Below are 72,089 nucleotides of genomic sequence, written 5' to 3' on the forward strand. Positions count from 1 at the left end.
TACCCTTCCTAGACAAAAGAGTCCCGTTGGAAACGGTCCTAATAAAACCTTCTGTGGATGTGGATCCCTATCCGCCGACATTACATTATTACCATGATGATAATCATAACGAACGGCCTGCAGGCACACACGTAGGCTATCTCGCCTACTTCGCCCGTGGCCATGGCGACGCCGACGCGGCTGCTGCTCCGGCTCCACTACTTCAGACGGCCTCCTCATGCCGCCCATCTCCTCCGCCGCTCGTCGCCGGTACGTACCGTTTCTTCTTTCTATACGCATGCCCGCTCTTTCACTTTAACCCATGGCTCTCGGCTGACCTTTGCAGTCCATGGATGCGCAGGCCGTGCGGCACCTTCACGTCGCCTCGCCGCGGGCAGCAGGCAACAGCAGCATCCGGTGGTTCCGACGATCACATACACACGCGCCGTTGTCGTCGCCGCCGCCACTGCCCCGCAACCGCATCCCCAGGGCGTTAGCGAATACCTTGGCCTGCACTTCTGCTGCTGCCCTCCTCGCCGGGAGCGGGAACGGGAACGACGACACATCAGATGACCAAGAGCTGCCACGCGACCATGGAAGGGACAGGGAGAAGAGGCGGTGGACCGATGTTCTCATCGCTGTTTGCCTCATGTACGTTAGTGATCGAGGCAGTCAATGCTAAATATATTGTGCATACACGATGGTTTCATTTTCCTTTTTTACATGCATGCATGGTTTCCAATAGCATTGACTCTCAGCATCCTCTCAATCTTCTGCTTTCTCACCAAATAAATGAAAGGATCTTATTTCTTACGTTGATTTTTTTTCCTGCTTACCTTGAATTGAAGGGTTCATGGTGTGGATGTCGCAACAAAAGGAAGGCTTGATGTGTGGGGAACTAAGGTAGGTTTGTCATGTCAGTTTTTATTTTTGATCAACCGGAATTAGCGCTGAAAATTCATTCTAGTGTATCTATGTGTATTGTATGTGGATTGTCATGCACCAATGATGCTGAATGCAACAATTAATGATTAATAATCGAAGCACAACGCCCTAATCAGAAAAGGGGAAATATGGCGTCTGCTCACATCATCTTTTCTACACGGGGGTATTATCCACCTTGGAGTACGTGTTCCTTCCTCTTTATTTTTGTCCAACTGAGAGTACAGACATGGCGCCCGATTGCTAACTTCATCTATATCATCGCGGTCGATGATGGACGCAGTTAAATATGTTCTCTTTGGATGATATCGGGCCTATGGTGGAAGAGGCTATTGGCCCTGCAAGATTTCTAGCTATTTATTGCACTTCAGCACTGGCAGGTACTCCTATTTATTTGTCCTTCACCTGTTTTTAATAATCCTGTGTCAAAAGAACCCATGAATGTACTTATGTTTCTCTTTGTATTCATACAGGTTCACTGATGAGTTATTTGTTTACTCCCAAACCCTCTGTTGGTGCCTCCGATGCAATCTGTGGATTGGTATGCCTCTTTGTTGCCAAATGCAATTTTTCACTTTTTCGTTTCTTGTTGCAGTACGAAAATCATATGTGCTTAACTCTACAATGCTTCATAATTTAATATGAATAGGACATTATCATGAACTAGCCGCTAACAGATTATAACACTGATGGATAATCTATTGATTGTTTTTTCATGTTTTTGGGTAATGAAAGCTTCAATCGACTTAAATCGTTACGTTCAAGGTGATGCAACTGACCACTGATCACTCCTGCAGCCCCGCCTTCTGCATAGCTAGACTGAATGTTGCCAAAAACTAGAGAGTTTATTACATGATAATAATCCCATCAAGGAAAAAAATAAAAATATCCTCACCTGGTTACTATTCCGACTGAACACAAAGGCAGAACCTACACCACATGCACATATTAGCACTAGCGTATGTCTTTGACATCAATCACAACACCATCCTCTTCGAGACTTTGAGCCTTGGAAATTCATTCCACCACATGACTTCGAACTTCAACTATGCAATTGTATCCTACTTAAGGTGTTCTAAAAAATTTGGAATGCAAGAAATGCAATAGTCATCTGCAATGCGGATCAACATAGCTATCGATGATCAAGAACATTTTACAAGTTTTTATTCTCTACCTCATTGATATAGATAACAAAGCCATAATGATGTTGCCAATTCTTAGCTAACGTACCTCTCATCACGCACAGGTGTGCCTATGTTATTCTTGGTTTGTATGCCCACGTTGATTTTTTATAAAGGTTCGAATCTACTAAAGTAGATTATATGGATGCAGAAAAATCTTTTTATTTTAGGATTAAGTCATTTATGCTTTGCTAGATCTACATAAGGTGGTAGATAACCAATACAAAGCTACTACCACCATCCATGATATATATAAGTCACTCCTTAACTAACCATTGCATGCTGAAGGGGCATGCAATATGGTTATTTTGATGGATTTAGTTGTATGATGAAACATGAATGTTTGGTTAAGCATATGAGGGCTAAATTAAAAAATATGGTTTACTGTATTAGTTATTGTAGTGGGTCTTTTACTATGCATGTTTGCATTTTGAGGTGGATCTTTTCTATGCATGCTTGCATGTTGAGGTGGCATGTGTGCATGTTGAGAGAATTAGTTTAGTGGGAAACTATTTAGTTTTATACATATATATATAGGATCTCATTGTTTCATCCACCTTTGTTTCTCTCTCGATGGCCAGATTAGCGCGCACGCTATTTATATGTGGAGGCATCGAGGGCATTTGGAAAAGGCACAAGAAAATCTAGAGGAAATCACATTTGTGATTTTCATGAACCTGGTACATACCAATTTATTCACAATTTCACTTGATTGATTTTGATATTTGTCCCCCATATGTAGATCTCATGTGTGTTTTTTACAGTGCATTGGCCTTCTCTTAAGGCGCATCATTGACAACTGGGCTCATGTAGGTCTCCTTAATGATTAATCTTTTCTCTACACAATTTATGATTCATTCGGCAACAATTTATAGGTGAAATGAAATGATTGATTAGCTTATACTTGGGTTGATTCACATGCAGCTAGGAGGCTTGCTTGGGGGAGCGGCTATGGGATGGTTTGTCGGGCCAAATTGGAGCGGCGGACCAGTGTGTGTTGCAGAGGATGGAGCAATTGTGTTCCAAGATAGGGCGCCTCTTGCTCAGCTAATCAAGGGTACTAGAAGGCTAACCAAATGGAATGATGCATGTAACGAACAACCTGACACCTAATTTGATCCTATGTGTGCAAATACCTATGTATATCAGGAAGATCGAGATCTAGCAAAGTGCAAACAGTCATTACATACTCTAGATATCTACCACTAGAAGAGTTGGAGCACGTCATAGTCTCCTGACCAAGTCTATACTTGCTGTGTGACAACACCGGGAGATTGTTGTACTTTTGTTTTTGATGGCATGCTTGCACCTATTAAAGCCGCGTGACATATTTTTGTTAGTCAACAATGTAGTCACCTCCGCACGTGGTGTGCTATTCTATTCACCTTGCTTATAACATTTTTGTTCATTGATAATTCATTGGTCGTACAGTGTTTGCGAGGACTGCTATTACGCTCTTCACGTATACCATGCATGGTCAACAATACTGGAAGTGGTATGTTGACAAACCACACCAATCACCTGAGAAACAACAACAATGATGTCTACTACACAACCTTCTTATTGTAGACTCGTGTTGGGCCTCCAAGCGCAGAGTTTTGGAGGACAGTAGCAAATTTCCCTTAAGTGGATGACCTAAGGTTTATCAATCCATGGGAGGTGTAGGATAAAGATGGTCTCTCTCAAACAACCCTGTAACCAAATAACAAAGAGTCTCTTGTGTCCCCAACACACCTAATACAATGGTTATAGGTGCACTAGTTCGGCGAAGAGATGGTGATACAAGTGTAATATGGATGGTAGATATAGGTTTTTGTAATCTCAAAATATAAAAACGGCAAGGTACCTAGTAACAAAAGTGAGCAAAAACGGCATTGCAATGCTTGAAACAAGGCCTAGGATTCATACTTTCACTAGTGAAAGTTCTGTCAACAATTATAACATAATTAGATCATATAACAATCCCTCAATGTGCAACAAAGAGTCACTCGAAAGTTCCTATCGCGGAGAACATAAGATGAGATTGTTTGTAGGGTACGAAACCACCTCAAAGTTATTCTTTCCGATCAATCCATTGAGCTATTCCTATAAGTGTCACAAACAGCCCTAGAGTTCGTAGTAAAATAACACCATATGATACACATCAATCAACCCTAATATCACCTAGATACTCCAATGTCACCACAAGTATTTGTCGGTCAATTATACGATATACATCAAACAACTTCAGATTCATAATATTTAATCCAACACAAAGAACCTCAAAGAGTGCCCCAAGATTCCTACCGGAGAAACAAGGACGAAAACATGCATCAACCCCTATGCATAGTTTACCCCAATGTCACCTCGGGAATCCGTGAGTTAAGTGCCAAAACATACATCAAGTGAATCAATAGAACACTCCATTGTCACCACGGGTATCCCACGCAAGACATGCATCAAGTGTTCTCAAATCCATAATAGTATTCAATCCGATAATAGTGAAATCTCAGAGGTAAAACTCAATTGATCACAAGAAGGTAGAGGGGGAGAAACACCATATGATCCAACTATAGTAACAAAACTTGCGGTACATCAAGATCGTGCCAAATCAAGAACACGAGAAAGAGAGAGAGAGAGAGATCAAACACATAGCTACTGATACATACCCTCACCCCCGAGGGTGAACTACTCCCCCCTCGTCATGGAGACTGCCGGGATGATGAAGATGGCCTCGGTGATGGTTTCCCCCTCCACAGGGTGCCGGAACGGGCTCCCGATTGGATTTTCGTGGTCATAGAGGCTTGCTGCGGTGGAACTCCTGATCTAGGTTTCTTTCTGGAGGTTTCTCTATTTATAGGAATTTTTAGCGTCGATCGGGGGGGGGGGGCGTTACCGAGGAACCCACAAGGCAGGGGCGCGCCCTAGGGGCGTCCTCCACCCTTGTGGTTGCCTCGGGACTCCTATGGTCCATCTCCTATGCCACGTGGGTCTCTTCTGGTCCTTAAAAAATCACCGTAAATTTTTAGCTCGTTTGGACTCCATTTGATATTAATTTTCTGTAAAACTCAAAAATAAGGAAAAAAACAGAAACTGGCACTGGGCTCTAGGTTAATAGGTTAGTCCCAAAAATAATATAAAATAGCATAGTTGGGAGTTTATTACATGATAATAATCCCATCAAGGAGAAAAAAATGAAAATATCTTCACCTGGTTACTATTCTGACTGAACACAAAGGCCGAACCTACACCACATGCACATATCAGCACTAGTGTATGTCTTTGACATCAATCACAACACCATCCTCTTCGAGACTTCGAACATTGGAAATTCATTCCACCACATAACTTCGAACTTCAACTATGCAATCATATCCTACTTAAGGTCTTCTAAAAAATTTGGGATGCAAGAAATGAAATAGTCATCTGCAATGCGGATCAACATAGCTATCGATAATCAAGAACATTTTAAAAGGTTTTATTCTCTACCTCATTGATATAGATAACAAAGCCATAATGATGTTACCAATTCTTAGCTAACGTACCTCTCATCACCCACAAGTGTGCCTATGTTATTCTTGGTTTGTATGCCCGCGTTGATTTTTTTTATAAAGGTTCGAATCTACTAAAGTAGATTATAAGGATGCAAAAAAATCTTTTTATTTTAGGATTAAGTCATTTATGCTTTGCTAGATCTACATAAGGTGGTAGAGCACCAATACAAAGCTACTACCACCATCCATGAGATATATATATAAGTCACTCCTTAACTAACCATTGCATGCTGAAGGGGCATGTAATATGGTTATTTTGATGGATTTAGTTGTATGATGAAACACGAATGTTTGGTTAATCATATGAGGGCTAAATTAAAAAAATATGGTTTACTATATTAGTTATTGTAGTGGGTCTTTTACTATGCATGTTTGCATTTTGAGGTGGATCTTTTCTATGCATGCTTGCATGTTGAGGTGGCATGTGTGCAAGTTGAGAGAATTAGTTTAGTGGGAAACTATTTAGTTTTATACATATATATAGGATCTCATTGTTTCATCCACCTTTGTTTCTCTCTTGATGGCCAGATTAGCGAGCACGCTATTTATATGTGGAGGCATCGAGGGCATTTGGAAAAGGCACAAGAAAATCTAGTGGAAATCGCATTTGTGATTTTCATGAACCTGGTACATACCAATTTATACACAATTTCACTTGATTGTTTTTGATATTTTTCCCCCATATGTAGATCTCATGTGTGTTTTTTACAGTGCATTGGCCTTCTCTTAAGGCGCATCATTGACAACTGGGCTCATGTATGTCTCCTTAATGATTAATCTTTTCTCTACACAATTTATGATTCATTCGGCAACAATTTATAGATGAAATGAAATGATTGATTAGCTTATACTTGGGTTGATTCACATGCAGCTAGGAGGCTTGCTTGGGGGAGCGGCTATGGGATGGTTTGTCGGGCCAAATTGGAGCGGAGGACCAGTGTCTGTTGCAGAGGATGGAGCAATTGTGTTCCAAGATAGGGCGCCTCTTGCTCAACTAATCAAGGGTACTAGAAGGCTAACCAAATGGAATGATGCATGTAACGAACAACCTGACACCTAATTTGCTCTGATGTGTGCAAATACCTATGTATATCAGGAAGATCGAGATCTAGCAAAGTGCAAACAGTCATTACATACTCTAGATATCTACCACTAGAAGAGTTGGAGCACGTCAGAGTCTCCTGACCAAGTCTATACTTGCTGTGTGACAACACCGGGAGATTGTTGTACTTTTGTTTTCGATGGCATGCTTGCACCCATTAAAGCCGCGTGACATATTTTTGTTAGTCAACAATGTAGTCACCTCCGCACGTGGTGTGCTATTCTATTCACCTTGCTTATAACAATATAACCAACACATGTTTTTGTTCATTGATAATTCATTGGTCATATAGTGTTTGCGAGGACTGCTATTACGCTCTTCACATATATCACGCATGGTCAAGAATACTGGAAGTGGTATGTTGACAAACCACACCAATCACCTGAGAAACAACAACAATGATGTCTACTACACAGCCTTCTTATTGTAGACTCGTGTTGGGCCTCCAAGCGCAGAGTTTTGGAGGTCAATAGCAAATTTCCCTTAAGTGGATGACCTAAGGTTTATCAATCCATGGGAGGCATAGGATAAAGATGGTCTCTCTCAGACAACCATGTAACCAAATAACAAAGAGTTTCTTGCGTCCCCAACACACCTAATACAATGGTTATAGTGAAGGAAATATCCCCTAGAGTCAATAATATTGTTATTATTTTATTTCCTTATATCATGATAAATGTTTATTATTCATGCTAGAATTGTATTATCCGGAAACATAATACTTGTGTGAATACATAGACAAACCAAACGTCACTAGTATGCCTCTACTTGACTAGCTCGTTAATCGAAGATGGTTATGTTTCCTAACCATAGACATGTGTTGTCATTTGATTAATGGGATCACATCATTAGGAGAATGATGTGATTGACATGACCCATTCCATTAGCTTAGCACCCGATCGTTTAGTATGTTGCTATTGCTTTCTTCATGACTTATACATGTTCCTATGACTATGAGATTATGCAATCCCGTTTTCCGGAGGAACACTTTGTGTGCTACCAAACGTCACAACGTAAATGGGTGATTATAAAGGATCTCTACAGGTGTCTCCAAAGGTACATGTTGCGTTGGCGTATTTCGAGATTAGGATTTGTCACTCCGATTGTCGGAGAGGTATCTCTGGGCCCTCTCGGTAATGCACACCACTTAAGCCTTGCAAACATTGCAACTAATGAGTTAGTTGCAGGATGATGTATTACGGAACGAGTAAAGAGACTTGCCAGTAACGAGATTGAACTAGGTATTGAGATACCGACGATCGAATCTCGGGCAAGTAACATACCGATGACAAAGAGAACAACGTATGTTGTTATGCGGTCTGACCGATAAAGATCTTCGTACAATATGTAGGAGCCAATATGAGCATCCAGGTTCCGCTATTGGTTATTGACCGGAGACGTGTCTCGGTCATGTCTAAATTGTTCTCGAACCCGTAGGGTCCGCACGCTTAAGGTTTCGATGACAGTTATATTATGAGTTTATGCATTTTGATGTACCGAAGTTTGTTCGGAGTCCTGGATGTGATCACGGACATGACAAGGAGTCTCGAAATGGTCGAGACATAAAGATTGATATATTGGAAGCCTAAATTTGGACATCGGAAGTGTTCCGGATGAAATCCGGATTTTACCGGAGTACCGGGAGGTTACCGTAACCCCCCGGGAGGTATATGGGCCTTAGTGGGCTTTAGTGGAAGAGAGGAGAGGTGGCCAGGGCTGGGCCGCGCGCCCCTCCCCCCTAGTCCGTATAGGACAAGGAGAGGGGGGCGGCGCCCCCCCTTCCTTCTCTCTCTCCTCTTTCCCCCTCCCGAATCCTATTCCAACTAGGAAAGGGGGGGGGGGAATCCTACTCCCGGTGGGAGTAGGACTCCTCCTGGCGTGCCCTCCTCATGGCCGGCCGCACCCCCCTTGATCCTTTATATACGGGGGCAGGGGGCACCTCTAGACACACAAGTTGATCCACGTGATCATATTCTTAACCGTGTGCGGTGCCCCCTTCCACCATAATCCTCGATAATATTGTAGCGGTGCTTAGGCGAAGCCCTGCGACAGTAGTACATCAAGATCATCACCACGCCGTGGTGCTGACGGAACTCTTCCCCAACACTTTGCTGGATCGGAGTCCGGGGATCGTCATCGAGCTGAACGTGTGCTAGAACTCGGAGGTGCCGTAGTTTCGGTGCTTGATCGGTCGGGCCGTGAAGACGTACGACTACATCAACCGCGTTGTGCTAACGCTTCCGCTGTCGGTCTACAAGGGTACGTAGATCACACTCTCCCCTCTCATTGCTATGCATCACCATGATCTTGCGTGGGCGTAGGAATTTTTTTGAAATTACTACGTTCCACAACAGTGGCATCCGAGCCTGGTTTTATGTGTTGATGTTATATGCACGAGTAGAACACAAGTGAGTTGTGGGCGATATAAGTCATACTGCTTACCAGCATGTCATACTTTGGTTCGGCGGTATTGTTGGACGAAGCGGCCCAGACCAACATTACGCGTACGCTTACGCGAGACCGGTTCTCCCGACGTGCTTTGCACAAAGGTGGCTAGCGGGTGACAGTTTCTCCAACTTTAGTTGAACCGAGTGTGGCTACGCCCGGTCCTTGCAAAGGTTAAAACAGCACCATCTTGACAAACTATCGTTGTGGTTTTGATTCGTAGGTAAGATTGGTTCTTTCTTAAGCCCGTAGCAGCCACGTAAAACTTGCAACAACAAAGTAGAGGACGTCGAACTTGTTTTTGCAGGGCATGTTGTGTTGTGATATGGTCAAGACATGATGCTAAATTTTATTGTCTGAGATGATCATGTTTTGTAACCGAGTTATCGGCAACTGGCAGGAGCCATATGGTTGTCGCTTTATTGTATGCAATGCAATCGCGCTGTAATGCTTTACTTTATCACTAAGCGGTAGCGATAGTCGTGGAAGCATAAGATTGGCGAGACGACAACGATGCTACAATGGAGATCAAGGTGTCGCGCCGGTGACAATGGTGATCACGACGGTGCTTCAAAGATGGAGATCACAAGCACAAGATGATGATGGCCATATCATATCACTTATATTGATTGCATGTGATGTTTATCTTTTATGCATCTTATCTTGCTTTGATTGACGGTAGCATTATAAGATGATCTCTCACTAATTATCAAGAAGTGTTCTCCCTGAGTATGCACCATTGCAAAAGTTCTTCGTGCTGAGACACCACGTGATGATCGGGTGTGATAGGCTCTACGTTCAAATACAATGGGTGCAAAACAGTTGCACACGCGGAATACTCAGGTTATACTTGACGAGCCAAGCATATACAGATATGGCCTCGGAACACGGAGACCGAAAGGTCGAGCGTGAATCATATGGTAGATATGATCAACATAGTGATGTTCACCAATGAAACTACTCCATCTCACGTGATGATCGGACATGGTTTAGTTGATTTGGATCACGTAATCACTTAGAGGATTAGAGGGATGTCTATCTAAGTGGGAGTTCTTAAGTAATATGATTAATTGAACCTAAATTTATCATGAACTTAGTACCTGATAGCATCTTGCTTGTTTATGTTTGATTGTAGATAGATGGCCCGTGTTGTTGTTCTGTTGAATTTTAATGCGTTCCTTGAGAAAGCAAAGTTGAAAGATGATGGTAGCAATTACACGGACTGGGTCTGTAACTTGAGGATTATCCTCATTGCTGCACAGAAGAATTACGTCCTGGAAGCACCGTTGGGTGCCAGGCCTGCTGCTGGAGCAACACCAGAAGTTATGAACGTCTGGCAGAGTAAAGCTGATGACTACTCGATAGTTCAGTGTGCCGTGCTTTACGGCTTAGAATCGGGACTTCAACGACGTTTTGAACGTCATGGAGCATATGAGATGTTCCAGGAGTTGAAGTTGATATTTCAAGCAAATGCCCGGATTGAGAGATATGAAGTCTCCAATAAGTTCTATAGCTGCAAGATGGAGGAGAACAGTTCTGTCAGTGAGCATATACTCAAAATGTCTAGGTATAATAATCACTTGATTCAATTGGGAGTTAATCTTCCAGATGATTGCATCATTGACAGAATTCTCCAATCACTACCACCAAGCTATAAGAGCTTCATGATGAACTATAATATGCAAGGGATGAATAAGACTATTCCCGAGCTCTTCGCAATGCTGAAAGCTGCGGAGGTAGAAATCAAGAAGGAGCATCAAGTGTTGATGGTCAACAAGACCACTAGTTTCAAGAAAAAGGGCAAAGGGAAGAAGAAGGGGAACTTCAAAAAGAACAACAAGCAAGTTGCTACTCAAGAGAAGAAACCCAAACCTGGACCTAAGCCTGAAACTGAGTGCTTCTACTGCAATCAGACCGGTCACTGGAAGCGGAACTGCCCCAAGTATTTGGTGGATAAGAAGGATGGCAAGGTGAACAAAGGTATATGTGATATACATGTTATTGATGTGGACCTTACTAATGCTCGCAGTAGCACCTGGGTATTTGATACTGGTTCTGTTGCTAATATTTGCAACTCGAAACAGGGACTACGGATTAAGCGAAGATTGGCTAAGGACGAGGTGACGATGCGCGTGGGAAATGGTTCCAAAGTCGATGTGATCGCAGTCGGCACGCTACCTCTACATTTACCTTCGGGATTAGTATTAGACCTAAATAATTGTTATTTGGTGCCAGCGTTAAGCATGAACATTATATCTAGATCTTGTTTGATGCGAGACGGTTATTCATTTAAATCAGAGAATAATGGTTGTTCTATTTATACGAGTAATATCTTTTATGGTCATGCACCCTTAAAAAGTGGTCTATTCTTATTAAATCTCGATAGTAGTGACACACATATTCATAGTGTTGAAGCCAAAAGATGCAGAGTTGATAATGATAGTGCAAATTATTTGTGGCACTGCCGTTTGGGTCATATCGGTATAAAGCGCATGAAGAAACTCCATACTGATGGGCTTTTGGAACTACTTGATTATGAATCACTTGGTACTTGCGAACCATGCCTTATGGGTAAGATGACAAAAACACCGTTCTCCGGTACTATGGAGAGAGCAACAGATTTATTGGAAATCATACATACAGATGTATGTGGACCGATGAATGTTGAGGCTCGTGGCGGATATCGTTATTTTCTCAACTTCACAGATGACTTAAGCAGATATGGGTATATCTACTTAATGAAACATAAGTCTGAAACGTTTGAAAAGTTCAAAGAATTTCAGAGTGAAGTTGAAAATCATCGTAACAAGAAAATAAAATTCCTACGATCTGATCGTGGAGGAGAATATTTGAGTTACGAGTTTGGTGTACATTTGAAACAATGTGGAATAGTTTCGCAACTCACGCCACCCGGAACACCACAGCGTAATGGTGTGTCCGAACATCGTAATCGTACTTTACTAGATATGGTGCGATCTATGATGTCTCTTACTGATTTACCGCTATCGTTTTGGGGTTATGCTCTAGAGACGGCCGCATTCACGTTAAATAGGGCACCATCAAAATCCGTCGAAACGACGCCTTATGAACTATGGTTTGGCAAGAAACCAAAGTTGTCGTTTCTGAAAGTTTGGGGCTGCGATGCTTATGTGAAAAAACATCAACCCGATAAGCTCGAACCCAAATCGGAGAAATGTGTCTTCATAGGATATCCAAAGGAAACTATTGGATACACCTTCTATCACAAATCCGAAGGCAAGACTTTTGTTGCTAAATTCGGAAACTTTCTAGAGAAGGAGTTTCTCTCGAAAGAAGTGAGTGGGAGGAAAGTAGAACTTGACGAGGTAACTGTACCTGCTCCCTTATTGGAAAGTAGTACATCACAGAAACCTGTTTCTGTGACACCTACACCAATTAGTGAGGAAGCTAATGATAATGATCATGAAACTTCAGAACAAGATACTACTGAACCTCGTAGATCAACCAGAGTAAGATCCGCGCCAGAGTGGTACGGTAATCCTGTTCTGGAAGTCATGCTACTAGATCATGACGAACCTACGAACTATGAAGAAGCGATGGTGAGCCCAGATTCCGCAAAATGGCTTGAAGCCATGAAATCTGAGATGGGATCCATGTATGAGAACAAAGTATGGACTTTGGTTGACTTTCCCAATGATCGGCAAGCAATTGAGAATAAGTGGATTTTCAAGAAGAAGACTGACGCTGACGGTAATGTTACTGTCTACAAAGCTCGACTTGTCGCAAAAGGTTTTCGGCAAGTTCAAGGAATTGACTATGATGAGACCTTCTCACCCGTAGCGATGCTTATGTCTGTCCGAATCATGTTAGCAATTGCCGCATTTTATGATTATGAAATTTGGCAAATGGATGTCAAAACTGCTTTCCTGAATGGATTTCTGCAAGAAGAGTTGTATATGATGCAGTCGGAAGGTTTTGTCGATCCAAAGGGAGCTAACAAAGTGTGCAAGCTCCAGCGATCCATTTATGGACTGGTGCAAGCCTCTCGGAGTTGGAATAAATGCTTTGATAGTGTGATCAAAGCATTTGGTTTTGTACAGACTTTTGGAGAAGCCTGTATTTACAAGAAAGTGAGTGGGAGCTCTGTAGCATTTCTGATATTATATGTAGATGACATATTGCTAATCGGAAATGATATAGAATTTCTGGATAGCATAAAAGGATACTTGAATAAGAGTTTTTCAATGAAAGACCTCGGTGAAGCTGCTTACATATTGGGCATTAAGATCTATAGAGATAGATCAAGACGCTTAATTGGACTTTCACCAAGCACATACCTTGACAAAGTTTTGAAGAAGTTCAAAATGGATCAAGCAAAGAAAGGATTCTTGCCTGTGTTACAAGGTGTGAAATTGAGTAAGACTCAATCCCCGAGCAATGCAGAAGATAGAGAGAAAATGAAAGATGTTCCCTATGCTTCAGCCATAGGCTCTATCATGTATGCAATGCTGTGTACCAGACCTGATGTGTGTCTTGCTATAAGTCTAGCAGGGAGGTACCAAAGTAATCCAGGAGTGGATCACTGGACAACGGTCAAGAACATCCTGAAATACCTGAAAAGGACTAAGGATATGTTTCTCATATATGGAGGTGATAAAGAGCTCATTGTAAATGGTTACGTTGATGCAAGCTTTGACACTGATCCAGACGATTCTAAATCGCAAACCGGATACGTTTTTACATTAAATGGTGGAGCTGTCAGTTGGTGCAGTTCTAAACAAAGCATTGTGGCGGGATCTACATGTGAAGCGGAGTACATAGCTGCTTCGAAAGCAGCAAACGAAGGAGTCTGGATGAAGGAGTTCATATCCGATCTAGGTGTCATACCTAGTGCATCGGGTCCAATGAAAATCTTTTGTGACAATACTGGTGCAATTGCCTTGGCAAAGGAATCCAGATTTCACAAGAGAACCAAGCACATCAAGAGACGCTTCAATTCCATCCGGGATCTAGTCCAGGTGGGAGACATAGAGATTTGCAAGATACATACGGATCTGAACATAGCAGACCCGTTGACTAAGCCTCTTCCACGAGCAAAACATGATCAGCACCAAAGCTCCATGGGTGTTAGAATCATTACTGTGTAATCTAGATTATTGACTCTAGTGCAAGTGGGAGACTGAAGGAAATATGACCTAGAGGCAATAATATTGTTATTATTTTATTTCCTTATATCATGATAAATGTTTATTATTCATGCTAGAATCGTATTATCCGGAAACATAATACTTGTGTGAATACATAGACAAACCAAACGTCACTAGTATGCCTCTACTTGACTAGCTCGTTAATCGAAGATGGTTATGTTTCCTAACCATAGACATGTGTTGTCATTTGATTAATGGGATCACATCATTAGGAGAATGATGTGATTGACATGACCCATTCCATTAGCTTAGCACCCGATCGTTTAGTATGTTGCTATTGCTTTCTTCATGACTTATACATGTTCCTATGACTATGAGATTATGCAACTTCCCGTTTACCGGAGGAACACTTTGTGTGCTACCAAACGTCACAACGTAACTGGGTGATTATAAAGGAGCTCTACAGGTGTCTCCAAAGGTACATGTTGGGTTGGCATATTTCGAGATTAGGATTTGTCACTCCGATTGTCGGAGAGGTATCTCTGGGCCCTCACGGTAATGCACACCACTTAAGCCTTGCAAGCATTGCAACTAATGAGTTAGTTGCAGGATGATGTATTACGGAACGAGTAAAGAGACTTGCCAGTAACGAGATTGAACTAGGTATTGAGATACCGACGATCGAATCTCGGGCAAGTAACATACCGATGACAAAGAGAACAACGTATGTTGTTATGCGGTCTGACCGATAAAGATCTTCGTAGAATATGTAGGAGCCAATATGAGCATCCAGGTTCCGCTATTGGTTATTGACCGGAGACGTGTCTCGGTCATGTCTACATTGTTCTCGAACCCATGGGTCCGCACACTTAAGGTTTCGATGACAGTTATATTATGAGTTTATGCATTTTGATGTACCGAAGTTTGTTCGGAGTCCCCGATGTGATCACGGACATGACAAGGAGCCTCGAAATGGTCGAGACATAAAGATTGATATATTGGAAGCCTATATTTGGATATTGGAAGTGTTCCGGATGAAATCGGGATTTTACCGGAGTACCGGGAGGTTACCGGAACCCCCCCGGAGGTATATGGGCCTTAGTGGGCTTTAGTGGAAGAGAGGAGAGGTGGCCAGGGCTGGGCCGCGCGCCCCTCCCCCCTAGTCCGAATAGGACAAGGAGAGGGGGGCGGCGCCCCCTTCCTTCTCTCTCTCCTCTTTCCCCCTCCCGAATCCTATTCCAACTAGGAAAGGGGGGGATCCTACTCCCGGTGGGAGTAGGACTCCTCCTGGCGCGCCCTCCTCCTGGCCGGCTGCACCCCCCCTTGATCCTTTATATACGGGGGCAGGGGGCACCTCTAGACACACAAGTTGATCCACGTGATCATATTCTTAGCCGTGTGCGGTGCCCCCTTCCACCATAATCCTCGATAATATTGTAGCGGTGCTTAGGCGAAGCCCTGCGACGGTAGTACATCAAGATCGTCACCACGCCGTCATGCTGACGGAACTCTTCCCCGACACTTTGCTGGATCGGAGTCCGGGGATCGTCATCGAGCTGAACGTGTGCTAGAACTCGGAGGTGCCGTAGTTTCGGTGCTTGATCGGTCGGGCCGTGAAGACGTACGACTACATCAACCGCGTTGTGCTAATGCTTCCATTGTCGGTCTACAAGGGTACGTAGATCACACTCTCCCCTCTCGTTGCTATGCATCACCATGATCTTGCATGTGCGTAGGAAATTTTTTGAAATTACTACGTTCCACAACATATAGGTGCACTAGTTCGACGAAGAGATGGTGATACAAGTGTAATATGGATGGTAGATATAGGCTTTTGTAATCTCAAAATATAAAAACAGCAAGGTAGCTAGTAACAAAAGTGAGCAAAAACAGTATTGCAATGCTTGAAAACAAGGCCTAGGGTTCATACTTTCACTAGTGCAAGTTCTGTCAACAATGATAACATAATTAGATCATATAACAATCCCTTGCTACCTCTTTTAGCACTGCGTTGGTTTTCCCCGAAGTGGAAGGGATGATGCAGCGAAGTAGCGTAAGTATTTCCCTCAGTTTTTGAGAACCAAGGTATCAATCCAGTAGGAGGCTACGCGTGAGTCCCTCGCACCTGCACAAAACAAATAAATCCTCGCAACCAACGCAAATAGGGGTTATCAATCCCTATAGGGCCACTTACGATAGTGAGATCTGATAGATTTGATAAGATAATATTTTTGGTATTTTTATGATAAAGATGCAAAGTAAAGTAAAGGCAAAGTAAATGGCAAAGTAAATAACTAAGTAGTATGAGATTGATATGATAAAGATAGACCAGGGGGCCATAGGTTTCACTAGTGGCTTCTCTCGAGAGAATAAGTATTCTACGATGGGTGAACAAATTACTGTTGGGCAATTGACAGAATTGAGCATAGTTATGAGAATATCTAGGTATGATCATGTATATAGGCATCACGTCCGAGACAAGTAGACCGACTCCTGCCTGCATCTACTACTATTACTCCACTCATCGACTGCTATCCAGCATGCATCTAGAGTATTAAGTTAAAAACAGAGTAACGCCTTAAGCAAGATGACATGATGTAGAGGGATAGACTCATGCAATACGAAGAGAACCCCATCTTGTTATCCTCGATGGCAACAATACAATACGTGCCTTGATGCCCTTACTATCACCGGGAAAGGACACCGCAAGATTGAACCCAAAGCTAAGCACTTCTCCCATTGCAAGAAAGATCAATCTAGTAGGCCAAACCAAACTGATAATTCGAACAGACTTGCAAAGATAACCAATCATACATAAAAGAATTCAGAGAAGATTCAAATATTATTCATAGATAGACTTGATCATAAACCCACAATTCATCGGTCTCAACAAACACACTGCAAAAAGAAGATTACATCGAATATTTCTCCACAAGAGCGGGGGAGAACATTGTATTGAGATCCAAAAAGAGACAAGAAGCCATCTAGCTACTAACTATGGACCCGTAGGTCTGAGGTAAACTACTCACACTTCATCAGAGGGGCTGTGGTGTTGATGAAGAAGCCCTCCGTGATCGATGCCCCCTCCGGCGGAGCTCCGGAACAGGCCCCAAGATGCGATCTCGTGGATACAAAAAGTTACGGTGGTGGAATTAGGGTTTTTGCTCCGTATCTGATCGTTTGGGGGTACGTGGGTATATATAGGAGGAAGAAGTACGTCAGTGGAGCAACTGGGGGCCACGAGGGTGGAGGGCGTGCCTGGGGGGGGGGGATAGGCACGCCCCCTACCTCGTGGCCTCCTGTTACGTGTCTTGACGTAGGGTCCAAGTCTCCTGAGTTGTATTCGATGAGAAAATCACGTTCCCAAAGGTTTCGTTCCGTTTGGACTCCATTTGATATTCCTTTTCTTTGAAACCCTAAAATAGGCCAAAAACAACAATTCTGGGATGGGCCTCCGGTTAATAGGTTAGTCCCAAAAATAATATAAAAGTGGATAATAAAGCCCAATAATGTCCAAAACAGTAGATAATATAGCATGGAGCAATCAAAAATTATAGATACGTTGGAGACGTATCAAGCATCCCCAAGCTTAATTCCTGCTCGTACTCGAGTAGGTAAATGATAAAAACAGAATTTTTGATGCGGAGTGCTACTTGGCATAATTTTAATGTAATTCTTCTTAATTGTGGTATGAATATTCAAATCCGAAAGATTCAAGACAAAAGTTCATATTGACATAAAAACGATAATACTTCAAGCATACTAACAAAGCAATTATGTCTTCTCAAAATAACAGGGCTAAAGAAAGTTATCCCTACAAAATCATATAGTCTGGCTATGCTCTATCTTCACCACACAAAATATTTAAATCATGCACAACCCCGATGACAAGCCAAGCAATTGTTTCATACTTTTGACATTCTCAAAACTTTTTCAATCTTCACGCAATACATGAGCGTGAGCCATGGATATAGCACTATAGGTGGAATAGAGTGGTGGTTGTGGAGAAGACAAAAAGGAGAAGATAGTCTCACATCAACTAGGCATATCAACGGGCTATGGAGATGCCCATCAATAGATATCAATGTGAGTGAGTAGGGATTGCCATGCAACGGATGCACTAGAGCTATAAGTATATGAAAGCTCAAAAAGAAACTAAGTGGGTGTGCATCCAACTTGCTTGCTCATGAAGACCTAGGGCAATTCGAGGAAGCCCATCATTGGTATATACAAGCCAAGTTCTATAATGAAAAATTCCCACTAGTATATGAAAGTGATAACATGAGAGACTCTCTACTATGAAGATCATGGTGCTACTTTGAAGCACAAGTATGGTAAAAGGATAGTAACATTGTCCCTTCTCTCCTTTTCTCTCATTTTTTATTTTTTATTTGGGCCTTTTCTCTTTTTTTATGGCCTCTTTTATTTCTCTTCTTTTTTATTTGGGCTTCCTTGGCCTCTTTTATTTATTTTTCGTCCGGAGTCTCATCCCGACTTGTGGGGGAATCATAGTCTCCATCATCCTTTCCTCACTGGGACAATGCTCTAATAATGATGATCATCACACTTTTATTTTTCTTACAACTCGATACTTAGAACGAAATATGACTCTATGTGAATGCCTCCGGCGGTGTACCGGGATATGCAATGATGCATGAGTGACAAGTATGAAAGAATTATGAATGGTGGCTTTGCCACAAATACTATGTCAACTACATGATCATGCTAAGCAATATGACAATGATAGAGTGTGTCATAAACGGAATGGTGGAAAGTTGCATGGCAATATATCTTGGAATGGCTATGGAAATGCCATAATAGGTAGGTATGGTGGCTGTTTTGAGGAAGGTATATGGTAGGTGTATGATACCGACGAAAGGTGCGCGGTATTAGAGAGGCTAGCAAAGGTGGAAGGGTGAGAGTGTGTATAATCCATGGACTCGACATTAGTCATAAAGAACTCATATACTTATTGCAAAAATCTACAAGTTATCAAAGCAAAGTATTACGCGCATGCTCCTAGGGGGATAGATTGGTAGGAAAAGACCATCGCTCGTCCCCGACCGCCTCCAACTTCATCACATAATGGTTCACCATACGTGCATGCTACAGGAATCACAAGCTTCAACACAAGTATTTCTCAAATTCACAAATACTCAACTAGCATGACTTTAGTATCACCATCTCCATATCTCAAAAGAATTATCAAGTATCAAACTTCTCATAGTATTCAACACACTCATAAGAGAGTTTTTTTATTAATCTTGCATGCCAAGCATATTAGGATTTAAGCAAATTACCATGCTATTAAGACTCTCAAAATAATCTAAGTGAAGCATGAGAGATCAATAGTTTCTATAAAACAAATCCACCACCGTGCTCTAAAAGATATAAGTGAAGCACTAGAGCAAAATTATATAACTCAAAAGATATAAGTGAAGCACATAGAGTATTCTAACAAATTCCAAATCATGTATGGCTCTCTCAAAAGGTGTGTACAGCAAGGATGATTGTGGTAAACTAGCAAGCAAAGACTCAAATCATACAAGACGCTCCAAGCAAAACACATATCATGTGGTAAATAAAAATATAGCTCCAAGTAAAGTTACCGATAGAAGTAGACGAAAGAGGGGATGCCTTCCGGGGCATCCCCAAGCTTTGGATTTTAGGTGTCCTTAGATTATCTTGGGGGTGCCATGGTCATCCCCAAGCTTAGGCTCTTGCCACTCCTTGTTCCATAATCCATCAAATCTTTGCCCAAAACTTGAAAACTTCACGACACAAAACTTAAAGTAGAAAATCTCATGAGCTCCATTAGCGAAAGAAAACAAAAGACCACTTCAAGGTACTGTAATGAACTCATTCTTTATTTATATGGGTGTTATACCTACTGTATTCCAACTTCTCTATGGTTTATAAACTATTTTACTAGCCATAGATTCATCAAAATAAGCAAACAACACACAAAAAACAGAATTTGTCAAAAACAGAACAGTCTGTAGTAATCTGTAGCTAGCGCAAGATATGGAACCCCAAAAATTCTAAAATAAATTGCTGGACGTGATGAATTTATCTATTAATCATCTGAAAAAATAATTAACTAAATAGAACTTTCCAAATAAAAATGACAGCAGTTCTCGTGAGCGCTAAAGTTTCTGTTTTTTACAGCAAGTGTAACAAGACTTTCCCCAAGTCTTCTCAACGGTTCTACTTGGCACAAACACTAATTAAACACAAAAAACACCACCAAATCAGAGGCTAAATAATTTATTTATTACTAAGCAGGAGCAAGGAATAAAAATAAAATTGGGTTGCCTCCCAACAAGCGCTATCGTTTAACGCCCCTAGCTAGGCATAACAAGCAGGAATAGATCTAGGTATTGCCATATTTGGTAGGCAATCCATAAGTGGCTCTCATAATAGATTCATAAGGTAATTTAATTTTCTTTCTAGGAAAGTGTTCCATGCCTTTCCTTAATGGAAATTGTTATCTAATATTTCCTTCCTCCATATCAATAATTGCACCAATCGTTCTAAGGAAAGGTCTACCAAGAATAATAAGATAAGAAGGATTGCAATCTATGTCAAGAACAATAAAATCTACGGGCACATAATTCCTATTTGCAACAATAAGAACATCATTAATTCTTCCCATAGGTTTCTTAACAGTGGAATCCGCAAGGTGCAAGTTTAGAGAGCAACCATCAAAATAACGGAAACCTAACAAATCACACAAAGTCTTTGGAATCGTGGAAACACTAGCACCCAAATCACATAAAGCATAGCATTCATGATCTTTAATTTTAATTTTAATAGTTGGTTCCCACTCATAATAAAGTTTTCTAGGGATAGAAACTTCCAATTCAATTTTTTCTTCATAAGATTGCATCAAGGCATCAACAATATGTTTAGTAGATGCTTTATTTTGACTATAAGCGTGAGGAGAATTTAGCACGGATTGCAACAAGGAAATACAATCAATCAAAGAGCAATTTTCATAGTTAAATTCCTTGAAATCCATAATAGTGGGTTTAGCAACATCTAGGGTTTTAATTTCTTCAATCCCACTTTTACCAAATTTAGCATCAAGATCAAAAGTTTCAGAATTCTTAGAACGCCTTCTAGGTAAAGGTGGATCATATTCAGTCCCATCATTATCAAGATTTATATTGCAAAACAAAGATTTAATAGGGGACACATCAATAACTTTTAGATCTCCATCATTATTTTCATAGGAACTAGAAGAACACGCTTTTATAAAGGCATCTTTCTTAGCACGCATCCTAGTGGTTCTTTCTTTGCACTCATCAATGGAAATTCTCATGGCTTTGAGAGACTCATTGATATAATGCTTAGGTGGAATAGATCTAAGTTTCAAAGAATCAACATCAAGAGCAATTCTATCAACGTTCCTAGCCAAATCATCAATCTTAAGTAATTTTTCTTCAATCATAGCATTAAAATTCTTTTGCGAAGTAATAAATTCTTTAATATTAGAATCAAAATCAGAGGGCATCTTATTATAATTTCCATAAGAATTGTTGTAGGAATTACCATAATTATTAGAGGGATTACTAGGATAAGGCCTAGGATTGAAATTTCCTCTATACGCGTTGTTACCAAAATTGTTCCTAGCAACAAAATTCACATCCATAGATTCATTATTATTCTCAATCAAAGTAGACAAGGGCATATCATTAGGATCAGAAGAAACACTCTTATTAGCAAATAATTTCATAAGTTCATCCATCTTTCCACTCAAAACATTAATTTCTTCTACCACATGCACCTTTTTATTAGTAGATCTTTCAGTATGCCATTGAGAATAATTAACCATAATATTATATAGGAGTTTAGTAGCTTCTCCTAAAGTGATTTCCATAGAAGTGCCTCCCGCGGCCGAATCTAAAAGATTTCTAGAAGCAAAATTCAATCCGGCATAAATTTTTTGTATAATCATCCATAAATTTAAACCATGAGTAGGGCAATTACGTATCATTAATTTCATTCTATCCCAAGCTTGTGCAACATGTTCATGATCAAGTTGCTTACAGTTCATAATATCGTTTCTAAGAGAGATGATCTTAGCAGGAGGAAAATACTTAGAGATAAAAGCATCTTTGCACTTGTTCCATGAATCAATACTATTTTTAGGCAAAGACGAAAACCAAGCTTTAGCACGATCTCTAAGCGAAAAAGGAAATAGCTTCAATTTAACAATATCATTATCCACATCTTTCTTCTTTTGCATGTCACACAAATCAACGAAGCTATTTAGATGGGTAGCGGCATCTTCACTAGGAAGGTCAGAGAATGGATCTTTCATAACAAGATTCAGCAAAGCAGCATTAATTTCACAAGATTCAGCATCGGTAAGAGGAGCAATCGGAGTGCTAATAAAATCATTGTTGTTGGTATTGGTGAAGTCACACAATTTAGTATTATCTTGAGCCATCGTGACAAGCAAGCAAACTAACACATAAGCAAACAAAAAGCAAGCGGACAAAAAGCGGCAAATAGAGAAAGAGAGGGAGGATAGAGAGAAAGGGCAAATAAAACGGCAAGGGTGAATTGGGGGAGAGGAAAACGAGAGGCAAATGGAAAATAATGTAATGCGGGAGATAAGGGAATGTGATGGGTACTTGGTATGTTGACTTTTGCGTAGACCTCCCCAGCAACGGCGCCAGAAATCCTTCTTTCTACCTCTTTTAGCACTGCGTTGGTTTTCCACGAAGAGGAAGGGATGATGCAGCAAAGTAGCGTAAGTATTTCCCTCAGTTTTTGAGAAACCAAGGTATCAATCCAGTAGGAGGCTACGCGCGAGTCCCTCGCACCTGCACAAAACAAATAAATCCTCGCAACCAATGCAAATAGGGGTTGTCAATCCCTATAGGGCCACTTACGAGAGTGAGATCTGATAGATATGATAAGATAATATTTTTGGTATTTTTATGATAAAGATGCAAAGTAACATAAAGGCAAAGTAAATAACTAAGTAGTAGGAGATTGATATGATAAAGATAGACCCGAGGGCCACAGGTTTCACTAGTGGCTTCTCTCGAGAGCATAAGTATTCTACTATGGGTGAACAAATTACTGTTGAGCAATTGACAGAATTGAACATAGTTATGAGAATATCTAGGTATGATCATGTATATAGGCAGCACGTCTGAGACAAGTAGACCGACTCCTGCCTGCATCTACTACTATTACTCCACTCATCGACCGCTATCCAGCATGCATCTAGAGTATTAAGTTAAAAACAGAGTAATGCCTTAAGCAAGATGACATGATGTAGAGGGATAGACTCATGCAATATGAAGAGAACCCCATCTTGTTATCCTCGATGGCAACAATACAATATGTGCCTTGCTGCCCTTACTGTCATCGGGAAAGGACACCGCAAGATTGAACCCAAAGCTAAGCACTTCTCCATTGCAAGAAAGATCAATCTAGTAGGCCAAACCAAACTGATAATTCAAAGAGACTTGCAAAGATAACCAATCAGACATAAAAGAATTCAGAGAAGATTAAAATATTATCCATAGATAGACTTGATCATAAACCCACAATTCATCGGTCTCAACAAACACACCGCAAAAATAAGATTACATCGAATAGATCTCCACAAGAGAGGGGGAGAACATTGTATTGAGATCCAAAAAGAGAGAAGAAGCCATCTAGCTACTAACTATGGACCCGTAGGTCCGAGGTAAACTACTGACACTTCATCGGAGGGGCTATGGTGTTGATGAAGAAGCCCTCTGTGATCGATGCCCCCTCCGGCGGAGCTCCGGAAGAGGCCCCAAGATGGGATCTCATGGATACAGAAAGTTACAGCGGTGGAATTAGGGTTTTTGCTCCGTATCTGATCGTTTGGGGGTACGTGGGTATATATAGGAGGAAGAAGTACGTCGGTGGAGCAACCGGGGGCTCACGAGGGTGGAGGGCGCGCCTGGGGGGTAGGCACGCCCCCTTACCTCGTGGCCTCCCGTTACGTGTCTTGACGTAGGGTCCAAGTCTCTTGAGTTGTATTCGATGAGAAAATCACATTCCCGAAGGTTTCATTCCATTTGGACTCCGTTTGATATTCCTTTTCTTCGAAACCCTAAAACAGGCAAAAAAAGAAATTCTGGGCTGGGCCTCCGGTTAATAGGTTAGTCCCAAAAATAATATAAAAGTGGATAATAAAGCCCAATAATGTCCAAAACAGTAGATAATATAGCATGGACTAATCAAAAATTATAGATACGTTGGAGACGTATCATCCCTCAATGTGCAACAAAGAGTCACTCCAAAGTTCCTATCGCGGAGAACATAAGATGAGATTGCTTGTAGGGTACGAAACCACCTCAAAGTTATTCTTTCCGATCATCCATTGAGCTTTTCCTATAAGTGTCACAAACAGCCCTAGAGTTCGTAGTAAAATAACACCATATGATACACATCAATCAACCCTAATATCACCTAGATACTCCAATGTCACCACAAGTATTTGTGGTCAATTATACGATATACATCAAACAACTTCAGATTCATAATATTCAATCCAACACAAAGAACCTCAAAGAGTGCCCCAAGATTCCTACCAGAGAAATAGGGACGAATACATGCATCAACCCCTATGCATAGATTACCCCAATGTCACCTCGGGAATCCGTGAGTTAAGTGCCAAAACATACATCAAGTGAATCAATAGAACACCCCATTGTCACCACGGGTATCCCACGCAAGACATACATCAAGTGTTCTCAAATCCATAATAGTATTCAATCCGATAATAATGAAACCATGAGCATGATCCATGGATATAGCACGGATATAGCACTATATATAGGTGGAATAGAATATGGTGGTTGTGGAGAAGACAAAAAGAAGGAGATAGTCTCACATCAACTAGGCATATCAACGGGCTATGGAGATGCCCATCAATAGATATCAATATGTGAGTGAGTAGGGATTGCCATGCAACGGATGCACTAGAGCTATAAGTGTATGAAAGCTCAAAAAGAAACTAAGTGGGTGTGCATCCAACTCGCTTGCTCACAAATACCTAGGGAAATTTGAGGAAGCCCATCATTGGAATATACAAGCCAAGTTCTATAATGAAAATTTGCTAGTAGTATATGAAAGTGACAACATAGGAGACTCTCGATCATGAAGATCATGGTGCTACTTTGAAGCACAAGTGTGGAAAAATGGTAGTAACATTGCCCCTTCTCTCTTTTCTCTCTTTTTTTGTGTGGTCTTCTTTGGCCTCTTTTTTTTGTGGGCTTCTTTGGCCTCTTTTATTTTTTGTAAAGTCCGGAGGCTCATCCCAACTTGTGAGGGAATCATAGCTTCCATCATCCTTTCCTCACATGGGACAGTGGTCTAATAATGATGATCATCACAATTTTATTTACTTACAACTCAAGAATTACAACTCGATACTGGAACTAATATATGACTCTATATGAATGCCTCCGGCGGTGTACCAGGATGTGCAATGACTCACTAGTGCAAGTTCTCTCAACAATGATAATATAATTAGACCATATAACAATCCCTCAACGTGCAACAAAGAGTCACTCCAAAGTTCCTATCACGGAGAACATAAGATGAAATTGTTTGTAGGGTACGAAACCACCTCAAAGTTATTCTTTCCGATCAATCCATTGAGCTATTCCTATAAGTGTCACAAACACCCTAGAGTTTGTAGTAAAATAACACCATATGATACACATCAATCAACCCTAATGTCACCTAGATACTCCAATGTCACCACAAGTATCCGTGGGTCAATTATACGATATGCATCAAACAACTTCAGATTTCTAATATTCAATCCAACACAAAGAACCTCAAAGAGTGCCCCAAGATTCCTACCCGAGAAACAAGGACGAAAACATGCATCAACCCCTATGCATATATTACCCCAATGTCACCTCGGGAATTCACGAGTTGAGTGCCAAAACATACATCAAGTGAATCAATAGAACACCCCATTGTCACCACGGGTATTTGATGACCCACAAGTATAGGAGATCTATCGTAGTCCTTTCGATAAGTAAGAGTGTCGAACCCAACGAGGAGCAGAAGGAAATGATAAGTGGTTTTCAGCAAGGTATTCTCTGCAAGTACTGAAATAAGTGGTAACAGATAGTTTTGTAATAAGGTAAATTGTAACGAGCAACAAGTAACAAAAGTAAATAAGGTGCAGCAAGGTGGCCCAATCCTTTTTTGTAGCAAAGGACAAGCCGGAACAAACTCTTATAATAGGAAAAGCGCTCCCGAGGACACATGGGAATATCGTCAAGCTAGTTTTCATCACGTTCATATGATTCACGTTCGATACTTTGATAATTTGATATGTGGGTGGACTGGTGCTTGGGTGCTGTTCTTACTTGAACAAGCATCCCACTTATGATTAACCTCTATTGCAAGCATCCGCAACTACAACAAAAGTATTAAGGTAAACCTAACCATAGCATGAAACATATGGATCCAAATCAGCTCCTTACGAAGCAACGCATAAACTAGGGTTTAAGCTTCTGTCACTCTAGCAACCCATCATCTACTTATTACTTACCAATGCCTTCCTCTAGGCCCAAATAATGGTGAAGTGTTATGTAGTAGACGTTCACATAACACCACTAGAGGCTAGACAACATGCATCTTATCAAAATATCAAACGAATACCAAATTCACATGACTACTAATAGCAAGACTTCTCCCTTGTCCTCAGGAACAAACGTAATTACTCACAAAGCATATTCATGTTCATAATCAGAGGGGTAATAATATGCATAAAGGATCTGAACATATGATCTTCCACCAAATAAACCAACTAGCATCAACTACAAGGAGTAATCAACACTACTAGCAACGTACTAGCACCAATCCCGGACTTTGAGACAAGAATTGGATACAAGAGATGAACTGGGGTTTGGAGATGAGATGGTGCTGGTGAAGATGTTGAAGGAGATTGCCCTCTTCCGATGAGAGGAGCGTTGGTGATGACGATGGTGATGATTTCCCCCTCCCGGAGGGAAGTTTCCCCGGCAAAACAGCCCTGCCAGAGCTCTATATTGGTTCCGCCTCGGTTTCGCCTTGTGGTGGTGGAGTCTTGTCCCGAAAGGTTGCTTCCTATTTTTTTTCTCATCGAAAGACTTCATATAGGAGAAGATGGACGTCGGAGACTGAAGGACCTTGAAGTAGATGTGTCTAGAGGGTGGGTGATTAGACACTTAATGCTAAAGTTGCAGTTTTTAAGCTTTTTCGGTTTAAGTGGAGTTTAGGCACAATTTCAACATTCACAATACATATCAAGCAAGCATGCAAAGAGTATATAGGCAGCGGAAAGTAAAGCATGCAACTTGCAAGAATGTAAAGGGAAGGGTTTGGAGAATTCAAACGCAATTGGAGACACGGATGTTTTTCCCGTGGTTCGGATAGGTGGTGCTATCCTACATCCACGTTGATGGAGACTTCAACCCACGAAGGGTAACGGTTGCGCGAGTCCACGGAGGGCTCCACCCACGAAGGGTCCACGAAGAAGCAACCTTGTCTATCCCACCATGGCCATCGCCCACGAAGGACTTGCCTCACTAGCGGTAGATCTTCACGAAGTAGGCGATCTCCTTGCCCTTACAAACTCCTTGGTTCAACTCCACAATCTTGTCAGAGGCTCCCAAGTGACACCTAGCCAATCTAGGAGACACCACTCTCCAATAAGTAACAAATGGTGTGTTGATGATGAACTCCTTGCTCTTGTGCTTCAAATGATAGTCTCCCCAACACTCAACTCTCTCTCACAGGATTTGGATTTGGTGGAAAGAAGATTTTAGTGGAAAGCAACTTGGGGAAGGCTAGAGATCAAGATTCATATGGTAGGAATGGAATATCTTGGCCTCAACACATGAGTAGGTGGTTCTCTCTCAGAACATATGAGTTGGAAGTGTAGATGTGTTCTGATGGCTCTCTCCACGAGTGAAGAGGAGGTGGAGGGGTATATATAGCCTCCACACAAAATCCAACCGTTACACACAATTTACCAATCTCGGTGGGACCGAATCAAAAAACTCGGTCGGACCGAAATAGTAAACCTAGTGACCGTTAGAGATTTTCGGTGGGACTGACATGCAACTCGGTAGGACCGATATGGTTAGGGTTAGGGCATAACGTAATCTCGGTGAGACCGATTACACAAACTCGGTGAGACCGATTTTGGTAATTAGCTAACCGGAGAGTTGGTCAGGCAAACTCGGTGGGACCGATTACTAAACTCCGCTGGACCGATTTTGGTAATAAGTTAACCAGAGAGTTTGCATTGTAATCTTGGTAGTACCGATTGCCTAAACTCGGTGAGACCGATTTTGGCAATGGACATACACAGAGAGATTACAATCCCATCTCGGTGAGACCAAGATCCCTATCGGTAGAACCGATTTGCTAGGGTTTGGCATTGGCTATGACAAGTGAAACTCGGTGGCGCCGAATAGAAATAGTTAGTAGGTCCCAGTTTGGCTTAGGTTTAGGTCATATGTGGAAGTGGGAAAGTGGCTGAGGATTTTTGAGCATATCATTAAGCACTTGAAGCAAAAGGCTCATTAAGCAACACCTCATCCCTCCTTGATAGTATTGGCGTTTCCTATGGACTCAATGTGATCTTGGATCACTAAAATGTAAAATGAAGAGTCTTGAGCTTTAAGCTTTAGCCAATCCTTTGTCCTTAGCATCTTGGAGAATTTCCCACAACCTTTAGTCCATGCCGCTCCATTGTTGACTTATCTGAAACATACTAGATAGAAGCGTTAGTCCAACAAGAGATATGTTGTCATTAATTACCAAAACCACCTAGGGAGCACTTGTGCTTTCAATCTCCCCCTTTTTGGTAATTGATGGAAACATACATCAAAGCTTTAGATAAAGATATAAAGAACAGCAAGTAAAGCTTTGGAAGGACATGTAACAAGCATAGGCTCATCCTACATGTATGCACTCATGTAAATGTGAAATATAGAGGCATGTGAGAGCATAACCATGACAGAGTAGGCAATGTGTTACATGTATCTTGGCCATATGCATCAGAGCAAAAGATTATCAAAGAAAATACCTTCATGCTCATGAGTCCTTCTTGCAAACAGTATGTACATAAGCAAGAATTCCTCATACTCATGATTTTGATGCATACACTTACCTTGTAGTCTTTAGCTGGCTTAGAATGGAATGAACCTACACAAACAAGGTTAGATAACACAGGTACATCCACTAGACAGAGCAAACCAAAGAAGCCACAAGAGTACCAAGACTGGGATGACATGTAGAGAGTGAGTACAAGGTACCACATTGGATTCAACATGTCCCCAAGAGTAAAGATATGCAATGAATTTGACTGATTTCTTCCCTTAGGTGTCTTGCTCCCCCTGAATCTTACATGGGATATTGGGAGAAGATAGGGAACAGAAAATCAGAGCTGAAAGATACAAATGGATAGAACTTAATGCAAATAAGCACATATGAACATGTCTTTCCCCCAAAAAGACATGTGACATCTCTCCTCTTGAAGATCAAGCATCTGGGATCCTTGAGTATTCTCTCCCCCTGGAAATCTCTTTCTCCCCCTTAATACTTTCTCCCTTGTAGGTGATAAGCTTTGATGTGATCTCTCTCTCCCCCTTTGACATCAATTTCCAAGAAGGGTTTTCTGGAATCCGTCGTATAGGTTTGGTCCTTGAGACTCAGCACAAAGTAATGGATAAAACTGTGATGCTTGTAGAGGACAAGATTCATTGAGTAGAGCTGGACCAGAAGAAATATAGAACAAGTGGCAAACTGTTTTTCCTGTTGTGAAGTCGGTGACACCGAGTGGCATGTTTCGGTGGGGCCGAAAAGATTCGGTTGGACCGAAAACTATAAGTGGGTGAAACCGAGTTCAACACAGAGAAAAACACTTGTCACCTCAGCTCACTAAACATGTAGGATCTCACAAAGATTTGCAATGAATTATCTGAAGGATTTGCAAGGAATTGAATGCAGAAAATGCAGAACAAAAACAAAAAGGAAAGAGAAGAAACTGAAAGATCTAGATGAAGTTTTTTTTTTGAAAAAGAGAAAGAAAAATAAATATGCATGAGACAAATGCAATAACACAGAAAAGAACACAAGAGAACTTCATCTAGAGTTGGGCGGTGACATAGTCACCTATGTTAGAGTATATTGACTTAGGAGTCAAGTGAGAACACTTGATCATAGGTCATACTCATCGTTTAAGCTGAAAATGGGGTTACCATTTTTCGTTTAAGCATCTTGATGTATTCACATCTTGTTGAGTTGCTTTGACTCATGTCTTGGAGTAAAGCTTCTCTAAGATGGAATAACATACCTTGGGTGGTGGTGCGGTTCTTGCTCATGTAGTTGAACTTGTGTGGGTGCTCAAGGTTGATGTAGCTCATCAAGAGTTGGGAGCACCACTTGGAGTTTGAGTTCATCTACCTACATGGGTTAGTTCTTGCAAGGAAGAGCACTTGTGTATCCAAAAATGACAATCATGAAGCTCAACATAGAATTTGTCAAAGGATATGTTTGAATGGTTTTGTGCTTCCTTGTCTTCAACCACCATTGTGTAGAGACTTGGTGATGTAGAGATTGCTCAAGATATGAGTGAGTCGCAATCTCATGGAATTAGATCCAACCAAGCACCTACATGGGTTAGACAACATGCAAGGTACAAATATATCCAAGACATAAGATAGTCATCATAAGAGATATATCATGGATTAGTCATAAGCTCATGTCTTGCATGTATCCAATGGAGTTCCTACTCCAAGTTCGAAGCATCAATAATGTTCAATTCACCTCTCAACCTGCAAAATACTTTCTCATCAAGAGGTTTAGTAAATATATCCGCTAATTGCTTATCGGTGCGAACATGCTTAAGGTCAATGTCACCCTTAGCAACATGGTCTCGAATGAAATGATGACGAACTTCAATATGCTTAGTTCGAGAATGTTGTACAGGATTATGACCAATTTTGATAGCACTTTCATTGTCACAAAGCAGTGGAACATGTTTCACATAGATCCCATAATCTTTAAGAGTTTGGGTCATCCAAAGTAATTGAGCACAACATGAACCAGCGGCAATGTATTCCGCTTCGGCGGTGGATAAGGATACCGAGTTTTGTTTCTTGGAAGACCAAGACACAAGAGATCTACCAAGAAATTGACAAGTACCCGAAGTGGACTTTCTATCAACCTTGTCCCCGGCATAATCCGAGTCGGAATAGCCAACAAGATCAAAAGAAGACCTCTTAGGATACCAAATGCCAAAGTTTGGTGTATGAATTAAGTATCTCACTATCCTTTTCACGGCCTTAAGATGACATTCTTTAGGAGCAGCTTGATATCGTGCACACATGCACACACTTAGCATAATGTCGGGACGTGAAGCACATAGGTATAACAAAGAACCAATCATAGAGCGATAAACCTTTTGATCAACCGGTTCACCATCTTTGGTCAAATCAAGATGTCCACTAGTAGGCATGGGTGTAGACATACCTTTGCATTCTTGCATATTGAACTTCTTGAATAAGTCCTTGGTGTACTTCGTTTGAGAGACAAATGTACCTTCTTTAGTTTGCTTGATTTGCAAACCGAGAAAGAATTTGAGTTCACTCATCATAGACATCTCAAAATTCTCTGACATTAGCTTTCCAAACTTTTCACTAAAGAGAGGGTTAGTCAAACCAAATATGATATCATCAACATAAATTTGGCATACAAATAGTTCTCCATTAACCCTTTTAGTAAAAAGAGTAGAATCAATTTTACCAATTTCAAAACCACTTGCAATAAGGAACTTGGTCAAGCATTTATACCATGCTCTAGGAGCTTGTTTAAGACCATAAAGAGCTTTGTGAAGTTTGTAAACATGATTTGGTTTCTTAGGATTGATAAAGTCGGGAGGTTGTTTGACATAAACTTCCTCCTCTATTTCACCATTTAGAAAAGCACTTTTAATGTCCATTTGGTACAAGGTGATATTATGGTGATTAGCATAGGCAAGTAAGATGCGAATGGACTCAAGTCTAGCAACGGGAGCATATGTCTCACCATAGTCCATACCTTCGACTTGTGTGTACCCTTGGGCGACGAGACGTGCTTTGTTGTGAACCACTTGTCCATCTTCATCTTGCTTGTTGCGAAACACCCATTTGGTACCAATGATGTTGTGGTTGTTGTCGGGCTTCTTAACCAATGTCCAAACTTGGTTTCTCTCAAAGTTGTGTAGCGTTTATCCAATCCAGATCTTCCAATTCTTCTTCAACCTTCATAGGTTCAATGCTAGAGATGAATGAATAGTTTTCACAAAAGTTAGCTAAACGAGTTTTTGAGCGAGTGATTCTCCCGGTTTGTATATCATTGTAGATTTGCTCGACGGGATGATCTTTGGCAATTCTTGCTCGAACTCGTGAGAGCTTTTGCTTGGGTCTTCGTTGAACATCTTCTTCATCTTGTTCTTCTTCTTGGCCTTCTTCATTGTTGACGTTGTCGTTCTCTTGTCGTGGTGGAGAAGGAGGTTGTTGATGTTCGTCTTGATGCATTTCCTCGTCTTCTTCATCTTGGTGTGTCCCACTTGTGGATGCTTCCGTATCAATTCTTGGTTCACCTTGTCGTGAAGTAGAAGCTTCCACTTGACGGACGAGGTACTCTCCTTCACCTCCGTTGGACGAATTTTGCCAATAGACAAGTCTTGGATTGCTTCTGAAGGGTCTTTGTCTCCTACATCGATTGGCAATTGCTCTACTTGCGAGCCATTAGATTCATCAAACTTCACATCTACCGTCTCTTCAAACTTTCGGGTGAAATTGTTGTAGACACGGTAAGTGTGAGAGTTTGAGCCATAACCAAGTAGAAAACCTTCATGAGATTTAGGAGCAAACTTTGAACGACGATGCTTGTCAAGAATGTAGCACTTTGAGCCGAATACTCGAAAGTATCCAACTTGGGGTTTGTTACCGGCGAGGAGCTCGTATGCCGTCTTGCCGAGTAGCTTGTGAAGATACCAGCGATTTGTTGCATGACAAGCTGTCTCAACCGCTTCTGCCCAAAAGTGCTTCGGCGTCTTGTACTCATCAAGCATCGTTCTCGCCTTTTCGATGAGCGTCCGGTTCTTCCTCTCAACAACTCCATTTTGTTGAGGTGTGTACGTAGCCGAGAACTCGTGTGAAATCCATTCTTCGTCAAGAAAGGTGTCCACATTTGCGTTATTGAACTCCGTTCCGTTGTCACTCCGAACCTTCTTGATCTTCACACTTTTATTTACTTACAACTCAAGAATTACAACTCGATACTGGAACTAATATATGACTCTATATGAATGCCTCCGGCGGTGTACCAGGATGTGCAATGACTCACTAGTGCAAGTTCTCTCAACAATGATAATATAATTAGATCATATAACAATCCCTCAACGTGCAACAAAGAGTCACTCCAAAGTTCCTATCACGGAGAACATAAGATGAAATTGTTTGTAGGGTATGAAACCACCTCAAAGTTATTCTTTCCGATCAATCCATTGAGCTATTCCTATAAGTGTCACAAACACCCTAGAGTTTGTAGTAAAATAACACCATATGATACACATCAATCAACCCTAATGTCACCTAGATACTCCAATGTCACCACAAGTATTCGTGGGTCAATTATACGATATGCATCAAACAACTTCAGATTTATAATATTCAATCCAACACAAAGAACCTCAAAGAGTGCCCCAAGATTCCTACCGAAGAAACAAGGACGAAAACATGCATCAACCCCTATGCATATATTACCCCAATGTCACCTCGGGAATTCGCGAGCTGAGTGCCAAAACATACATCAAGTGAATCAATAGAACACCCCATTGTCACCACGGGTATCTGATGACCCACAATTATAGGGGATCTACTGTAGTCCTTTCGATAAGTAAGAGTGTCGAACCCAACGAGGAGCAGAAGGAAATGATAAGTGGTTTTCAGCAAGGTATTCTCTGCAAGTACTGAAATAAGTGGTAACAGATAGTTTTGTAATAATATAAATTGTAACGAGCAACAAGTACCAAAAGTAAATAAGGTGCAGCAAGGTGGCCCAATCCATTTTTGTAGCAAAGGACAAGCCGGAACAAACTCTTATAATAGGAAAAGCGCTCCCGAGGACACATGGGAATATCGTCAAGCTAGTTTTCATCACGTTCATATAATTCGCGTTCGATACTTTGATAATTTGATATGTGGGTGGACTGGTGCTTGGGTGCTGTTCTTACTTGAACAAGCATCCCACTTATGATTAACCTCTATTGCAAGCATCCGCAACTACAACAAAAGTATTAAGGTAAACCTAACCATAGCATGAAACATAGGGATCCAAATCAGCCCCTTACGAAGCAACGCATAAACTAGGGTTTAAGCTTCTGTCACTCTAGCAACCCATCATCTACTTATTACTTACCAATGGCTTCCTCTAGGCCCAAATAATGGTGAAGTGTTATGTAGTCGACGTTCACATAACAGCACTAGAGGCTAGACAACATGCATCTTATCAAAATATCAAACGAATACCAAATTCACATGACTACTAATAGCAAGACTTCTCCCTTGTCCTCAGGAAAAAACATAATTACTCACAAAGCATATTCATGTTCATAATCAGAGGGGTAATAATATGCATAAAGGATCTGAACATATGATCTTCCACCAAATAAACCAACTAGCATCAACTACAAGGAGTAATCAACACTACTAGCAACGTACTAGCACCAATCCCGGACTATGAGACAAGAATTGGATACAAGAGATGAACTGGGGTTTGGAGATGAGATGGTGCTGGTGAAGATGTTGAAGGAGATTGCCCTCTCCCGGTGAGAGGAGCGTTGGTGATGACGATGGTGATGATTTCCCCCTCCCGGAGGGAAGTTTCCCTGGCAGAACAGCCCTGCCAGAGCTCTATATTGGTTCCGCCTCGGTTTCTCCTCGTGGCGGTGGAGTCTTGTCCCGAAAGGTTGCTTCCTATTTTTTTTCTCATCGAAAGACTTCATATAGGAGAAGATGGACGTCGGAGACTGAAGGACCTTGAAGTAGATGTGTCTAGAGGGGGGGGGGTGATTAGACACTTAATGCTAAAGTTGCAATTTTTAAGCTTTTTCGGTTTAAGTGGAGTTTAGGCACAATTTCAACATTCACAATACATATCAAGCAAGCATGCAAAGAGTATATAGGCAGCGGAAAGTAAAGCATGCAACTTGCAAGAATGTAAAGGGAAGGGTTTGGAGAATTCAAACGCAATTGGAGACACGGATGTTTTTCCCGTGGTTCGGATAGGTGGTGTTATCCTACATCCACGTTGATGGAGACTTCAACCCACGAAGGGTAACGGTTGCGCGAGTCCACCGAGGGCTCCACCCACGAAGGGTCCACGAAGAAGCAACCTTGTCTATCCCACCATGGCCATCGCCCACGAAGGACTTGCCTCACTAGCGGTAGATCTGCACGAAGTAGGCAATATCCTTGCCCTTAAAAACTCCTTGGTTCAACTCCACAATCTTGTCGGAGGCTCCCAAGTGACACCTAGCCAATCTAGGAGACACCACTCTCCAAGAAGTAACAAATGGTGTGTTGATGATGAACTCCTTGCTCTTGTGCTTCAAATGATAGTCTCCCCAACACTTAACTCTCTCTCACAGGATTTGGATTTGGTGGAAAGAAGATTTGAGTGGAAAGCAACTTGGGGAAGGCTAGAGATCAAGATTCATATGGTAGGAATGGAATATCTTGGCCTCAACACATGAGTAGGTGGTTCTCTCTCAGAACATATGAGTTGGAAGTGTAGATGTGTTCTGATGGCTCTCTCCACGAGTGGAGAGGAGGTGGAGGGGTATATATAGCCTCCACACAAAATCCTTTGTCCTTAGCATCTTGGAGATGTGTTCCTATGGACTCAATGTGATCTTGGATCACTAAAATGTAAAATGAAGAGTCTTGAGCTTTAAGCTTTAGCCAATCCTTTGTCCTTAGCATCTTGGAGAATTTCCTACAACCTTTAGTCCATGCCACTCCATTGTTGAACTTATCTGAAACATACTAGATAGAAGCGTTAGTCCAACAAGAGATATGTTGTCATTAATTACCAAAACCACCTAGGGAGCACTTGTGCTTTCAGAGACCCACCAGGGGGCCCATGAGGTAGGGGGGCGCCCCCCACCCTCGAGAGAAGGGTGTGGGCCCCCTGGCCTTTATCTTTGGCGAGGATTTTTCCTTATTTCTTTTAAGATGTCCTGTGAAGTTTCAGGACTTTTGGAGTTGCGCAGAATAGGCCTCTAATATTTGCTCCTTTTCTAGCCCAGAATTCCAGCTGCCGGCATTCTCCCTCTTTATGTAAACCTTGTAAAATAAGAGAGAATAGCCATAAGTATTGTGACATAAAGTGAAATAACAGTCCATAATGCAATAAATATCGATATAAAAGCATGAGGCAAAATGGACGTATCAACTCCCCCAAGCTTAGACCTCGCTTGTCCTCAAGCTAGCAAAAAGCCGATAACAATAAATATGTCCTCATGTTTAGAGGTAGAGGCGTTGATAAAAATAAAATACGGACATGAAGGTGTCATGATTATTCTCATAACAGCAACATATATAGATTTTGTCATATGATTACTCATGTTCAAGTGATGATCTATCCACAATGCAAAAGTATAAATCATAAACCTTATTGGGCTCCAACAAACTATAGTCTCAGTCATTGAAGCAATTGCAATTTATCATAACATCGGAAAGAGTCTATGTCAGAGCTAAAAAGCAAGTCCACATACTCAACTATCATTTAGTCCTCCATAATTGCTAACACTCACGCGATACTTGTCATTACGGAGTTTTAACCGGACACGGAGAAAGATATGGGCTTATAGTTTTGCCCCACAACCTTTTACCTCAAGGGTAATGTCAACAATAATGGTTCATGCCCCCTACATCCAATTAGATATATATATATATCATGTTCTTTCCAACATGCTAAGCTTGCCAAAGGATAAAATGAAAAAGAAAAGGTGAAGATCACCATGACTCTTGCATAAGGTAGAAGATAATAATAAAGGATAGGCCCTTCGCAGAGGGAAGCAGAGGTTGCCATGCGCTTTTATGGTTGGATATATAAAATCTCAATGCGAAAGAACGTCACTTTATATTTCCCCTTGTGATATGACCCTTTATTATGCAGTCCGTCGCTTTTATTACATCCACATCACAAGATCGTATAAAGCTTATTTCTCGCACACCAATCAATCATACATATTTAGAGCAATTTTTATTGCTTTGCACCAATGACAACTTACTTGAAGGATCTTGCTCAATCCATAGGTAGATATGGTCGACTCTCATGGCAAAACTGGTTTAGGGATATTTGGAAGCACAAGTAGTATTTCTACTTGGTGCTGAGAATTTGGCTATCATGAGGGGGAAAGGCAAGCTCAACAAGTTATAGGAACCATGACAACATACTTTATCTCAGATATAAGAAAGACATAACTCATTATGTTGTCTTCCTTGTCCAACATCAACTCTTTAGCATGTCATATTTTAATGAGTGCTCCCAATCATAAAAGATGTCAATGATAATATATCCCTATGTGAAACCTCTCTTTCCTTATTACTTCCTATTAATTGCAACAATGACCAAAGCTATGTCTGCCAACTCCCAACAACTTTTAATCACCATACTCTTTCTATGTGAAGTCATTACTCTCAATAAGATCAATATGAACTTGTTGTTTCTTTTTATTCTCTTCCTCTTTTCTTTTATTCACCCAAGATCATGGCAAAATAATCAGGCCCTTAACTCAACACTAATCTTTATTATATATAGCTCACGGACTCGATTACAAAGAGAGATCATAAAGCAAAACTCAAAACTAGATCATGCCATAAACTTTATTCTACTAGATCAAGATACTACTAATAGGATCGAACTAAGAAAAACGGTAAAGATAGGAGTTGTGATTGTGATACGATACCGGGGCACCTCCCCCAAGCTTGGTAGTTGCCAAGGGGAGTGCCCATACCCAGATACTCAATTCTTCTTTGTTGGAGGAGACGGTGGAGGTGTTGTTGATGATGCGGGCTTGTCATCCATCTTCCAAGGCATAGGTTCACCATCATAGAAAGATGATCGAGTCTCCGGAATCCTCAAATCTGCAGCCAAACTCATTCTTTTGAATCTATATTCATACTCACAGTTTTGGTTTTGAAGGTCATAGACTTGGGCTTGGAGGTGCTCGATCTTCTCATGTAGCTTGAAGATGGCCTCCTCGGTGTTCTTGGCATCCGGCTTGTAGTTGTTGGTGAACTTCGCGAGCATCATGTGGCTAGCGTTGATTCCACGCTCCACCATCCTTTGGCACTTGAAAACTTGTTGCTCCACTACTTCGAGCCTCGTCTCCATGCTTCCGGTCCCCTTTGGTCCCTCTTCATCGCGGATGTGCAGCAACCCATCATGCATCTCAATGGTTTGAGGGTGTCGCAGCACCTCCGTGAGGTAAGGGTTGATGACCTTCTCGAAGAACTTGTCCTTGGAGGCGCTTGGGGCCGTCATGCTAACCTAGATCTGTCAGAAAAATCGCTCGAAACAAAAACAGGAGATTTTTGCGTGATACGGGAGTCAAAACCTTCGGGAGAATATATAATGAATTTTTACCGACCAAAATACGTAATGTGCAAGAAACGGAGTCCGGAAGGCACACGAGGTGCTCACGAGGTAGGGGGGCGCGCCCAGGGGGGTAGGGCGTGCCCACCACCCTCGTGGGGCCCTCGTGTCTTTCCCGGACTGCTACTTATTTTTCTATTTTTCTAAATATTCCAAAACGGAGAAATATTGCCTTAGAAATTGTTTTGGAGTCGGTTTACTTATCGTACCACATACCTATTCCCTTTCGGAGCCTGAAACGTTCCGGAAAGTGTCCCTTATGTATTCCTTCGGGTTTACGGTTTCAATAATATTGGTTTCAACATTTATGGGATTACCTGAGATATAATTTTTGATTCTTTGACTGTTTACCACCTTCGGATTTGTGCCTTCGAAATTGTTGATTTTTATTGCACCGGAACGATAGACCGCCTCGATAACATAGGGGCCTTCCCATTTAGAGAGAAGTTTTCCTGCAAAAAATCTTAAACAAGAGTTGTATAGCAATACATAATCACCTACATTAAACTCACGCTTTTGTATCCTGTAGTCATGCCATCTTTTAACTTTTTCTTTAAATAACTTGGCATTTTCATATGCTTGGGTTCTCCATTCATCAAGTGAGCTAATATCAAATAACCTCTTCTCACCGGCAAGTTTGAAATCATAGTTGAGCTCTTTAATAGCCCAATATGCCTTATGTTCTAGTTCGAGATGTAAGTGACATGCTTTTCCATATACAATTTTATATGGAGACATACCCATAGGATTTTTGTATGCAGTTCTATATGCCCATAATGCATCATCAAGTTTCTTGGACCAATTCTTTCTAGACCTATTAATAGTCTTTTGCAAAATTAATTTGAGCTCTCTATTTCTCAATTCTACTTGACCACTAGACTGTGGATGATAAGGAGATGCAATTCTATGATTAACATCATATTTAGCAAGCATTTTACGGAAAGCACCATGAATAAAGTGTGAACCACCATCAGTCATTAAATATCTAGGGACTCCAAACCTCGGAAAAATAACTTCCTTAAGCATCTTGATAGAAGTGTTATGATCAGCACTACTAGTTGGAATATCTTCTACCCACTTAGTAACGTAATCAACAACAACTAAAATATGTGTATATCCATTAGAGGCAGGAAAAGGTCCCATATAATCAAAGCCCCAAACATCAAATGGTTCAATAACAAGTGAATAATTCATAGGCATTTCTTGACGCCTACTGATATTACCAATTCTTTGACATTCATCACATGACAAGACAAACTTACGGGCATCCTTGAAGAGAGTAGGCCAATAAAAACCAGATTGCAATACCTTATGTGCAGTTCTATCTCCAGCGTGGTGTCCTCCATAAGACTCGGAATGACACTTGCGTAGGATATGTTCCTGTTCATGCTCAGGTACACAACGTCTAATAACACCATCTACTCCTTCTTTATAAAGATGTGGGTCATCCCAAAAGTAATGTCTCAAGTCATAGAAGAATTTTTTCTTTTGCTGGTATGTGAAGCTAGGTGGTATAAACTTAGCCACAATATAATTAGCATAATCATCATACCATGGAGTACTATGAGAAGTACTTATAACATTTAATTGTTCATCAGGAAAGTCATCATTAATAGGTAGTGGGTCATCAAGAATATTTTCTAACCTAGATAAGTTGTCTGCAACGGGGTTCTCAGCTCCCTTTCTATCAACAATATGCAAATCGAATTCTTGTAGCAAGAGAACCCATCTAATAAGTCTAGGTTTAGCATCTTTCTTTTCCATAAGATATTTAATAGCAGCATGATTAGTGTGAATAGTTACTTTAGAATCAACAATATAAGGTCTGAACTTATCACAAGCAAATACAACTGCTAAAAGCTGTTTTTCAGTAGTGGCATAATTTCTTTGAGCATTGTCTAGAGTCTTACTAGACTAATGAATAACATTTAATTTCTTATCAACTCTTTTCCCTAGAACAACACCTACAACATAATCACTAACATCACACATAATTTCAAAGGGTAAATTCCAATCAGGTGGCTGAACAACAGGTGCAGAGACTAACGCTTTCTTAAGTATTTCAAATGCTTCTACACAATCATCATCAAAGACAAGTTATATCTTTTTGCAATAAATTAGTCAGAGGCCGAGAAATTTTTGAGAAGTCCTTAATGAACCTCCTATAAAATCCAGTGTGACCAAGGAAACTTCTTATACCTTTGATGTCCTTGGGACATGGCATCTTTTCAATAGCATCAACCTTGGCTTTATCAACTTCAATACCTCTTTCAGAAAATTTGTGCCCCAAAACAATACCGTCAATAACCATAAAGTGGCACTTTTCCCAATTCAAGACAAGATTAGTTTCTTCACATCTCTGCAACACTCGATCAAGATTGCTCAAGCAATCATCAGAAGAGGAACCATAGACGGAAAAGTCATCCATGAAAACCTCGCAAATCTTTTCACAAAAGTCAGAGAATATAGCCATCATGCATCTTTGAAAGGTAGCAGGTGCATTACATAGACCAAAAGGTATATGTCTATAAGCAAAAGTATCAAAAGGGCATGTAAAAGTAGTCTTTGATTGATCTCTAGCCGACACAGGTATTTGAGAGAAACCAGAATAACCATCTAGGAAGCAATAATGTGTATGTTTGCATAATATTTCTAGCATTTGATCAATAAAAGGTAAGGGGTAATGATCTTTCTTAGTAGCTTTATTTAATTTGCGGAAATCAATTACCATCCTATAACCTGTGATAATTCTTTGTGGAATCAATTCATCTTTATCATTAGGAACAACAGTAATACCTCCCTTCTTAGGGACACAATGGACAGGACTTACCCACTCACTATGAGCAACGGGATAAATTATACCTGCCTCCAGAAGCTTGAGTATTTCTTTTCTTACCACTTCTTTCATTTTAGGATTCAGATGTCGTTGAGGATCACGAACTGGTTTGGCATCTGCTTCCAAATTTATTTTATGTTGACATAGTGTGGGACTAATGCCCTTAAGATCATCAAGAGTATATCCAATAGCAGCACGATGCTTCTTCAGAGTTTTCAATAATCTTTCTTCTTCATGCTCTGAAAGGTTAGCACTAATAATAACAGGATATATCTTCTTTTCATCAAGATAAGCATATTTAAGATTATCAGGTAAAGGTTTAAGCTCAAACACGGGATCACCCTTGGGTGGAGGGGGGTCTCCTAAAATTTCAATAGGCAAGTTGTGTTGCAGAATAGGTTCCTGTTTAAAGAATACATCATCTATTTCCCTTCTTTCATTCATGAACATATCATTTTCATGGTCTAGCACATAGTGTTCTAAAGGATCACTAGGAGGTACGGCAATAGAAGCAAGACCAATAATTTCATCCTTACTAGGTAATTCTTCCTCACGATGTTGTTTACTAAATTTAGAGAAATTAAACTCATGAACCATATTGTCCAAACCAACAGTAACAATATTCTTAGTGCAGTCTATGGTAGCATTGACAGTATTTAAGAAGGGTGTACCAAATATAATGGGACAAAAGCTATCTTGTGGAGAAGTAAGAACAAGAAAATCAGCAGGATATTTAGTTTTTCCACACAAGACTTCAACATCTCTAACAATTCCAATTGGTGCAATAGTATATCTATTAGCAAGTTTAATAGTAACATCAATATCTTCTAACTCCACAGGTGCAATTTCATTCTTAATTTCTTTGTATAAGTCATGAGGTATAACACTAGCAGTAGCACCCATATCACATAAGCCATGATAACAATGATCTCCTATTTTAATAGAAATAACAGGCACGCCTACCACAGGTCTATGTTTATCTTTATCACATGGTTTAGCAATTCTAGCAGTTTCACCTTCGAACTGAATAACATGCCCATCAATATTATCAGACAAGAGATCTTTAACAATAGCAACATTATGTTCTACTTTAACTTGCTCAGGAGGTGTATATGTTCTAATATTGCTTTTACGAACAACAGTTGAAGCTTTAGCATGATCCTTTATTCTAACAGGGAAAGGTGGTTTCTCAATATAAGAAGTAGGAACAATAGGATCATTATAAGTGACAGTCTTTTCTTCAAGTTTAATAGGTGCAGCTACTTTTACTTCTATGGGAGGATGATATTTAAACCACTTCTCCTTAGGGAGATCACATAGTTAGCAAAAGAGTCACAGAAAGAAGCTACTATCTCAGAATCAAGTCCATATTTAGTGCTAAACTTACGGAAAATATCGGTATCCATAAAAGATTTAACACAATCAAACTTAGGTGTCATACCTGACTCCTTACCTTCGTCGAGGTCCCAATCTTCAGAGTTTCATTTAATTCTATCCAATAAATTCCATCTGAATTCAATAGTCTTCATCATAAAAGAGCCAGCACAAGAAGTATCGAGCATGGTTTGATTATTTTCAGAAAGCCGAGCATAAAAACTTTGCATAATTATTTCTCTCGGGAGCTCATGATTGGGGCATGAATATAACATTGATTTAAGCCTCCCCCAAGCTTGAGCGATGCTTTCTCCTTTGCGAGGCCAGAAATTATATATATAATTGCGATCACGATGAACAAGATGCATAGGATAATACTTTTGATGAAATTCCAATTTCAATCTTTTATAGTCCCACGATCTCGTTTCACATAGCCTGTACCATATCAATGCGTCTTCCTTCAAGGATAAACAAAAGACCTTCTTCTTAGCAACATCATCGGATACACCTGCAAGTTTAAATAATCCACAAACTTCATCCACATATAATAAGTGCTCATCAGGATGCTTTGTTCCATCTCCTGTAAAAGGATTAGCGAGCAGTTTTTCAATTATACCCGAAGGAAATATAAAAGGAGTTTCATTTTCAATAGGTTCAGTAGGTTGAGGGGAAAATCTTTGCTCTACTGGACGGGGTGAAGATACCCCGAACAAGCCCCTCAGAGAATTACTTTCCATAGTAACAAGTGACAGTAAATTTCAGCACACTATATAAATTTTTCCTTACCAAAGGCGCTACACTCCCCAGCAACGGTGCCAGAAAAGAGTCTTGATGACCCACAAGTATAGGGGATCTATCGTAGTACTTTCGATAAGTAAGAGTGTCGAACCCAACGAGGAGCAGAAGGAAATGATAAGCGGTTTTCAGCAAGGTATTCTCTGCAAGTACTGAAATAAGTGGTAACAGGTAGTTTTGTAATAAGGTAAATTGTAACGAGCAACAAGTAACAAAAGTAAATAAGGTGCAGCAAGGTGGCCCAATCATTTTTTGTAGCAAAGGACTAGCCGGAACAAACTCTTATAATAGGAAAAGCGCTCCCGAGGACACATGGGAATATCGTCAAGCTAGTTTTCATCACGTTCATATGATTCGCGTTCGATACTTTGATAATTTGATATGTGGCACTACAAGAAATATGTCAACTTATGACCTTCTATCAGTGACCCTCGAAGAATTGGTCATAAATTTATGACCATTTTAGACCAATTGGTCAAAAGCTGTTCAGGGGGCTCCAAACCCTAAACCATTGCGACCATTTTGGTCAGAAAGGTCGTAATTTCCTTACATGAAATGGTCACAAAGCAAACAGTGCTAGTCCGCTGCCTTATTTCTAGTTGTTAATGACCAATATAGATGGTCATAGCCTTGTAGATTGTGGTGGGTTGTGATGACTAGGCGCCATCTCATCAGTTTTGCCTATGTGTCATGTCCATGTGGCAGTTTTTGCCCTAGGTTGTGAAGCAACCTATATTTCTATCATTCCCAAAATTCCCAAAAAAATCTCATAAATTCTTTGGGGCGTATCTTCATCAAATATGTAAAAATCCTTCCTTGCCTAGTTCAAAACTAATTCAACAATATTCATTTTCCTATTCTGTTCACAACAACACTTTATGAAGGAAATGCTATTTATATATTCTTGATTGCCCTTGGAATTTTTGGGCACTCTTTCCTATCCAAATTATTACCGCATGACAAAATTCAGCTCCATTTGCCTAGCAAATATTCCTCGGCAAATTTCCAAAGTTTTTGTCCACCTAGAAGCATTGTGAAGGAAGTACCTTTTTTATATCTCTAAATTACATGAAATTTATACAGTTCCTTCATGTGCCCAAATTATCAACCTCCTCCAAATTGCAGCTCAGTCAAATCATCTATGTGAGCCCAGGATCAATTTATATTTTATGGCCAAATTGGCACATTGCAAAGCAAGTGTTATATAGACCCCTCCTATTACCCTCAAACTTTTCGGGAACTCTTCCATACCCAAATCATTGCCACATGATAATATTCAGCTCAATTTTCCTATTAAATCTTTCTCGGGAAATTTTTAAAGTTTCTACCTCGAGAGAAGATTTGTGAAGTAAGTACTAGCTAGGCTTACCCAAATGATCTGAAAATTTACCAGAGCATGACCATACCTAAGTAACTTACCTACACCAATTTTGAGCTCATTTCATTCATCCAATCTCTCTCACTAGTTTTCCCAAGTTTCTGTCCATAGAAGAGCATTGTGAAGGAAGTACTACTTTCGCATGTCCAAATGGTATCAATTTTCTACAATACTTTCCTATGCCCAAATAACCATCCTCCACAAAATTTCAGCTCACTCCATTCATTATTTTGAGCCCAGCTTCAACATTCATATTTTTGTCCAGCGTGGTACTTTGCAAAGCAAGTACCGCCTAGGATCCTCCTTTTGAGCTAAAAATTTGTGAAGACATTCTCCTTAGTAGATGATCATCCTCAGCCAAAACTCACGCCCATTGGCCATGTGCATTTCCCGTACCGCTAATAAAACACTTGGCTGCTAATTCATGTTTGAGCATTGATCGGTCTCCTCGTGAGAATCTTATGTTGTAATTTTCTTCCTAGAACCAACCTGGGGAGTGCCCAACCCACTAGACATGCCTAGGCCGCCCAGAACACATGGCAACATTACGGTCATGCGGTGACCACGCGACGGGCATGCGAGTTTATGCGCTCTAGAGTTGGGGCCCTCGGCCACCGCCCAAACCTCGACATATCGCCAACAAACCATGTATTTATGATTAAATAGGTCCTTATGTAAATAGAAATGATTTTTGTAAAAATAAATAGCAAACTATGAGGCAGCTGCAATTCAAATTTGACCCGCTTCCAACTGAATCGGCGGAAATTTGTCTTTTTCATGAGAGGTGGATCAAAACTTTTTACACCCAACCATTTTGTCAATTGTGCATTAAATATGGCCTAGTATTTTATAAAAATGATTTGGTCCAATTTTGCAACAATTATTTGGTAGTTCCTTCACAAAAAAACCTCCTTTCGGGCACTCGAAAAATGGAAAATGGTTTTTTCGTCCAACGAAAATGAAAACTTCCTTGGGCAACATTGTTTTCCATTCCAATATGCACCCTTGTGCACAATATGAGATCATTTGAACAAACTATGCCATGGATGTGGCCATAAGATTGATCATTTGGCTTGAAAGCCATTGATCTCCACACGTGATAGCTCGTTTCTGAGAACACTTTTTTAAAATAATTGTCGTATTACAAGTTTATTATTTTTCCTAGGAACTTGGCCACATATAATGACACAATGCGAAGGTTTCCCAATTTTTTGATTTTTTTTGAATTTTTTATGCCCGTTTCAAAATGCGGTCAAAACGGCGGGAATGACCGTTCCTAGCTAGTGGTTGAATCTTGGAATTTTTTTGGTGTTTCTATGATTAAATAGATACTTATGTACCTATAAATGATTTTTGAAAAAAATAAAGAGCAAACTACAAGGTAGCTACAGTTCAAATTTGACCCGCTTCCAACTGAATCGGCGGAAATTTTCCTTTTTCATGATAGGTGGATCAAAACTTTTTACACCCAACCATTTTGTCAATTGTGCATTAAATATGGCCTAGTATTTTATAAAAATGATTTGGTGCAATTTTGCAACAATTATTTGGTAGTTCCTTCACAAAAAAACCTCCTTTCGGGCACTCGAAAAATGGAAAATGGTTTTTTCGTCCAACGAAAATGAAAACTTCCTTAGGCAAGATTGTTTGCCATTCCAATATGCACCCTTGTGCACAATATGAGATCATTTGAACAAACTATGCCATGGATGTGGCCATAAGATTGATCATTTGGCTTGAAAGCCATGAATCTTTCACGCATGATAGCTCGTTTCTGAGAACACTTTTTTAAAATAATTGCCGTATTATAACTTCATTATTTTTCCTGCAAACTTGGTCACATATAATGACACAATGCGAAGGTTTTCCTTTTTTTTGATTTTTTTTGAATTTTTTATGCCCGTTTCAAAATGCGGTCAAAATGGCGGGCTTGACCGTTCCTAGCTAGTGGTTGAATCTTGGAATTTTTTTGATGTTTCTCTGATTAAATAGATACTTATGTACCTAGAAATGATTTTTGGAAAAAATAAATAGCAAACTATGAGGCAGCTGCAGTTCAAATTTGACCCGCTTCCTGTTGAATCGGCGGAAATTTGTCTTTTTCACCAGAGGTGGATCAAGGCTTTTAACACCCAACCATTGTGTCAATTGTGCATTAAACATGGCCTAGTATTTTATAAAATTGATTTGGTCCATTTTTGTAACAATTATTTGGTAGTTCCTTCACAAAAAAATCTCATTTCAGGCACTCGGAAAATGGAAAATGAATTTTCCGTGCAAAGAAAATGAAAACTCCCTTAGGCAACATTGTTTGGAATGCAAACATGCACCCTTGTGCACAATATGAGATCATTTGAACAAACTATGCCATGAATGTGGCCATAAGATTGATCATTTGACTTGAAAGTCATGAATCTTCACGCATGACAGTTCGTTTCTAAGAACACTTTTTTAAAATAATTGTCGTATTATAAGTTTATTATTTTTCCTGGAAACTTGGTCACATATGATGACACAATGCGAAGGTTTTCCAATTTTTTGATTTTTTTTTAATTTTTTATGCCCGTTTTAAAATGCGGTCAAAACGGCGGACTTGACCGTTCCTAGCTAGTTGTTGAATCATGGAAATATTTTGATGTTTCTCTAATTAAATAGATACTTATGTACCTACAAATGATTTTTGGAAAAAAATAAAGAGCAAACTATAAGGCAGTTGTAGTTCAAATTTGATCCGCTTCCAACTGGATGAGCGGAAATTTATCTTTTTTACCAGAGGTGGATAAAATCTTTTGACACCAAACTATTTGGTCATTTGTGCATTAAATATGTCCTAATAGTTTATAAAATTGATTTCATCCAATTTTGCAATAAATATATTGTAGGTCCTTCACAAAAAAACTCATTTTGGGCACTCGAAAAAGAGAAACTGTTTTTTTTTGCAAAAAACTCATTTCCGACGACAGCTTTTTAAAGATATTTATCTTATTCCATGTTGTTATTTTTTCTGAAAACTTGTTCACATTTTGGTGACACAATGAGAAGGTTTTCCATTTTTTTAGAATTTCTCAGATCACAAAGTAGGTTAAATGATTTTAACATATTATTTTAAGTCAACTACGACCAATTAGGATGGTCATAACATCGTACTGCATTCTGATTGGTCCGTGGACATATCACGCGGATCGTGCATCCAACACCGTCGGATGCTCGGGGATCCAACGCCTGTCCTCGACCCATCCACACCAACCCCAAAACCCTAGCTATGTCCTCTGGGTCAATTTCCATCCACCCCCCGCCTCCTTTCTTTCCCTCGCTCCCCGTTCCCCTCCCTTCCTCACCCGCGCAAACCCTAGCTCCTCTCGATCCCGTCCCCTTCCTCCCCGCCAGCTCCACCGATCCTCCCCTCGATCTCGTCGGAGCGGGCGGAGATCGGGCCGCGGCGATTCGCCACCCCACCCAGCCACAACGCAATGCCCAAATCAAGCCTCCCCCCTCCTCCGCCGCACCCATCCCCATCCCCACTCCAATCGCGCCGCCTGCCCCCGTCGACCGCTCCTCCGCCCCGCCGAGTCGCCGCACACTGGCAAGTGAGCTTGTTTCTCGTATCACCCAAAGCCGCGGATGGCCCTAATTAATTCCCCCCAATTCTGTCCCCTCGCAGGCCGCGGCGCCGTCGCCGTGGACGGGATGTGCGGCGGCCGTCCCCCCAGCGACCAACTCCTGCAGATGGAGACGGCCTGCGGCGCCCTCATGCGCGAGCTCCAGGTGCGCCCGCGGTTTGCCAGCGACCAGGTCGACGCCGACGGCCTCCATAGTTGCTCCTTCTTCACATTCGCGCGCCATGGATGTCCTCTTCTGATCCTGGCAACAGTAGTGCTATTACCTTAACTATCCTTGGTGCAATTGCTGAATCCGGTACAAATGGCAACCAACAACACTGGCTACCAGGTAGCTGCTGATGTTCCCTTGCTCTACTAGTGTTGTGTTGTCCACCCAACACGGAGGTATGTGTTGCACTGTCGCTTATCAGCAGCCTTTTCCTTGTGCAGCGCTCTACCGACGGCAGGAAAGAGGAACCAAGGCCCCCTCAGATACTACCAGGCTTGGGCAATAATGATAATGTGAAGCCTGACGTGTCGTCGATGGTACCATTTAGATTTAGGGCCTTATAACAGACAAGCATTCATATCTTTGAGATGCTTTGCTTTGCTTTCTTTTCCACATAATTGTTGATAGGGTTTTTATATATGGTTTAGTTTCAGCCTAAATCCACCACCGGTGATGGTTCATTTTACTCTAATCTTTTGAGTGGAACCGACGGTTTGGGCATAAGCGGTTTGCTACCAAACAGCTTGGATGCATTGCCGAAGTTTTCTGCTTCGTAAGGCTTGGAAGTTTTATATGCAAAGACCTGAAGTAGTTATAGATCCTATAAAGATAGATCATCATGCTGTTTCAGTCGGAATTGATTACTTTGGGCTTACTGGTCGCCACTTGCGATTTTCAAAATTGTCCAGAATCTGCTTTGGTTAGTCACCATTTTCTCTGCGTCCTGTGTTACTATCCGCCGAATGAGATATGAGAACCCCATCAGCATGCTTGATATATGTCTAGTTGAGATGGTGACTTAACTAGACCACATTTTGGTAGGCCAGGGCATGTGCTTGTATTCAGGCTCAAAATGCGCCCCATTTACTTCACCTCTAGAATATCTCTTTGCTGTTTTTGTGGAATGGTAACATATGAATTGTCATACCTGCTTAAATCTTAGTCGCTACATGCTAGTAGGATATTATTTACCAATTCCATGTTCTGCGATTAAAACAAATCCATGACAGAGTTGCAGCAAACAGATTTTACCAGTTCTATCTTCTGTATCAAAATAAATCCACAACAGTTTTCCAATGACAGTAGCAGCAAACTTTATCAATTATATGTTCTGCGATTAAAACCAATTCTATCGAGGTAAACTGCAGATGCAGATGCGATTTTTATTAATTAGATCTTCTGCGATTAAAACCATATTGGGTAACAACTTGCTTCAACTGCAGATGCCTGCGATTAAAAATAAAGTTTCATTCATTTTATGGTATCTTGTTCTATGTGATAACTCTTGACTTGCAAGATACAATGTTGATTTATTATATATACCCGCACAGCCAGTATATGGTGTTGTCTTATTCGGTCTGAACTTTGCATATGTTTATTCAGTTTACAACTAGGATTAGTTTCATGTGTTTATAAGAATTATTGATGCAAACCACTATGTTTGTGCATAGCAGGGATGACTCAGATCTGACGTTTTTGGTGTCCTGCTGGTTTTCAGGGCGCGGGTGGTGCAGTGGCCGCATGAACATGCTCAGGGGCATCATCGGCGGGGCGCTCAGGAGACGGGCGAGGTGGATGCTGCCCACCCAGACGGTACACAACATGGGGGAGTCCATCTCCGACCGTCCCAAGCACGACCATGATAGACCTACAACGGCAGGTAGCATTTCCATCTCCATCTCCCTCCCCCTCTTCCTCGAAGTAGTAGCACATCATCAGGTAGTAGGACGGTGAATACATGTGTGCGGTAGCTTGTTCTGTAACTTGTTCAAATGATAAGAGAGGTTCCCATACAGCATCAGGTAGTAGTATCACATCATCAGCATCAGGTAGTAGCTTGTTCTGTAACTTGTGTCTAGGTTGTTCAAATGATAAGAGAGGTTCCCATTGTGGTTACAACTGCAATGTGTGATCCTAGCTATAAAATATAAGGGGCAGTCTGAACATTCATTTATAACTCTAATCTAGCTTGAACAAGCAATCGAGGGAGAACTGCCAGTTTCTTTTGTATGGCGTACATGTTGAATGTCGTTGGATGATGATCTAACCATTTTTCTCATCACAAAGTATGCATCGGCAATATAATTTGCAGCATTAGTTAGGTACTGTTGTAGTCTTTTTTAGACTTGTATGAGTAAAATGCTATGAGCAAGAATAATGCTATGAGTAAATTTAGATTTCCTTGCTTTAGGCATAAGAATAAGCTGATAAGAACAGAATATTGATACTTTGCATGCTATGAGTAAAATGTTGGTACTTTGCTTGCCACGTCTGGCTCTTGTTTTGGTAGTAGTTTGCTTTGCTTATCCAGTAGTATCAGTCAACTGGCCAGCCTGGAGCAGCTTGGTGTTGTACATGATGGTGTTAACTGTGAAATTGCCAAGTGTGAGAAAATTAGACCACCTGACCATTTCTTGCCTGAATGCATTCTTTAAACAAGATGATGTGCTAGAGACATGCTACTATATTGCCTTGCTATAAACAAGTTGCTGTTTACTGTATTGCCTACTTGACAGTCACAAAGTTGCATTATTTGGCCACTGGTAGGGTAGGATATGCCCAAATGTGGTCAATATAGGAACCATGGTCCCCTAATTTCTAGCAAAACTTGTGTAATGAGCTCTTGTTACCTTCTACTGATTTTTAGTCTTGTTTTTTTAGTACTTCTGTATTGGTATTCAGAAATAAAATTCATATGTTTCTGTATATGTTCTTTTAGATAAGTATGTCAATACATAACTAGTAATGTAAATGGTGTGACACAGTTCTTAATAAAAATGAAAATAACTTGTGAATGTCAATCTCATGTATCAGGGTCCTGTTCTTGTAAACCTTATGTAAAGCTAAAATTCTTGTGTGCAGGGCGACTAGTGATGCGGCACAACAAGCAGTAGCAGGCACGCGAAGCAGCAGGGGGAGGGGGGGTCTCGAACGTCGCTACTGTCACTGATTGATGATGGATGATCTCTCTCCCTCTCTTGCAAGCGTCTACAAATGCTGGTAGAAATAGAAATGGCAGCTCTAGTCCCATGTTGTTGTAGTCCCATGTAGTTCCTTTTCTCAGACTGACCTTTGTTGCTTCATTTCTATGTTAATTCAGTCTCTGTCGAATGTATGTACTATCTATTATCGTGGCTGTGTAATGAATCCTTTTGTGTTGAAAGAAATAAAATGGTTTGGATACATTTGTACATGTTGAGATGTCAAGCTTCTAAATGTATGTTGTGGAGGCCCAAAATAGATTGGATTGTAAAAGGGCTGAGGCCCAAAAAAGAAATGAATTATAGAAGGAAACGTCCTAGAAAATAAAATGGGCCAGGCCCATGTAGCTAGTGAAAATTAACAGAAACAAATATATATTGAAAAGGCCGAATTGTTGGGCTAGGCCCATGTAGAAAATCGAATTGGACCGGGCTGAATCTTGTGCCACGTCAGATTGCCACGCTGGATGCCTACGTGGCCTGGGGAGGTTGCTAGTGACCAAAATAGAACAATAGGCTTATTTTGGTCATAAACGTTTGCGACCATTCCAGAAGAAAGGTCGCTATAGTCAGTTTACGACGGCCAGCTTTTGACCTTATGTTTTTGGTCACAAAAAGGTCACAAATGGAAATTTGTGACCATTCAGTGACCAATAGTGGTGGTCACAAGTTGACATATTTCTTGTAGTGTGGTTGGACCGGTGCTTGGGTGTTGTTCTTACTTGAACAAGCATCCCACTTATGATTAACCTCTATTGCAAGCATCCGCAACTACAACAAAAGTATTAAGGTAAACCTAACCATAGCATGAAACATATGGATCCAAAACAGCCCCTTACGAAGCAACGCATAAACTAGGGTTTAAGCTTCTGTCACTCTAGCAACCCATCATCTACTTTTTACTTCCCAATGCCTTCCTCTAGGCCCAAATAATGGTGAAGTGTTATGTAGTCGACGTTCACATAACACCACTAGAGGCTAGACAACATACATCTTATCAAAATATCAAACGAATAGCAAATTCACATGACAACTAATAGAAAGACTTCTCCCTTGTCCTCAGGAACAAACGTAATTACTCACAAAGCATATTCATGTTCATAATCAGAGGGGTAATAATATGCATAAAGGATCTGAACATATGATGTTCCACCAAATAAAGCAACTAGCATCAACTACAAGGAGTAATCAACACTACTAGCAACCTACTAGCACCAATCCTGGACTTTGAGACAAGAATTGGATACAAGAGATGAACTAGGGTGGAGATGAGATGGTGCTGGTGAATATGTTGATGGAGATTGCCCTCTCCCGATGAGAGGAGCGTTGGTGATGACGATGGTGATGATTTCCCCCTCCCGGAGGGAAGTTTCCCCGGCAGAATAGCCCTGCCAGAGCTCTAGATTGGTTCCGCCTCGGTTTCGCCTCGTGGCGGCGGAGTCTCGTCCCGAAAGGTTGCTTCCTATTTTTTTCTCATCGAAAGACTTCATATAGGAGAAGATGGACGTCGGAAACCCACCAGGGGGCCCACGAGGTAGGGGGCGTGCCCTAGGGCGGGGGCACGCCCCCCACCCTTGTGAGAAGGGTGTGGGCCCCCTGGCCTTCATCTTTGGCGAGGATTTTTCCTTATTTCTTTTAAGATATCCCGTGAAGTTTCAGGACTTTTGGAGTTGCGTGGAATTGGCCTCTAATATTTGCTCCTTTTGGAGTTTTAACCGGACATAGAGAAAGATAGGGGCTTATAGTTTTGCCCCACAACCTCTTACCTCAAGGGTAATGTCAACAATAATGGTTCATGCTCCCCTACATCCAATTAGATATATATATATATATATATATATATATATATATATATCATGTTCTTTCCAACATGCTGAGCTTGCCAAAGGATAAAATGAAAAAGAAAAGGTGAAGATCACCATGACTCTTGCATAAGGTAGAAGATAATAATAAAGGATAGGCCCTTCGCAGAGGGAAGCAGAGGTTGCCATGCGCTTTTATGGTTGGATATATAAAATCTCAATGCGAAAGAACGTCACTTTATATTGCCCCTTGTGATATGAACCTTTATTATGCAGTCCGTCGGTTTTATTACTTCCAAATCACAAGATCGTATAAAGCTTATTTCTCCCACACCAATCAATCATACATATTTAGAGCAATTTTTATTGCTTTGCACCAATGACAACTTACTTGAAGGATCTTGCTCAATCCATAGGTAGATATGGTCGACTCTCATGGCAAAACTGGTTTAGGGATATTTGGAAGCACAAGTAGTATTTCTACTTGGTGCTGAGAATTTGGCTAGCATGAGGGGGAAAGGCAAGCTCAAGAAGTTAGAGGAACCGTGACAACATACTTTATCTCAGATATAAGAAAGACATAACTCATTACGTTGTCTTCCTTGTCCAACATCAACTCTTTAGCATGTCATATTTTAATGAGTGCTCCCAATCATAAAAGATCTCAATGATAATATATCTATATGTGAAACCTCTCTTTCCTTATTACTTCCTATTAATTGCAACAATGACCAAATCTGTGTCTGCCAACTCCCAACAACTTTTAATCATCATACTCTTTCTATGTGAAGTCATTACTCTCAATAAGATCAATATGAACTTGTTGTTTCTTTTTATTCTTTTCCTCTTTTCTTTTATTCACCCAAGATCATGGAAAAATATCCAGGCCCTTAACTCAACACTAATCTTTATTATATATAGCTCACGGACTCGATAAAAAAGAGAGATCATAAAGCAAAACTCAAAACTAGATCATGCCATAAACTCTATTCTACTTGATCAAGATACTACTAATAGGATCGAACTAAGAAAAAAGGTAAAGATAGGAGTTGTGATTGTGATACGATACCGGGGCACCTCCCCCAAGCTTGGCAGTTGCCAAGGGTAGTGCCCATACCCAGATACTCAATTCTTCTTTGTTGGAGGAGACGGTGGAGGTGTTGTTGATGATGCGGGCTTGTCATCCATCTTCCAAGGCATAGGTTCACCATCATACAAAGATGATCGAGTCTCCGGAATCCTCAAATCTGCAGCCAAACTCATTCTTTTGAATCTATATTCATACTCACAGTTTTGGTTTTGAAGTTCATAGACTTGGGCTTGGAGGTGCTCGATCTTCTCATGTAGCTTGAAGATGGCCTCCTCGGTGTTCTTGGCATCCGGCTTGTAGTTGTTGGTGAACTCCGCGAGAATCATGTGGCTAGCGTTGATTCCATGCTCCACCATCCTTTGGCACTTGGAAACTTGTTGCTCCACTGCTTCGAGCCTCGTCTCCATGCTTCCGGTCCCCTTTGGTCCCTCTTCATCGCGGATGTGCAGCAACCCATCATGCATCTCAATGGTTTGAGGGTGTCGCAGCACCTCCGCGAGGTAAGGGTTGATGACCTTCTCGAAGAACTTGTCCTTGGAGGCGCTTGGGGCCGTCATGATAACCTAGATCTATCAAAAAAACAGCTCGAAACAAAAACTGGAGATTTTTGCATGATACGGGAGTCAAAACCTTCGGGAGAATATATAATGAATTTTTACCGACCAAAATACGTAACGTGCAAGAAAACGGAGTCCGGAAGGCACACGAGGTGCTCACGAGGTAGGGGGCGCGCCCACCACCCTCGTGGGGCCCTCGTGTCCTTCCCGGACTGCTACTTATTTTTCTATTTTTCTAAATATTCCAAAACAGAGAAATATTGCCTTAGAAATTGTTTTGGGGTCGGTTTACTTACCGTACCACATACCTATTCCCTTTCGGAGCCTGAAATGTTCCGAAAAGTGTCCCTTATGTATTCCTCCGGGGTTACGGTTTCAATAATATTGGTTTCAAAATTTATGGGATTACCTGAGTTATAATGTTTGATTCTTTGATCGTTTACCACCTTCGGATTTGTGCCTTCGAAGTTGTTGATTTTTATTGCACCGGAACGATAGACCTCCTCGATAACATAGGGGCCTTCCCATTTAGAGAGAAGTTTTCCTGCAAAAAATCTTAAACAAGAGTTGTATAGCAATACATAATCACCTACATTAAACTCACGCTTTTGTATCCTTTTGTCATGCCATCTTTGAACTTTTTCTTTAAATAACTTGGCATTTTCAAATGCTTGGGTTCTCCATTCATCAAGTGAGCTAATATCAAATAACCTCTTCTCGCCGGCAAGTTTGAAATCATAGTTGAGCTCTTTAATAGCCCAATATGCCTTATGTTCTAGTTCGAGAGGTAAGTGACATGCTTTTCCATATACCATTTTATATGGAGACATACCCATAGGATTATTGTATGCAGTTCTATATGCCCATAATGCATCATCAAGTTTCTTGGACCAATTCTTTCTAGACCTATTAACAGTATTTTGCAAAATTAATTTGAGCTCTCTATTGCTCAATTCTACTTGACCACTAGACAGTGGATGATAAGGAGATGCAATTCTATGATTAACATCATATTTAGCAAGCATTTTACGGAAAGCACCATGAATATAGTGTGAACCACCATCAGCCATTAAATATCTAGGGACTCCAAACCTCGGAAAAATAACTTCCTTAAGCATTTTGATAGAAGTGTTACGATCAGCACTACTAGTTGGAATAGCTTCTACCCACTTAGTAATGTAATCAACAGCAACTAAAATATGTGTATATCCATTAGAGGCAGGAAAAGGTCCCATATAATCAAAGCCCCAAACATCAAATGGTTCAATAACAAGTGAATAATTCATAGGCATTTCTTGACGTCTACTGATATTACCAATTCTTTGACATTCATCACATGACAAGACAAACTTACGGGCATCCTTGAAGAGAGTAGGCCAATAAAAACGAGATTGCAATACCTTATGTGCAATTCTATCTCCAGCGTGGTGTCCTCCATAAGACTCGGAAATGACACTTGCGTAGGTTCTGTTCTTGTTCATGCTCAGGTACACAACGTCTAATAACACCATCTACTCCTTCTTTATAAAGTTGTGGGTCATCCCAAAAGTATTGTCTCAAGTCGTAGAAGATTTTTTTCTTTTGCTGGTATGTGAAGCTAGGTGGTATAAACTTAGCAACAATATAATTAGCATAATCAGCATACCATGGAGTACTATGAGAAGTACTTATAACATTTAATTGTTCATCAGGAAAGTCATCATTAATAGGTAGTGGGTCATCAAGAATATTTTCTAACCTAGATAAGTTGTCTGCAACGGGGTTCTCAGCTCCCTTTCTATCAACAATATGCAAGTCGAATTCTTGTAGAAAGAGAACCCATCTAATAAGTCTAGGTTTAGCATCTTTCTTTTCCATAAGATATTTAATAGCAGCATGATCAGTGTGAATAGTTACTTTAGAATCAACAATATAAGGTCTGAACTTATCACAAGCAAATACAACTGCTAAAAGCTCTTTTTCAGTAGTAGCATAATTTCTTTAAGCATTATCTAGAGTCTTACTAGCATAATGAATAACATTTAATTTCTTATCAACTCTTTGCCCTAGAACAGCACCTACAGCATAACCACTAACATCACACATAATTTCAAAGGGTAAATTCCAATCAAGTGGCTGAACAACAGGTGCAGAGACTAATGCTTTCTTAAGTATTTCAAATGCTTCTACACAATCATCATCAAAGACAAATGGTATATCTTTTTGCAATAAATTAGTCAGAGGCCGAGAAGTTTTTGAGAAGTCCTTAATGAACCTCCTATAAAATCCAGCGTGACCAAGGAAACTTCTTATACCTTTGATGTCCTTGGGACATGGCATCTTTTCAATAGCATCAACCTTGGCTTTATCAACTTCAATACCTCTTTCAGAAAATTTGTGCCCCAAAACAATACCGTCAATAACCATAAAGTGGCACTTTTCCCAATTCAAGACAAGATTAGTTTCTTCACATCTCTGCAACACTCGATCAAGATTGCTCAAGCAATCATCAAAAGAGGAACCATAGACGGAAAATTCGTCCATGAAAACCTCGCAAATCTTTTCACAAAAGTCAGAGAATATAGCCATCATGCATCTTTGAAAGGTAGCAGGTGCATTACATAGACCAAAAGGCATACGTCTATAAGCAAAAGTACCAAAAGGGCATGTAAAAGTAGTCTTTGATTGATCTCTAGCCGACACAGGTATTTGAGAGAAACCAGAATAACCATCTAGAAAGCAATAATGTGTATGTTTGCATAATCTTTCTAGCATTTGATCAATAAAAGGTAAGGGGTAATGATCTTTCTTAGTAGCTTTATTTAATTTGTGGAAATCAATTACCATCCTATAACCTGTGATAATTCTTTGTGGAATCAATTCATCTTTATCATTAGGAACAACAGTAATACCTCCCTTCTTAGGGACATAATGGACAGGACTTACCCACTCACTATGAGCAACGGGATAAATTATACCTGCCTCCAGAAGCTTGAGTATTTCTTTTCTTACCACTTCTTTCATTTTTAGGATTCAGACGTCGTTCAGGATCACGAACTGGTTTGGCATCTACTTCCAAATTTATTTTATGTTGACATAGAGTGGGACTAATGCCCTTAAGATCATCAAGTGTATATCCAATAGCAGCACGATGCTTCTTCAGAGTTTTCAATAATCTTTCTTCTTCATGCTCTGAAAGGTTAGCACTAATAATAACAGGATATATCTTCTTTTCATCAAGATAAGCATATTTATGATTATCAGGTAAAGGTTTAAGCTCAAACACGGGATCACCCTTGGGTGGAGGGGGGTCTCCTAAAATTTCAATAGGCAAGTTGTGTTGCAGAATAGGTTCCTGTTTAAAGAATACATCATCTATTTCCCTTCTTTCATTCATGAACATATCATTTTCATGGTCTAGCAAATAGTGTTCTAAAGGATCACTAGGAGGTACGGCAATAGAAGCAAGACCAATAATTTCATCCTTACTAGGTAATTATTCCTCACGATGTTGTTTACTAAATTTAGAGAAATTAAACTCATGAGCCATATTGTCCAAACCAACAATAACAATATTCTTAGTGCAGTCTATGGTAGCATTGACAGTATTTAAGAAGGGTCTACCAAATATAATGGGACAAAAGCTATCTTGTGGAGAAGCAAGAACAAGAAAATTAGCAGGATATTTAGTTTTCCCACACAAGACTTCAACATCTCTAACAATTCCAATTGGTGCAATAGTATCTCTATTAGCAAGTTTAATAGTAACATCAATATCTTCTAACTCAACAGGTGCAATTTCATTCTTAATTTCTTTGTATAAGTCATGAGGTATAACATTGGCACTAGCACCCATATCACATAAGCCATGATAACAATGATCTCCTATTTTAACAGAAATAACAAGCATGCCTACCACAGGTCTATGTTTATCTTTATCACATGGTTTAGCAATTCTAGCAGTTTCACCTTCGAACTGAATAACATGCCCATCAATATTATCAGACAAGAGATCTTTAACAATAGCAACATTAGGTTCTACTTTAACTTGCTCAGGAGGTGTATATGTTCTAATATTTCTTTTACGAACAACAGTTGAAGCTTTAGCATGATCCTTTATTCTAACAGGGAAAGGTGGTTTCTCAATATAAGAAGTAGGAACAATAGGATCATTATAAGTGATAGTCTTTTCTTCAAGTTTAATAGGTGCAGCTACTTTTACTTCTATGGGAGGATGATATTTAAACCACTTCTCCTTAGGGGGATCAACATAGGTAGCAAAAGATTCACAGAAAAAAGCTACTATCTCAGAATCAAGTCCATATTTAGTGCTAAACTTACGGAAAATATCGGTATCCATAAAAGATTTAACACAATCAAACTTAGGTGTCATACCTGACTCCTTAACTTCGTCGAGGTCCCAATCTTCAGAGTTTCATTTAATTCTATCCAATAAATTCCATCTGAATTCAATAGTCTTCATCATAAAAGAGCCAGCACAAGAAGTATCGAGCATGGTTTGATTATTTTCAGAAAGCCGATCATAAAAACTTTGCATAATTATTTCTCTCGGGAGCTCATGATTGGGGAATGAATATAACATTGATTTAAGCCTCCCCCAAGCTTGAGCGATGCTTTCTCCTTTGCGAGGCCAGAAATTATATATATAATTGCGATCACGATGAACAAGATGCATAGGGTAATACTTTTGATGAAATTCCAATTTCAATCTTTTATAGTCCCACGATCTCGTATCACATAGCCTATACCATATCAATGCGTCTTCCTTCAAGGATAAAGGAAAGACCTTCTTCTTAGCAACATCATCGGATACACCTGCAAGCTTAAATAATCCACAAACTTCATCCACATACAATAAGTGCTCATCAGGATACTTTGTTCCATCTCCTGTAAAAGGATTAGCGAGCAGTTTTTCCATTACTCCCGAAGGAAATATATAAGGAGTTTCATTTTCAATAGGTTCAGTAAGTTGAGGGGCAACTCTTTGCTCTACTGGACGGGGTGAAGATACCCCGAACAAGCCCCTCAGAGAATTACTTTCCATAGTAACAAGTGACAGTAAATTTCAGCACACTATATAAATTTTTCCTTACCAAATTCCACCTACCAAAGGCGCTTCACTCCATGACAACAGTGCCAAAAAAGAGTCTTGATGACCCACAAGTATAGGGGATCTATCGTAGTACTTTTGATAAGTAAGAGTGTCGAACCCAACGAGGAGCAGAAGGAAATGATAAGCGGTTTTCAGCAAGGTATTCTCTGCAAGTACTGAAATAAGTGGTAACAGATAGTTTTGTAATAAGGTAAATTGTAACGAGCAACAAGTAACAAAAGTAAATAAGGTGCAGAAAGGTGGCCCAATCCTTTTTTGTAGCAAAGGACAAGCCAGAACAAACTCTTATAATAGGAAAAGCGCTCCCGAGGACACATGGGAATATCGTCAAGCTAGTTTTCATCACGTTCATATGATTCGCGTTCGATACTTTGATAATTTGATATGTGGGTGGACCGGTGCTTGGGTGCTGTTCTTACTTGAACAAGCATCCCACTTATGATTAACTTCTATTGCAAGCATCCGCAACTACAACAAAAGTATTAAGGTAAACCTAACCATAGCATGAAACATATGGATCCAAATCAGCCCCTTACGAAGCAACACATAAAATAGGGTTTAAGCTTCTGTCACTCTAGCAACCCATCATCTACTTATTACTTCCCAATGCCTTCCTCTAGGACCAAATAATGGTGAAGTGTTATGTAGTCGACGTTCACACCACTAGAGGCTAGACAACATACATCTTATCAAAATATCAAACGAATACCAAATTCACATGACTACTAATAGCAAGACTTCTCCCTTGTCCTCAGGAACAAACGTAATTACTCACAAAGCATATTCATGTTCATAATCCGAGGGGTAATAGATCTGAACATATGATCTTCCACCAAATAAACCAACTAGCATCAACTACAAGGAGTAATCAACACTACTAGCAACCTACTAGCACCAATCCCGGACTTTGAGACAAGAATTGGATACAAGAGATGAACTAGGGTTTGGAGATGAGATGGTGCTGGTGAAGATGTTGATGGAGATTGCCCTCTCCTGATGAGAGGAGCGTTGGTGATGACGATGGTGATGATTTCCCCCTCCCGGAGGGAAGTTTCCCTGGCAGAACAGCCCTGCCAGAGCTCTAGATTGGTTCCACCTCGGTTTCGCCTCGTGGCAGCGGAGTCTCATCCTGAAAGGTTGCTTCCTATTTTTTCTCATCGAAAGACTTCATATAGGAGAGGATGGACGTCGGAGACCCACCAAGGGGCCGACGAGGTAGGGGGCGCGCCCTGGGGGGCGCCCCCACCCTCATGAGAAGGGTGTGGGCCCCCTGGCCTTCATATTTGGTGAGGATATTTCTTTATTTCTTTTAAGATGTCCCGTGAAGTTTTAGGACTTTTAGAGTTGCGCAGAATAGGCCTCTAATATTTGCTCCTATTCCAGCCCAGAATTCCAGCTGCCGGCATTCTCCCTCTTTATGTAAACCTTGTAAAATAAGAGAGAATAGCCATAAGTATTGTGACATAAAGTGAAATAGCAGTCCATAATGCAATAAATATCGATATAAAAGCATGATGCAAAATGGACGTATCAGTATCCCACGCAAGGCATACATCAAGTGTTCTCAAATCCATAATAGTATTCAATCCGATAATAGTGAAACCTCAAAGGTAAAACTCAATTCATCACAAGAAGGTACAAGGGGAGAAACACCATATGATCCAACCATAGTAACAAAGCTCGCGGTACATCAAGATCGTGCCAAATCAATAACACGAGAGAGAGAGAGAGAGAGTGAGAGTGAGAGAGAGATCAAACACTTAGCTACTGATACATACTGAGGGAGTCCTGGATTAGGGGGTCTCCAGACAGCCGGACTATATCCTTTGGCCGGACTGTTGGACTATGAAGATACAAGATTAAAGACTTCATCCCGTGTGTGGATGGGACTCTTCTTGGCATGGAAGGCAAGCTAGGCAATACGGATATGTAGATCTCCTCCCTTGTAACCGACTCTGTGTAACCCTAGCCCCCTCCGGTGTCTATATAAACAGGAGGGTTTAGTCCATAGGACAATATAGACAATCATACCATAGGCTAGCTTCTAGGGTTTAGCCTCTATGATCTCGTGGTAGATCAACTCTTGTAATACTCATATCATCAAGAACAATCAAGCAGGACGTAGGGTATTACCTCCATCAAGAGGGCCCGAACCTGGGTAAACATCGTGTCCCCTGCCTCCTGTTACCATCCGCCTTAGATGCATAGTTCGTGACCCCCTACCCGAGATCCGCCGGTTTTGACACCGACATTGGTGCTTTCATTGAGAGTTCCACTATGTCGTCACCATAAGGCTTGATGGCTCCTTCGATCATCGGTAGCGATGCGGTCCAGGGTGAGATTTTCGTCCCCGGACAGATCTTTGTATTCGGCGGCTTCGCACTGCGGGCCAATTCGCTTGGCCATCTGGAGCAGATCGAAAGCTACGCCCTGGCCATGAGGTCAGATTCGGAAACTTAAACTACACTGCCGACGTCCGCGAAGACTTGATCTTCGATGGATTCGAGCCCGTGTCAAGTGCGCCGCACAGTCACGACGGGCACGACGTAACTCTGCCGTGGGACAGTGTTCGGGAGATCGCATCTGCAACTACTCCAGCCGTCAATCCGGAGCAAATCGCGCCATCCAAGAGCGGAGGGATAGACCCCGCCATGGAGACCGCACTCTCAGTGGCGATGGAGCCGGATACTGACTTCACCCCTTACGAGAGCCGTGTCACCAAACCACTGGATTCACCTCCGGCCACGGACTCCGAGCCGCTTACATCCGCGCCCGTCGAATCCGACTGGGCGCCGATCATGGAGTTCACCTCCACGGATATATTTCAGCACTCGCCCTTCGGCGATGTGCTAAATTCATTGATGTCCCTCTCCCTGTCAGCAGAACCTTGGCCGAACTATGTCCGGCTAGAATGGGATGGGGACGACAAAGAAATTCGCTGCCCACCCACCACCCACTTAGTAGCCACTGTCGACGATTTAACCGACATGCTCGACTTCGACTCCGAAGACATCGACGGTATGGACGATGATGCAGGAGACGAGTAGGATCCACCGCCCACAGGGCGCTGGACCGCTACCTCATCATACGACATATATATGGTGGACGCCCCTAAAGAAGGCAATGGCAACGAGACATCGGAGGATGACCCCTCCAAGAAGCAACCCAAGCGCGGACGTCAGCGGCGCCGCTCTAAGTCCCGCCATAGCAAAAGTAATGATACCGGCATAGGAGATAATAACACTCCGAATAGCGCCGAAGACAACCACAATCCCCTCCAGCACGATGTAGAGCCGGAAGATGAACAAGCCAGCCCTCCAGAGCAGGCAGCAGATGGAGAACCGAAGGAGGACAATTACATGCCTCTCTTCAAAGACGAGGCGAGCCTCGGCAACAAAGAATTTATCGTGCCTGAGGACCCCGTCGAACAGGAGCGCTTCAAGCGCCGGCTTATGGCCACAGCAAATAGCCTGAAGAAAAAGCAACAACAGCTTCAAGCTGATCAAGACTTGCTAGCAGACAGATGGACCGAAGTCCTTGCAGCCGAGGAACACAAACTCGAGCACCCCTCCAAGAGTTACCCAAAACGCAGGTTGCTACCTCACCTCGAGGAGGAAGCATTGAAACCTCATGCACCAGTGTACGATGCGGCTGACCGGCCACTGCGTGGCCGAGCCAAAGAGGCGTTTCAGCCTGAAGTTCAGCATGCACCCTGCCGCCACTCAATCCAAAATACAACGCACGGGACCTGCGAGACGTATTGGACAGTAAGGCAAAACTTGCAAGGTCAATATACGGGTCATGGGCACACGCGCCAACATGGGACGATGACCGTCGCGCCGGATACGCCAAAAGAAAATCCGGCCGGGCCGAATACAGCAGACAAGACTCATATGAACTGCTTCGGGTTATAGCCTAGCACAGAGGCGCCGCACACCCCCTATGCTTCACTGATGAAGTTATGGATCACGAATTTCCGGAGGGTTTCAAACCCGTAAATATTGAATCATATGATGGTACAACAGATCCCGCTGTATGGATTGAGGATTTCCTCCTTCACATCCACATGGCTCGCGGTGATGATCTACATGCCATCAAGTACCTCCCACTAAAACTCAAAGGACCAACTCGGCATTGGCTGAATAGCTTGCCAGCAGACTCCGTTGGCAGTTGGGAGGATCTGGAAGACGCATTCCTTGACAACTTCCAGGGCACTTATGTGCGACCACCGGATACTGATGACTTGAGCCATATAACTCAGCAGCCAGTGGAATCGGCCAGACAATTCTGGACTCGGTTCCTGACTAAGAAAAACCAAATTGTCGACTGTCCGGACGTAGAGGCTCTCGCGGCATTCAAGCACAACATCTGTGACGAGTGGCTTGCCCGCCACCTTGGCCAGGAGAAGCCGAAGTCTATGGCAGCCCTAACGACACTCACGACCCGCTTTTGCGCGTGCGAGGATAGCTGGCTGGCTCGCAGCAATAACACATCGAGGAATCCGGGCACTTCGGATACCAAAGATGCCAACGGCACACAATGTCGTAACAGACCAAAGAGCCGCAATAATGGCGATAACACCGAGGATACGGCAGTCAATGCCGGATTCAGAGGCTCTAGATCCGGTCAGCGGAAAAGGCCATTTAAAAGAAGTACTTTGGCTCCGTCCAGTTTGGATCGCATACTGGATCGCTCGTGTCAAATCCACGGCACCCCCGACAAGCCAGCCAATCACACAAACAGAGAATGCTGGGTGTTCAAGCAGGCCGACAAGTTAAATGCCGAAAACAAGGACAAGGGGCTGCATAGTGATGACGAGGAGGAGCCCCGGCTGCCGAACACGGGAGGACAGAAGGGGTTCCCCCCCCAAGTGAAGACGGTGAACCTGATATACGCAACCCACATTCCCAAGAGGGGGCGGAAGCGTGCACTAAGGGACGTCTATGTGACGGAGCCCGTCGCCCCAAAGTTCAACCCATGGTCTACTTGCCCGATCACCTTTGATCGCAGGGATCACCCCACTAGTATCTGTCATGGCGGATCCGCCGCACTGGTCCTAGACCCCATCATCGACAAATTTCATCTCACTCGAGTCCTTATGGATGGCGGCAGTAGCCTGAACCTGCGCGCTCTATTAGGATACAGTGCGAAAAATGGGTATCGATCCCTTGAGGATCAAACCCACCAAAACCACCTTTAAGGGCGTCATCCCAGGTGTAGAGGCCCATTGCACAGGCTCAATCACACTGGAAGTAGTCTTCGGATCACCAGACAACTTCCGAAGCGAGGAGTTAATCTTCGCCATCATCCCGTTTCGCAGTGGCTATCATGCACTGCTCGGAGGAACTGCATTTGCAAAATTCAATGCAGTACTGCATTACGCATACCTCAAGCTCAAGATGCCAGGACCTCGGGGGGTCATAACAGTGAATGGAAACACAGAACGCTCGCTCCACACGGAAGAGCACACTGCGGCCCTCGCAGCAGAAGTACAAAGCAGACTTTCAAGGCAAACCACTAGTTCGGCGATACAACCCCTGTCGGTGTCAAAACCGGTGGATCTCGGGTAGGGGGTCCCGAACTGTGCGTCTAAGGCGGATGGTAACAGGAGGCAGGGGCACGATGTTTTACCCAGGTTCGGGCCCTCTTGATGGAGGTAAAACCCTACGTCCTGCTTGATTTATTCTTGATAATATGAGTATTACAAGAGTTGATCTACCACGAGATCGGAGAGGCTAAACCCTAGAAGCTAGCCTATGGTATGATTGTATGTTGCCCTACGGACTAAAACCCTCCTGTTTATATAGACACCAGAGGGGGCTAGGGTTACACAAGGTCGGTTACAAAGGAGGAGATATACATATCCGTATTGCCTAGCTTGCCTTCCACACCAAGTAGAGTCCCATCCGGACACGAGATGAAGTCTCCAATCTTGTATCTTCATAGTCCAACAGTCCGGCCAAAGGATATTGTCCGGCTGTCCGGAGACCCCCTAATCCAGGACTCCCTCAGTAGCCCCTGAACCAGGCTTCAATGACGATGAGTCCGGTGCGCAGTGTTGTCTTCGGCATTGCAAGGCGGGTTCTTCTCCAATTTTCGAGTGTTCGTAAAGCAGTGTCTGGTCCCATAAATGTTCGGACCTCTTGGCTTCTGTGCCCAATAAGGTCTATCTCCCACGCGTTAAATGAATACGAGGCGCCAGGCGTTTTTACATTCGCCCCCCCCCTAGCCAGACAAATAAATTGTCTATTAAAGGGATGGGGATTCTTATATCCAATCCATACCATCCTCCCCCCAGCGAGAATCCATCAGAGCGCATTTTGGAAAGATCCATTCCAGCATGGCCAACCTCCCAGCTCCTCCTCCCGCCCCCGTAGCCCTAAGCCCAGTGATTGGGAGAGGTGTTCAGTCCCACACAGTCGATTGGTCGAACTGCAGACCAAGGGATTTCTCCCTCCGGCGTATATGGTGCCCGTCCGAGCCGGGCTCGCCACCTATATGTCGATTTGCATAATGCGGGGAGTGCAACCACTTCAATATCATGGGCACCCCTTGTGGTGTTTTAACGGGGCGGATGATGCCACCCGCTGCGGGCGTAAGGGTCCAGACAATGCTCCCGCTTTAGCAAAAATTATGTCCGAATTGTTCAAGGGAGAGGAGGAGGAGTTCATCCGCATCAAGCCACGGGACGGATTCTCCATGTACAATCCTCCAAGCTGGGTAAGTTATATCTCCTTACTCCCATTTTTCCTGCATTATTTGTCGTAAGTATTCACCTTGCCACTTTGCGGCAGGAACTGCGAAAAGCCATAAAGGAGGTCAGCAGCCCATCTCCACAACCAGAGGACCCTGACCGGGCCCTCGACTCCGGACTTGAAGAAGATCCGGTTATCTTCGTGGAGCTGATAGCGGTAGTTCTATTAGTTAAGCTGTGATGATGCCATGGTGGCCATTACGGCCGACTATCCCGGACTGCTTCCTGCATCGCACGTAAGAAAACAAAAAAATCCCAACTCCAAAAACTAGGATCCCCTTTTAGACACTTCACCTACCATATACATATGGCGTTTTTACAGGGAAGGCATTCGGGACGCCCTGCCGAACCCACAGCAACTCGCCAACAAGAGGCACCAAGGCCGGGCAGGACAAAAAGGAAGGCGGTCAGGACAGAGACGCCGGCGCAAAGGTATAACAAAAACCCCGCTCCATGGTTGTCGTCTTTCTCGAAATGTAATGACGCCCGTGTTTCTTTAACAGAAAAAACGCTCGCCGGAATATGTCCAGCGATGTTACTAATCACGCTTCCACCAGTCGGGCGCCAGGACCGGACATAGAGGCGGAAGCCGATATGGGGCGGGCGCCGGATAATCCCCCTACAGAGGATGCGGATAGATTATCCGCTACAAACTCAGAAGTGGAAAGCGCCATCAATCATAGGCGCCGCCGGGCCGTACTCTGTGATGCTTGTTTCTCACCAGAGGCATTTGATGCCTTCAATTCTGGAGAGGCGTACCTCCGAGCTGCTCAAGATGGTCTAGCCAGAGCCACGGATCGGTATGTAAAGGATGTATGGGTAAGTAAATCTGACGATTAATATGTATCAGTAGCCCCTGAGACTTGAAACAGTTAGCAGTACTGATTTAAGGATCATCTTTATTGTGCAGGTTCTTACAGAGAAGAATACTAGGCTGTCACAGGAGCTAGAGGAATGCAAGACCCAACTGCGGCCGCTGTTGCCGCATTGCAGGAACCGAAAAAGTCACCCGCTGGTAACATTTACTTTAAAGAATGATGGTTACCATATAGTGTGCGGCGTGGCTGCAGATCTAACAATAGATGTTGCAGATGAATCCGGAGAAAATCCGGAGGACTAGCATATCGTGCGATAGCTAGAAGCTGGCAAGCGCGTGCTGACTGAGGTTAGGCGGGAGAAAAACAATCTCCAAGACGCTAATATCAAGCTGAGCGTGGAACTAAAAGACGTTCGAGCCCAGCTTGCAGACTCTGAGAAGGAGAATAAGCGGCTTCGGGCATTTTCAGTAAGTGCTTGAACGAATCCTTTTGAAGGAGTTCGGCAAAGAAGCCGACTAACAGCGTTATGTCTGTAGGTATGCTGACGGGTCGTCCCGCGGAGGAAATGCCCGGGTCTGCGGGTGATCTTCTATCCGAGCTCTCACATCTGCACGAACAAGTTCGGCAGGTGATGCAAGGTGTTGCCCAGGCCTTGTGGCCATCCGTCTCCCTGCCAGAGGGCGTTGCAGAGCTTACGGAGAAGCTCAAGGGAGCACGGCGGCGCTTCCGATTATGGAATATATCGGCCTGCCGACAAGGTGCCAGAGAAGCCTGGGCCATGGTGAAGACGCGATATACCAAGGCTGACCCAAATCACATGGCCGAGGTCGGACCTGTGGGGCCCGACGGAAAAGAGATCCCCGTTAACTTAGTTTATGGGCAAGTAGAATTAACCGCAAAGTATTCCCAACAGGAGTGTAGGCTAGACCGCCTGTTGGATGGTATAGAAGAGGAATTTAGTCAGTCTGCATGACTATGTAATTAAAGTGACATGTATAATGCCTTCTAGCCGGATTGTAGATCATTTGTCTTGGCGGACCTTTTCGCTTCAACCTCGGGACCTGATATTCCAGAGTGTATCCGAATACCCGCTCAGTTATATATGAACCGGGGTATGCGTGGATACCAGGCGTAGGGGTCATTAGTGCTTGAACGGACAAGTGCCCAACTAGTTATGTTATATTACATGGGTAGTAAGAAACATCTTCCAGGGAGAATAGTTCCATTAAGGGTTCCTTTCCCTGGGTATGCATGCCCTAAAGTGCATGTCCGGACTGCGATAAGAAACGCAGGAAAAAAACATCTGGGGGCAGATATGGAAAATAAAAAATCATCTTTTGTTCACCGACCGAATATTCCCTTAAGAACGCTAGCTTTCGGCTTCACCCAGTTTGAGGTACACATCCGGCTGACCCGGCAGTAACAATCGCAGAGGTGCTCCCCTTATGCCCTAGCCGAATTAACGGGAACGTAGGGCATAAATACAAGAGCCAGGCAACCCAGCTTGGCCAAAACTTAAGTCATATCGATGCATATAATGGCGAAAAAAAGGTACATGCGGAAGTATAACACATGTGCGGGGCATGAGGCCCAGATAAATAATTAAGCTTCTGTGAAAGAAGCCCCCAGGTATGATGAGCACAGCTAGCGGATCTATAATGTGCAAGCGAGGCACAAGTTGGCCCTTGAACGCCTAGAGAAAGAATAAAAGAAAGAAAGAAAGAAAAACAAGATAGATAATGTATATGAAAGGAAGGGGACGAACATAGAGTCCGGCGCTAGGCGTAGAATCTTCGGAGCCTAGCCGCGTTCCATGGGTTCGGCTCGAGTCGATTAGTCGATGCATCCCGCAGTTGGTACGCTCCACCGGTCAGAACTTGGTCAATAATGAAGGGACCTTCCCATTTGGACTCGAGCTTGTTCTTTTTCTTATCCGGCAGGCCTAGAACTAGTTCGCCAACATTATAAGTTTTGGCCCATACTTCTCTGCTTTGGTATCTGCGAGCCTGTTGCTGATAAAATGCGGAACGGGCTTTTACTACGTCGCACTCCTCCTCCAGGGTGTCCAGACTGTCCTGCCGATCGAGCTCGGCTTCTCTTTCTTCGTACATGCACACCCGAGGTGAGTCATGAATTATGTCACAGGGCAAGACTGCCTCTGCGCCGTACACCATAAAGAAGGGTGTATATCCGGTACTACGATTCGGCGTGGTCCGCAGCCCCCAGAGTACGGAGTCAAGCTCCTCTACCTAGTGCATATTATACTCCGTTAAGGAACACACTAATCTGGGTTTAATGCCGCTCATTATAAGACCGTTTGCTCGCTCAACTTGGCCGTTGGTTTGTGGGTGATGGACTGAATCATAATCGAGCTTGATGCCCATTTTGCTGCACCAGAGTTTTACCTCATCGACAGTGAAGTTTGTGTTGTTGTCATTGATGATGCTGTGGGGGACGCCATAACGGTGTACAACCCCGGATATGAAGTCTATCACTGGTCCGGATTCGGCTATTTTAACAGGTTTGGCCTCTATCCATTTGGTGAATTTATCCACCATGACCAGTAAGTATTTTTTCTTGTGGGTTCCCCCTTTAAGGGGTCCAACCATGTCAAGCCCCAGACCGCGAAGGGCCACGTAATGGGGATTGTTAGGAGGGCGGTGGGTGGCATGTGGCTTTGATTTGCAAAGAGCTGGCAACTAGCGCACGTTGGACCAAGTCCTGTGCATCTGCCCGGGCCGTTGGCCAATAGAATCCTGTACGGGAGGCCTTTCTTACAAGAGCCCGGGCTGCGGCGTGGTGACCACCGAGTCCGGCGTGGATTTCTGCCAAAAGGTTCCGCCCTTCCTCTTCGGAGATGCACCTTTGAAGGACTCCGGTAGTGCTTTTTTATACAATTCTCCCTCATGGGCCTTGTAGGCCTTAGATCGCCGCACTATGCAGCATGCCTCATTTTGGTCCTCCGGAAGTTCCTGCCTAGTTACGTAGGCCAGGAATGGTTCTGTCCACGGGGCTATGATGGCCATTATTACGTGGGCTGAAGGTGTTATTTCGGTGGCGGAGCCTCCGATTGTGTCAGAGTGTTCAGTATCGGGCATTTTGGCCGGGTTCGGACTATTGTTACCGGTGTCCCCTTCCCATACTATGGATGGCTTGAACAGCCTCTCTAGAAATATGTTGGTGGGGACCGCATCGCGTTTTGCGCCGATGCGGGCGAGGATATCCACCGCCTGATTGTTTTCCCGAGCCACATGGTGAAATTCGAGCCCCTCAAACCGAGCTGACATTTTTAGGACGGCGTTTCGGTAAGCCGCCATTTTCGGATCCTTGGCGCCAAAGTCTCCATTTATTTGGGATATTGCGAGGTTTGAATCCCCACGCACCTCCAGGCATTGAATGCCCATAGAGACTGCCATCCGAAGACCATGCAACAGAGCTTCGTATTCGGCTGCGTTGTTGGAGTCTGTATACAATATTTCAGTACATACTAAACGGTATCTCTGGTTGGGGACGTCAGGACGACGCTAGCCCCTAGACCAGCCAACATTTTAGAACCGTCGAAGTGCATGATCCAATTGGAGTATGCGTCGTACTCTTTAGGGAGTTCGGCCTCCGTCCATTCGGCGACAAAGTCGGCCAATACTTGTGACTTAATGGCTCGTCGAGGTTTGTATGCTATGTCGAACGGGAGGAGCTCAATGGCCCATTTAGCAATCTGGCCCATAGCGTCGC

This window comes from Triticum urartu, chromosome 2 (assembly GCF_003073215.2).
Source record: "Triticum urartu cultivar G1812 chromosome 2, Tu2.1, whole genome shotgun sequence".
Taxonomy (NCBI): Eukaryota; Viridiplantae; Streptophyta; class Magnoliopsida; order Poales; family Poaceae; genus Triticum; species Triticum urartu.